We start from the raw sequence: 72,089 nt of genomic DNA on the forward strand, positions 1-72,089 counted from the left end.
CATGGCAAAGAGAAAACGGAGAAGAGAGCGGTGGCTCAGGAAACATCGGGATACAAGAGTCATGAAATTCCAACGGACTCTATTTTCCGCCTTCAAATGTCTTCCGTGGGGTCGTGGGGGCATCTTCGGAACTATAATTTTGAACAAAAACACTCTCCAAGATAGGGAATTAAGCTTTGCAAAGTCCTTGGATCAAAAATTTCAATTTTGGTCAACAGAGACTCTCTGTTATAACAGAGTCATCAAGAGGGTGGGGAATTAATTTCCACTTTTTTATATTGTATCTATCGATAATGAAGATTTTTTGATTCATACAAGCTTAAGATGATAAGGGCCAAAACGTCTCAATAAAATATTTTTTGAACATCAGGAGAATATTAATAAATCACCCATAGTCTAAAATCAAGAGTTATTGAACGACCAGAAAATTAAGTTCCAACAGTAGTGACATTACCAACAGTAGTGAACTTCAACTAGATAGCTATAAATTGGTGATATAGTAGCACTCAAACAAAATCACTAATGAAGCTAGAGTTAACATGTTGAGTTTAAAAAATTTCGATTTCTGACCCAAATAATCCTAAACTTTGGTTGAACATTTCACTTTATCCACTTTTATTTTTTACACAGACTCGCTAAATTTTGATCTTTTTCCTTGGCATGTATGTAGATGTAGCAAGAAGTGCCAACGCTAGGCTATGAGAGTCTCAGAACCACAAGTCCAGGGACCATGCAAAAAATGCAATAACTATATATAGTCTAGTATATCATGTAGCGGGCTTTACTGGTGGCGATTGTTGAGGGATTCCGAGGCAGGTGCTTTTGAATCAAGGAATGTTATTAGGTTCTCTACTCCACCTCAGTTTGCAAGCTTATCATATGTCTCATCTATGAGTTGTGGTTGCTCTTCCCTGATCTTTGCTGAATAAGATGGATATTATTTTATCCGTAGCCTGGACACATAAAGAAGTAATGTGATGGAATGTTGGCTTTTATGACAGTTAATTTCATTGGAAAGGACAAATAAAATGGAGAAATTTAACACAAAAGCAACAAAAGATATGGACCAGGCTTACAAACTAAAATATTAATGATACTAGAGGAACCGATTTTTCCCATACCATAGATAAAAAAGGTCACTAGTTTTAGTTATCCATTTTGAGTTCTATTAAATTCGTAAACTGAGAGTAAGTAGCCTTGAGCATTAGAAATCAAAAGTTGCTCGATGTAGCTGTGTTCATTGGTTCGGCAAATTGTTGACCGTTGGGGCCTAGAATTTCAAATCACCTTTTGGTGACCAAACCACCATTTCGGAAAGATATGTTTCAAATTTCATATAAATTCTTCTTCTTTAAGGTCGTGTTTATTTAGATTCGAACAATGTCGTGTTTCTCTTTAGATGTCTTGGCCTATGGTTTTCTATATATAGTTCCATGCATGTGCATGCTTGGTTCCTGTTCCTAACTGATGTCTAAAGGTTTTGACTCTCTTAAGAACAGTGAAATCTCGCTTATTTCATTTCTTTTTCTAAAAAAAAGTATTTATAAACAAATAAATGGGTTAATTATAAGCTCAACGTTTAGATCTGTGCTCATAAACATAGTGTCGATTGATGGTAAATATATATGGTTAGATAAGTGTAAATTTCTTATACAACAACGGGGAACAGGAACACTAAGGGCTCATTTGGTTCGCGGAAAAAGAAGGAGAGAAAGTGTGGTGAATGGAAAAGTAATGAGATGCCTTTTGTTTGGTTGGAGTTTTCAAATAAGAGAGACGAAAAAGTTGTATTTCTATGGGAATATGATTCCCATGTTTCATGGAAAAGTCTTTTCCATGAGAAACATGAGAAAGTTACTTTTCCGTGAGCCGACATGAATCACTTCATTTTTATTTTTTCCTCAAAAAAGTCCTTCAGCATTAAAGAGGCATTAAAGACCTAATTTTTATTAAGGGTATAATAGGAATTATACATAACTTTTCCAGAAAAGTGGATGGTCAACCAAACATAAGCACTCTAGAAATTTGTCACTTTCCCATGTATTATCAACCAAACATCCCAAAAGTACTTTTACATGCATTCTCTTTCTAGAAATCTGCTTTCCAAGAATCCCATTCCTAATAGAAAAAGTGTTTCCCGCGAATCAAACGAGCCCTAAGAGAGTATAGATCTATGGGCACAGAAATATATACCTAGAGAGTCAGGAAGGGAAGGAGAATAGATCCTCGATTACAGAGATTAAGTTTACGTACCATTTATCACGCATGAAAGAAGAGCCGCTGGGTTAGATTGAGAAGAGAAATCGATTCCATCGATCTTTGTAATTAACCAAAATATTTATTTCTGCATGCAGTAAACAATGAACATAATAAAGACATTTACTTAGATTAGTCAACCAATTTCATATATATTATGAATTAATTATCTTTAAGAGTCTCAATTGGATCAGCTCAGGATCACAATTTAGTCGGTCAGTCATTTAATATGAGGACGACCAAAAATTCCTTGACAACCAAAAATTGATTTTGCAATCTCAATTGGGATCCGAATATCGAACCTTTGAATTCCTGATGACTCAGAAACCTGCAGGTAGGTGGCAACCACTCAGACCATTCTACAAATGCTGCCTCCACGTTACGTGCATGCATGAAGGACATCTGCCATGCAGCAGCCGCAAACAAACAAGCAATCGCGCCCCTCCAAAGTTGATATAAATGGCTATAAACCCTAGCTTTACCTCCCAAGCCAAGGCCTATAGATTAGTCGAGAAGCCTTTGCAAGTGAGGTGCTAGGGATGGAGAGAAATCTTGTGCCTGCAGGCGTGGTGTTCTTGATGCTAATCTTGTTTGCTTCAGGTAAAACTCATCTTCGCATGCATGTATTACAGCATATATATATATATACCTCTCCTTGGGTTTCTCCCTTCTTTTTTGTGCTTTTCAAATTGGTTGAAGCTTATATAGCTGCAAGCGTTTGGAAAGCTCATGTCTTTTTAGGCTGCTTAACAAAAGTCATGACTCCTTTCACTGGTGGTATTAATATGTAAAAACAAAAAGAGAACAAAGGGAAATTAAGAAAAATAATGAGAAAACAGCTTTACTTTGGATGGTCACCCTAAAAGGGCCATAATTTTGCTCTACACTCTTAACTATGTTATGATCTTTATTTACCATGTGCTTGACATCGATGCATGCATGCTTGCACGGATGCATGCATGGCTATTGAGATGATGACAGTTGCCGGTGCAAGATTGTGCGAGTCGCAAAGCCACACGTACAAGGGAACGTGCACGAACAACCATAACTGCGCCATTGTATGCCAGAGAGAGGGAAGGGGATTTACTGGTGGCAGGTGCAGGGGATTCTGGCGAAAGTGCTACTGCACCAAGATATGTTAGGTGCTGCATCTCACTCTTAGCATCCAAGCTATTGTACGTACATGGATCTGCTTTAAAAAATATGGGATATTATGTATGTGGGAAGATTATTCTCCGTTGGTAGTTCTCTGTAGTTCTTCTCTGGGACATGCTTTGAGGTTTCTAGCTTTCCAGTGTTCTTATCTGGGATATGGTATGTGTAAGAAAATTACTTTGGATTATTTTGTGCCTCCTGGTATATATACACTTGATATAAAGTTTGATATGGATGAATGATGAATCATTTGTAGGTCTGCTTATCTTTTGGTGATGAATATATATATATATATATATTATAGCAATCCATGATCTCGCTATCCAGAAGTATTTTTTGTCCCTGACGAGATTTAAATTACTCAGTCTATGGTTAGTCTCTATGAGTCCATCATGCAGAGCTATGGATCAGGTCAGTTTTGATACTATTTTTAACGATCGAAGATCTCACCTAAAAAAACTAGTCGGAAAGTTTTTATGTTTTTTAGTTCAATATATTTATTCAAAATTTTTCTATTGAATAACCCATATGGAATTAAATATACATTAGTACGAATTCTCATATACAGATGGTGTGTTCTAAGGGGACCATCCTTATCACGACCATGGAACTAGTGATGTGGAAGAGTGCATATCTCGAAATTTCTCTCTTTTTTAAGAATTTTTGCATATAAGAGTTTATGAAATTTAAGAAATAGTATGTATGTAATTTCTTATGTCAAACAAGACTAAAAAACTATGCATCATGCACCAGTATTGATGAACATTATATTCTGAAAATTGTATATTGATTCATTTGAAAGGTATATATTAGTTTGTTAGATAATTAATTTATTTGGTGTGTATCATCTGGTCATATAATGCATACTAGTAAAAAGTATATTTTGAAAACTGAGTATCGAAGATAAATATTAGATCACTATTGGATGTGTATTAAAAAAAAAATGCAGTATTATTGAAAAGTCGACGAGTATGTATCATCTGGTCATGTAGTATGTACTACTGAATATGATGCTCTAAAAATTATGTATCAATTTGCTTAGAAGTATAGATTAGGTTGCTTGATTACCAATTTGCTAAATGTATATTACCTAGCCGTGTACTATATACTAATGAACGTCATATCTTAAAAACTATATATCGATTTACTTAGCGGTATATATTGGCTTACTAGATAACTAATTTGCTTGGTGTGTATTATCTAACCATATAGTATGTATAGGTAAAAGGTATGTTCTAGAAACAAGAAAAAAAGGATGGCGTGTGCAATTTTTTTCTTCTTGTTTTTTTTAATCATGAGATTGACAACTCCTCTGGTAGGAGTTTCTAATTTTCAAAGTCTTTCTTTAAGATGGGCACTAGGAAAAACATGGTAAAATAAAATATTTGTCTTATATTTTTTTCTTTGGTGTACACTCTATATGATTTTTTCTCAAATAGAGGTAGACCGCTCATCTATGAGAGAAAACTCGAGCAAATTGAGTTTTTGTGTGCTAGTATGATCTAATCAAATGAGGCAAAGGGTTGATACCAGTTCGCTTGATCTTTCTACCATTAGTCACATTTGCTTCAGATAAAATTTATCTTCATTTATGTTAAAAAATATTTTTGAATTATTTAAATTATTTTTGTCTCTCCTTGCAATAAGTCTATTTGCAGATCCCCAAACCCCGCTTCCCTAATCCCATAAGCGAAAAATTGAAAAAGTGATATGCTTTGTTAGCAGGGTTTAGAATCTATTAATAAAATTTATGCTATGGGAGATAAGGCAGGTTGTTCACTCTTATATGCTTCATAGTTTTAAGAGTAGAAAGTTTCTAATCATCATATCTTTGTTTTCTTTCATAAAATAAGAATACCTTATTATCAATTGTCATGAGAAATATCTTATATACTTTAATAATTTTTTATGTCTATTTTCAATATATCTAAATGAGAGGAAAAATGGATATATTTACAGCAAGTGAGGTGTATATCTATAGGACTCCTAAAAGCAAATATTAGGGGTCTTGGTTGTTGGTTTGGTCATCCTCATTTAGATGACTGAAATATCAAAGGGACGGCTAAAATATCCTTCATTAACGCAAATAACAATTCTACGTTCTATCAAGGAAGCTAAGCGATCTTAGTTCTGTTTCTGTTGTCTTAGTTCTTATAGCCTTAGCGTGAGATTAAGGAACAAGCAACCTACGTCTTAGTTCTCTTTCAGCTGTCGAAACAATCAACTAAATCTCTGTATTATTCCTATAAATCTTAGATATCTAATACTAAATAAAATAATATAAATCAAAGAGAAGAGTTGAATGATGGAGGAAATAGTCTCTCCTTTGACATGGAATAAGAGTCTACATACGAGTTACAGAAACCATATGGGGAAGCTACCACCAAAAAAAAAAAAAGCCCTACCCATCAATACCTATACGACCAATATTTCCAACCGTACAGATACCATGCTATGCCATCCATCTATTTAGCAAGTCCATTTACGACAGATCCAATCAATTAGTACTGGGAAAATCGAGCACCACTTTTATGACAGCGTGGACAGCGCAATTAACTTGCTGCCTGTGCGGCACAGCATATGGCCATGATGTTTACAATATTGCATGCATGCATAAAGAACAGATTCAGGGTGCATGCGTTTGGTTTACGACCAGAATCGAAATGGGTTGAAATAAGAATAGACATGGTTAAATCCCCCGACACATTTGGTTTGTAATCAAAATCTGAATTGGAATGAAATTTGAATACTGTGGAAGAGTAGGAATTAAATTTTGGAGGATTGGGACGTTCATATTCCCCCTAGAATTGTAATGGAAATAGGACTCCTTTCAACCAAGTGGCTGAAATAGGAGTCACTCATTTCTATTCCTATTCTAGAGTCCAATTTATCCAACCAAATATGCCCTCAAAAGTAAATATAAAGCTAGTAAACAACATGAGAGAAAACAGGACAACCATACCAGTGGTTAAAGCCTGAAAATATGCATATTTCATCGTTATTCCACAGTTATTTGTAGTATGGTGGTGAGCCTGGGCTTCCTATACCTTCTCAGAAGCAAAGAAGAGCAGACAACACTCACAGATGAGAAAGCCATGCAAGCACCGGCCAACCATGGTGGCATCTTAAGCCCCAAGAAGGGGAAGAGAACCCCAGCTGCCACTGGAATGGCGATGACATTATAGGCCATTGCAAAGAAGTAGTTCCAACGTATACGAGCAAATGTTTTCCTCGAGAGGTCAATGGCTGTGATGATGTCCTCAAGGCTGTTCTTCACCAGCACATAGTCTGCAGCTTCGATGGCGATATCGGTTCCCGCACCAATTGCCATTCCAACATCAGCAGCCGCAAGGGCAGGGGAGTCATTGATGCCATCACCAACCATTGCAACCATACTTCCGTCCTTTTGGAGGGAGCGCACAACATCAGCTTTCCCCGCTGGCATCACCTCAGCTCTCACATCTTCAATGCCAACCTGCAAGTAAAAGAGGAAAGCTCATTGTTCCAGTCACATTGATGAAGTACAATCACAAGGATTGATATTTGAGAAATAACTCAGCATTGAGAAAAATTCAAATTTGCAACACTTGCCAAGAGTTCAGGAATAATTACTACGCATAAAAGTTGCATAGATATTAGAAATAAAAAGAAGCAAAAGTTCATAATATGTCAATATGGAGGTTAGTGCATAAAGAAGTGTAAGGCAACCACCACCAGCAACAGCAACACTAATGCCATCACCAACAAAAGACATCATTATTCGTTAACCTTTACCCATGAGTATTTCATATATAAGTGATGAATAATTTTTGAAGCACTCATAACATTAATAAACTTTAAAAAAACAAAATTCTTGATAGAATTATTATTTTAATAACTTCAATAGTCGTTTTGCCACTGAAAAAGTTTGTGACTAGCTCAGGAAACTTTTAATAGTTGGAAGGATGCTGGTGCCGTGACTTCAGGTGAAAAAAGTCAGTATTTCTTTAGAAAAAGAAAAGAAAAGAGTTCAATGCTTTCTATAACCTCGTAAATGAAAATGCAAACATGTAAGGTTATGTGCCTTCAAGTTTGCAGTGTGGATTGTATAAGAAAGATGGCACAAATCAACATTAAACCTTTATGTCATAAATATCTATGCTTCTAATGAATGAGGTGAGGGCCCCAAAAATCCAACCTCCTTTCCAACAGCTTGTGCTGTCCTCCAGTTATCCCCTGTTAACATAATTGGACAAACTCCCATCTTCTTCAGGCCTTCCACAACAACTGCTGCTTCTCTTTTTAAGGGATCAGCTACGCCCAACACTCCAATGAAGGTACCATGATATGCCACAAGGATACCTGTCTTAGTATTCATTTCGAGGTCCACTATAAAATTTTCAGCTTCAGTAGGAACAAGAACCCCATTTTCAGCTAACAGATTCCGATTGCCAACCTGTTAAGATATTTATAACTGAGTTAGGCAAGATTTTGTTTAAAAACGACAAATGCACATGCACAGACATACATAGTATATGTAAAACATACACAACACTTCTCATTGAATCCTTGCGAGTGAAGTTGAAAATCTTTTCACCATAAACATGCATCAAGATTATTATCTTAATACTTTATAGACTGGTGCCAGAAATCTAATAACCTGTACCCCATCCCTCTACGAGGATACCACACTGTACGCACCAATATCGCTGCACATCTATGGCCGAACGGTTGCTGATTAAGTAGTTCACAGATGAATACATTGATTGATGAGAGAGAGAGAGAGGGAGGGAGGAAGCAAGCAAGCAAGAACATGTCTGAGAGATAGAGATGGAGGGAGGGAAGAAGGGATGATTTCTTGTTTATGAACTCACCAGAACCCTTTTTCCATTGATCAAGCACTGCACACCTCTCCCAGGCACAGCAGAAAAATCCACAGCTTCTAGAAGCCATTCAGATAATCTTTCTTCTTTGCGCTGCTTTCCAGAATCTTTGTCTGTAGGAAGCTTCCCAAAGAAATAATGGTATGCATAATCTAGGATTGCTCTAGCAAGAGGGTGTTCACTGCTAGCCTAAACTACATTAAAAAGCGAAACACAGTTATTGTTTTGTAGTCGTCATTGTTCGAATGAAACGAGGAAATGCTTAGACTCTTTGTCTCACCTCAGCAGATGCAACTAAAGTGAGAAAGTCATCAAGTTCCATTTCTGTGAAAACTTTTGCAGTTGTAACAGCAGCTTTCCCTTGAGTAAGGGTGCCTGTTTTATCAAAGATCACATACTGCACATTCTGAGCTCTCTCTAAGGCATCCCCTCCTTTTATTAAGACCCCATGAGTTGCACCCACACCTGTTGCTACCATAACAGCAGTAGGGGTTGCCAGACCAAGGGCACAAGGACATGCAACCACCACCACAGATATTGAAAACATGAGGGAGAAAATGAAACAATTGCTACTTTCTCTGATCCATGAATCTGGATATGCTCCTAGCGATCCACAGAGAAACCTATACGAAATAAGACAGAGGATAACTACCAAAACAAGTTTGGAAAAAAACCAATCACCAGAACCAGTTTATAAATGCTTTTATGCTGGTAAGTAAACCTACCATCCAAAGAATGTCAAAAAGGACATGGTGATAACGATGGGAACAAAAATGCCGGCAACCTGTAATTGATTAAAGTAATCCGTAAAGATCATGACCATTTTTTTGTCCCAATTGTCGGACAAGACAAGGAATCGTAAGCAAGTAGAACAGAAAATATAGTGCTCAAACGAATTGAAAAAAAATATAGTAAAAACATGAATATGCATTCACCTACAGTGTGCATGGCAGCATTGGATATTAACATCAATATCTAAAATCTGAATCTGTGAAACCACTAGGAATTAGTGCTCAACCATACAATCTTTTACCATAAAAAGCCTAGCAAGATAGGCCATCATGTCCTTGAAGTAGTCCCTACTTTGCCTCACTACCACTACTTTCAGGTCCATCTGTTTCCAGTTTCTGATACGGTAGTGGGACAGACTGTGCATTAAATTGTTAATATACAACAAGTTCAGCCATTTTTTTTATCTTATTTAGGATGCATGAATTTGTAACATCAAATATCACTGGGTAAGGAGTTCATATATGTTCATCCATAAGCCACCTGTAGATTCTCTTCCTTCAGTCATTCATAAGCTTAACCAATACAAAAGTTGCAAACTTCATAGATTATTACAAGTAAAACTACGTAATCAAAGCAAAACCTAAAATAGTAACATTTTTGGTCTTGGAAATGTTAGTTCTGTTGATATTTTGTACACAGTTTAGTATCATCATAGTAAGGTATTCATCATGGTTATACAACTAACAAGTCTGGAGAATGAATACATCAAGAGCCAGCTGACTCCTTTAACAAATAAAACTGTTTCTTCATCAGGTGTTCTAGTATTATCTTGTTATGCACAACAATGACAGTATTGAATGGAACATGCCAGAACATTTTTCACATTGTTTAGTTATTTAATTGGCAAAGGGAAATAACTAACTCTTTTTCTGAATAGAAACAATTAACATCCTGAAGAAAAAAATTAAAGAAAGGAACACGGCAAGGAAGAATAATTTCAGTTTTATGGGACAACGGACCTAAAAACATCTCTATGGCAGATCAACCAGCCACTTAAAGTTCAGATTACAGAAAGAAGGAAAAAATATGCAAGAGATACAATTCATCAACACCATAAAAAAAACATATACTAAATAAAAACAAATTGTTCATACTTACATAGTCGGCAAATTTTTGAATAGGTGCTTTGGACATCTGGGCTGTCTCAACCAGAGAGATTATCTGGCTCAAGACTGTATTAGATCCCACTTTGGTGGCTTGCATATGAAGGACACCATGTAAATTCATTGTGCCTCCAATAACTGAAGAAGATATTTCCTTGAGGATTGGAAAAGATTCACCAGTTACCATACTTTCATCAACATGACTTGTACCCCAAACTACGATGCCATCAGATGGAACCTTTGAACCAGGAAGAACTTTCAACATATCACCTGGTTGAATTAACAATGCATCTATCTCTCTCTCTACAATGTATCTTCCTTCTAAAATCCGAAAACAGAGAAGCAGAACAAAGTTAGAAATAAAAAAAAAAAAGAAAAAAAAATCCAGATCGTTATTCTTAAGCTAGCATCGACAAAAGAAACCACTAGATACTCAACAAAGGAAATGCAAGACATGATAGAAATGGTCCCACTAATATCAGATACTTTTTGACAAGTACCAATGTCAGATATTTAACATGTTTTTTTTTTATGAAAATAGACCTAGTTTAGTAAATAGAAAGCCTCTCAGATCATGTACAGTGATTATACCTGCATCTTTCACCATCAAAAGAGCTGTCCCAGGGGCAAGTTCAACTAACTTCTTGATAGCATCTGATGTCTTCCCTTTTGCAAGAACTTCCAAATACTTTCCAAATAACACAAAGGTAATTATCATCGCACTTGTCTCAAAATATATTGGGGGCCAGAACCCAGTATGTGCACCATATAGAAGTGCACCAACAGAGTAAAAGTAAGAAGCAGAAGTCCCCAGCACAACCAAAACATCCATGTTTGTAGATGCATGTCGCAGTGCTCTATAAGCAGATACATAGAAACGCTTACCGATAATAAACTGCACAATACTCACCAGTACCCACTTCAACAAATCACCCATCAAAAAGGGCCCACAATGCATGCGCAAGATGGAATTTACAAAAGGTATGCGAGGACACACCATCCGTATGAAAAAGACAGGAATCTGCCGCACAAAAAAAATAGAAACTAATAAGAACATAATACACCTTGAATATGTAAGAAAGCATTATAAGAAGCACAAGAACAAAAACATACATGAGCCAGAACCTCATGGAAGAGCAATATAGTGAAGTTATTTTCACAGCATGAAGAATCATACTCACACTGAGAAATAGACTGGAGAGGAAAAGCCAAAGCATTTTTGAGGCTTCTTGTGCATCACTTGAAGCTGCTAGAGCATATGGGTTCCGTACATGCATTTTAAGCCTCCCACCGCTTCCTCTCTCAATGGAATCAACTATAAGTCTCAGACCAATGGCTTCTGGATCGAATATAACCTCAACTTCCGAAAGGGAAATATTTACCTCAAATTGCCTCACCCCTGTCATATTCCTAAGTATTCCTTGTAAAACGTGTACATCTTTCTCACTTGACAATCCATCTACACCTAATAAAATTTTATCTTGGTCACTACTTTGTAGAAAGGCAGCATCAAAGCCAGCATCCTCAATTGCATGAACAATTTCATCTTTACTTATGACTGATGGATCATACTCGACCTCCCCTAGTGAGGTTGCCAAGGCAACTACAGCTCTTTTTACACCAGGTAGCTTTCTCAAAATCCCTTCAACAGAGTTTACACAGGCTGCACATGTCATGCCCCCAATCCTAAATTGCCCCGACAAGACCTTTTGTGATCTTGACATGGTATTATTAGAATCTGGGAGTATCTCAGCTTCAAATCCTGCATCATCAATAGCATCCTTTATATCTTCATCCTGAACAAAGAATCAAAGTTCAGTAAGTGGCATCCGAAGATGAAAAGTCAAAAAAAAAGAAAAGAAAAGAAAACAGTTGCACAACATATTTGAAATTGTCGGGATAATATGTTCAACACAAAAACCGAAAAATAGAATATAATGCACTAGTAAAAAAGTGATAAATTATGAGAGATAAGCAAATCCAATATGCATTCGGCACGAATCATCCCTACCTCAATAATTATTCGTATAAAGGTGCACATTCCTGTAGAATTCAGAAATTTAAAAAGACGAATCCAAATATACTCTAGTGATTTTAAAATTCTATATCTTTATTTCATGATAGGTCACATCATGCTTTGCCAACTCCAAGTAGATGGAAATAGGCATCTTGGCTTATGTTCTTCAAGATGATACTATTCAGACATTCCCAATGCCATCTAGCCAAACAAATACAGCAAAGACTAAATGCCTCAAGAAGGTGAAGATCAATGAATCCCATCAAGAAGAAAGACAGAAATTATCTTGTACACGTTAAAAAAAAAGGAGAGAAACCTCTCTATGATGCAATTCTACAAGAAGCTGAAGGTGTCTGTTTCCCATCAGTAAAAGGGCCAATAGCCAACCACTAACATTCAGGCACATAGAGAAAAGGAACTGAGATTTACAAATATCAAATAGTAGTAAATATGAATATAAATCATGAATGCGATAAACAAATCCAATATCCAGAGTTTTAAAGAATATCAATGAAAGAAAAAATAGAAGTTTCAAATAATAAAAAGTTATACCTGACATTCTAATTGAACATGAACAAATAAGGCTGTGTTTAGACCTCCTTAATTTCTAAATCATGATCTTGTCCCAATTCTTGATTTAGAATTTTCAGTTTTTGATAGTTGAGAATTTTCAGCAAGGTGTTTGGTTGGTAAAAGGAGAAAGTTCCAAAATGGAAAATCGTAGGATGATATATCCTAGAGAAAAAATAATGAATTTTGATAATTCTAGTCAATATAGAAATTTCTAGTTTCATGATCTGAGGATCCCGAAATTTCATGTACTGCCAAACACTGAGTTACTAAAAACCTTGTAATTTCAGAAACCACAAAAGATTGCAACATATCATGATCTTTTAGAAACACATCATAAGTGTAACAAGTATTTCGCACATATAATCAAGTCATACGAGAAACAAGGGCAGCTTGTCAAATGTGTAAACACTTAGAAATGTACTACAAAGAAAATAAATCAAGTGGAATATCAATAAAGAAACTGTCAAAGGAACCTAAATCTGAAGAGAAGCAGATTACAATAGAACCTAGAAAAGAAAAAAATATGCCTTACTAGAATCTCATTTATGACAATAATTTTTAGATAACTAAACAGGGAAGGAAATATAAGAAACGTGAAAAGAAAAGGATGATATCACTGAAGTAAATAAATAAAAGTTATAAACTATATTTGAACTTTCATGCCCATAAGAAGTCAAGAAGAAAACATAAAAAGTTGTAATCTTTTTCTTCTTTTTCAAATTCACATTCTTACTTACAAAAGATTAAAATCAAATATCAAGTTAGATTTAGTTACATGGTTTGAGTTTCTTCTAAAACTAGCTGTCAACCTAATATCAATTCACCAACTTTTCTATCTACACTTGAGTCCTAACTGCAATTTGCAAATGGTCTAGAAACAAAAGAGAGAAAATATAATCTAAATGAATTAAATGAATGCTACATGAAGTCAACCTGAAATAGCTCGAATAACACCTGATATTTAGTTAATTAAGGCTGCATTAAAGCAGAGCTTTCCCACATCCTTTATTTAGAAGGTACACTCAGAAGAAAGAAGTATTTCACAATCTTGGTAACAGGAAAAACAGAAACGAGAGTTTAAACTTTATGATGACCGACAGAGCTTTCAATTCCCATTACAATTAGCGCGAAGCCTGTCTTTAGAAACAGAAACGAGAGTTCAACCATGACTAGGAAAACATATTAGGAAAGAATAGAAGTTATATGAAGATAAGGAGAAGAAAATTTATATCCTTCTATTGAGCACAAAGAATAAGGAGGATTGCTATCCAGGTTAGACTATCCCTATGTTAAATTCAAAAAAAAAAAATGTATACAAAGTATGCAAAAGAGAGAAATTGCAGGATTACCCAGAAAAAAAAAACATGTTTCTGAGATCAAAATTATTCAAGAACCCTAAAAAGTCCAAGCAAGTACAAACCCATTGAAGAATCTACATTTCATGAGAAGACACCTGCAAGACAGAGAACATAGCTTTTACATGGATCAGAGACACCCCAAAATTTGCTTCCGATGCTAGACTCCACTTATGCGAAAAAATCCAAAAAGAGGGTAAAACATCCTAGAAATTAAACCAAAATTTCTGAGGGTCGTATCATCTCATAAACTCCAAGAACTTGCATAGCTCCTGGAAAACCCAAATCGAGTGGCAAAACTACAGCAAGTATGAGCTCCAAGAACTTGCATAGCTCCTGGAAAACCCAAATCCATTGGCAAAACTACAGCAAAAAATTGCATAGGTCCAAGAAACCCGAGAAGGGATTGGAAAAACTACAGTTTTTAATTAAAAGATAACTACAGAGCAAAAAAAAGTAAAAAAGACCAACTCAGACTAGAACCACCGATGCCTTCAATATAGTATAATACAATAATAAAGATATAAATATTATAATTATTAGCATAAATTATTTTTTTATAATATAATATAATATTAAATTATTTAAAATAACATATTAATGTATTATGATATAACGTAATCATAGTCTGCCGAATCAGACCTACCGACCGGTTCGGCCTGGTACAGGCCGTTCCGGCCTGGAACCAGGATCCGGATAGTGTAAAAACCGGTTCCAGCTATTTTCGGACCAGTACAGACATGTACGCGTGCGTACCGGCCTCATACTGGCCCGTACTAGTGCGAACCGGTCAGTTTGCACCGGTACCTTTTTTTTTTAACCACAACGTGCGCACGCACGCGTTGTGGATTTTATGCGCGCTGTGGTATAGCGTGTGGCCCTTTTTGTGCCACGCGCTCCCTCGGGACAGAGCGCCCCGCGTGGGCGTGGGGCCATGCGCCTGCGCGATTCTCCGCCTCGCACATTTCCACGTACGGTTCCACTGCACATGGGCGCGATTCCCCGCGCTGGGAATCGCCTCGCGCGCGGTTCCCCCGCCCGCGCAGGTCATAAATACCATAGAGTTGCATTAGATGCCACTTTGTGACCACCTTTTATCCGCGCGTTCGCGTACGGACGAGAATCGAAAAAAAGAGTAGGAGACCGGTTGGTACCGGACCGGTTCCGGTACGAACTGGTCTCGAACCGGTCCGGTAGGCGACCGGTACGCCTACCGGTACCGGTTCAACGTACCGTGAATGTAATATAATATTATATTTATAGTATAATATAATAATAGAAGGTATAAAATATTATAATTATTAGTGTAAAATAATTTTTTACCCTCCTGATGACCTTTTATTTCTATAACAAATTTTCTAGTAGATTTCCAGGATTATAAAGAAATATTTTGTATAATTGTTATATTTTATCACGGGTATTTTGGTTAAAAAAATAACTTTCCGATCATGCCTAAAAGTGCTTTTCTAGAAAACTCCAAAATGGAGCTTCTCCCAAAAAGCTGTTTTTAGTTTTCTGAAAAAGCTAAAACAGCTTCCCAAAATTTTTACCAAACACTTCTATTTTATCTAAAAGTGCTTTTGGAGGCCAGAAAGTGCTTTTTGGCCCTCCAAAAGCTCCCCCAAACGGAGCCTGGATCATCCAACTAAACCCCAAGAAGCTACAATGCCCCCCAAAAAACAAATCACATGGAAGAAGTGCATTTTTTATTATTTCCAAGTTAAGACCACTACACTAAGGAAAGAAGGGGGAAAATAGAAAACTTTTATTCATCTACAGCCATCCACATCTCTAATTCGAAGATGAACCCCTATCCGCACGGATAACAACAGCAAATTTGCATAAAAATAAGCAACATAAAAATTCAGACATCTTTCCTTGAGCCAATAACCCATCACGATCCCAAGAGGCCTTAAAATCTCAGAACCCATTGAAAATTCCATTTTTCTATTTAACCGTGTGAATCAAAATAACAAGGAAACTTCTATTCAGGGTACTACCATTCACATCTTCGCTTCCTAACATAAACCCCAACGTAAACAAATACAACAAAGAACCACAAAACCAAAACAAACATTCTGAGGGCCAAAGGATCCATATTGATCCAAGAGACCCAGTTAAACGAAAGGTTTTGTCCAGATTGGATAAACCCCAATTCAAACAAATAATTCAACTAAAAAAGATAAGGCAACGAAACCCTGTAAGCCAGCCAAACTGACCAAAAGACAAAAAGATCAAAACTAAACCATGATAGCCATAGAAAACACAAAACCCAAAACCCATTTGGGAAACACTCCATCTTTTGTCCAGATCATGGACTCCGACACCTCTAATTTCACCGATAAACCCCAATTCTCCCCAAACAATCCACAAGAAAAGAAAGAGATATTCAACCATCAATCAATCCCAGAAAAACAACCAATTAAACCCAAGAATTCAGGATTGCGACTAAAAACCCAGAACCCATAAATCAGAAGGCGAGAAAGAGTGAAAGAGAGAGGAAAAGGTCCAACCTTGACGAGATTGGGATCGAAGACCACATGGGCCTTGTTCTGGAGCAAGGAGACGGAGGCCCTGGTGACGCCTCCGAGGGCGGTGATGGCGGCCTCGACGGAGTTGGTGCAGGCGGAGCAGGTCATCCCGCTGACCCTCACCTGGATTCTCTTCGCCTCCTTTTCATCCCCTCCCCTCGCGTCCGCCGCCGGCGGAGGCGGCTCCTCCAAGTCGTAGGAGTCGAGGAGGCGGACGTCCTCGAGATCGCCGGAGTCCTCCCTCACCGAGATGGCCTCCGGCCGGCGGCGTCCGGAGAGCGGGGTCAGCTGAAGGTCCCGGAGGCTCGGAGCCATTGAGGCCGAGAGAGACAGATATTGAGGGAGGAGCAGGGGGAGGAAACTTTTAAATAGAAGGGAAAACAACAGTCTAAATAGAAGAGGCGGAAGTCGTTGGTATTCTTGATGACGGTTTTGCCCTTTAAATTTATTTAACTGGAAGAAATATCTTTGTTAAATTTTTTTGGGTGATGTCAGGTAGGCGTCCGTTTCGTTGGTAGGAGATAGTTTCTAGGTTTCTCCTTGTTCCTCAAGAAAATTTTAAAAAATATTATATAAAATTTTCTTAGTAAGATATTTAATATTTGGAAAAAATTATAAATCATCCATTATTGATTAATATTTGATTTATTGGGGGAGGTAAAAAGTAGTAATTAGCTATTTCCAAAAATTGTAGAATTTAGAAAAGATTATAAATCATCCATTATTAATCATTACTTAATTTATCGAGGCCGTGGAAATCAATAAATTTTTGTTTTTGTAAGAGATGTAGAAGTCAGATAGACAATATCTTATTGGATTGATCTCATGATGTTTAACACCAATCCTTTACTATTACATTATGGATGAATTGGATGATGCTCATTAATGGTTGATCAGTCGTCAAATTTAGATGAATTAATAGACCATAAGACATAATTTAATACACTAAGACACGGGCAAATTAGATAACCTCTAAAAGATACAAATATTTAATAGTAAAATTTCGAAACAGTTGACTTAGTATAAATATGATATTAGACTTGTCGACTTGGCAAGAAATAGAAAAGAATATTTTGGATCCAAAGTTTAGTTGGCTTGGTTAAAAAAATCATTACAAATAAAAAAATTAATTTGTGCTATATAATTTATTCATATGTACTATGTAGAGATTAAATACAAGGTTCTAATACATGTCATATTTATATTAGTTAAAATATATTTTGGTCAATAAAGTTCAGTTTCTAGGTAGGATGACGCGGCCTTTAACCGCGTTGACAAATATCAAAGGACACATGCCACGTCAATTTTTAACTTGTGACGGAATAAAAATAGGAAGCAAACCAATTTATTAATTGTGAAGGGCAATATGGGAAGAAATTGTTCCGGTTAGGGACGCGGAGTTTGCTTGATGACACTTGACAGGGTGGTTCTATATACACCCCCCCTATTGCTCAGGACACCCCCCAAAAATTTAAAAAAAATTAAATACTCTCTACACCCCCCCATTTGCTAAGGACACCCCTAAAAAATTAAAAATTCCTAAATTACCCCCCACCCTCCCTACCCCCTCACCTAAATTGCTCTCTACACCCCCCAAACCCCCCCCACCCCGCTCTTCCCCTCCAAAACACCCGCCGGCTTCTCCCTTCCGCCCAAAAAACCTCGCCTCAAGCACCTCGCCGGCGGCCAAACCCCCTCCGTCTCCCCCTTCTCCCTCTCGTCGCCGGTCGGTGCAGTGCACCTCGCCAACGCCCAAAACCCCCCCGTTCCCCCTTCTCCCTCTCGTCGCCGGCATTCTCCCGATCTCCGACCACCTCGCCGGCTTCTCCCGGAACCACCTCCCCGGCCATCTCCCGAGCAACGAGCACCTCGCCGGCGCCTCCACGACCACCTCGAGGTAGCTCCCCCCCCCCCCCCCCCCCGCCTCCCCAAATCGTTCGGCACTGGATCGCCGAACAAAAGGCTTCTGTTCGGCTGAACAGTGCCGAACAGAAGCCTTCTGTTCGGCAACCCTCAACCGAACAGAAGCCTTCTGTTCGGCTGCACAGTGCCGAACAGAAGGCTTCTGTCCGGCACTGTGCAACCGAACAGAAGGGTTCTGTCCGGCTCTGTGCAGCCGAACAGAAGCCTTCTGTTCGGCACTGTGCAGCCGAACAGAAGGCTTCTGGTGCCAAATCGCGTGCCGTGCTGAATTTTGTGCCGAACAGATCCTCTGATTCATTAATTCTTGGTGATAAATTATTTTATATGTAGGGCTATGCTACAACCGAATCGTATACTTTTATTGAGTTATGTCTTGAGTTTACGAGTCGTATACTTTTGAATTATCATTTATGTATGCAATTGAAGTAACATTGAATTATTTATCACAAAACCCAATCATGTAGATTCCAAGAAGTAACTTGTTTCTTTTTTGGCTTGTTTTATCATTTATCATTTATGTATGCAATTGAATTATTTTCTTTGATATAGCCTAACATTGAATTTCTATATTTTCAGACATGGATCCCGGTCCCGCCAGAGTTAGACCTACGGCGTCAGCTAGGAGACGTCGTGCTACGATTGCTTCTCCCGAGCCTGCTCATATGCCATCGCCCTCTCCTGAGTCAGAGCATGATGATATGCCCGCTAGGGGCGAAGACGATGAGTCCGTTGGACCATGTCCAGGAGGTCCAGAGGATGAGTCCGTCCTGATCAGTTTCAGGACGCATATAGCAGCTTCCATCTGGAGGCAACAGGTATTGTTTATTTGTTATAGCATTATATTTTGTTTATTGATGTTTGATAAAGTAGTAGTAATTATACATTTATATTACAGGAACGGACTCCACTAAAGTGCATGAACCATACTGCCAAGGTTGGTGAATGGAAGTGGTGGCCTTCAAACCAACCAAATACCAGGTTCAAAGCACTATTGAGGCAGTCGGGCCTCATAGAGTTAGTACAGTGCTCTTATCGATTCATCGATAAGATTCTGATTTCGGGCTTCGTAGAGAGATGGCAGCCCGAGATGAACACCTTCCATATACCATTTGGCGAGATCACTATCACGTTGGATGATGTATCCGCCATTTTAGGGATTCCTGTCGCAGGTGCCTCAGTAGCAGTTTCTCCTGAGAGGATGAGTGATCGGGATGCTGAGGAGCTACTTGTGGAGTTGTTGGGGGTGTCAGCTGGAGACGCGCGTCAGGAGATACTGTCATCGCGCGGTCAGTCTGTGAGGATGGAGTGGCTGAGGACTCAGTTTCACTCTGTATCTGATAGAGACAGCCAGCAGAGGATAGAGTGTGCAGCACGAGCCTATTTGTTATTTTTGTTAGGCTGCACACTCTTTGCTGATAAGAGTGGGACCAGGGTGCCTATAGCGTATCTGTGTTTACTGCGGGATCTGGATAGGGTGAGCACATATGCCTGGGGTACAGCTGCCTTAGCATATTTGTATCGGCAGTTGGGGATTGCGTCGAGGTCATCAGTGAGACAGATCAGTGGTTATATGACGCTTCTGCAGGCATGGATTTATGAGCATTTTCCAGCACTCAGTCCTCACCCGTCGCTTGAGTATACTGATGCCAGTCCCCGCGTGCACCGCTGGATGCCCGGTACTCCATCCCGTACCACGATGGACCATTTAGTGGTTCTACGTGAGTCATTGGACCTTTTGAGCATCGATGAGGTACGTATCATATTACTATTTGCTTGTGTTTGTCAGTACTTTTAATATGCGATATAGTATAAAACTGAAATGGACCTTTTGTTTTGCAGGTTATTTGGGATCCCCATCATCGGCTTCGGGGAGATCGCCCATATGTTGATATCGCATTTTTTAGTGGCTCCATCAAGTGCCTTGATATCGTAGAACCCTATCATCCAGAAAGGGTTCTTAGACAGTTTGGTCGTATTCAGACCATCCCTCGAGCGCCACTAGCCCCTACGCGAGCCAACAGAGGTTCCACAGCAAGCTCGTACCGGATACATTACTCCTATATGGATCAGCTTTGGGAGTGGTGGGAGGACCACGTGCTGAGCCAGGCGAGCAGGAGCCACCCAGTTACCCGGCCATCAGACAGCGTACCGGGATACATGGAGTGGTATCTCCGTATCACGCACGTTGCAGTTCAGCCTCCTCATCTGCGCTCGAGTACTCATTCTGGAGCTAGGGGAGGTCATGATGATGCTGACATGCACCGGCGGCGTATTGCAGATGCACTCGGTATCAGTACCGACATTGTACGGATGGGTCCCTCAGAGGCTACGTCACTAGGTGCCGGGCACCTATTTCATGCTATTTGTCAGATGCATCAGTTACTTCTGGGTGATGAGCCTGGCCCGAGTACAGCACCCTCTCATTCGGATCCAGCACCCTCTCATTCGGACGTACAGCAGTACACGCGTCGACGACGGCGTCATAGGGATTGATGATGAAGCCTTTGTAATCTTTGTAAAGCCTTTGATATTAATGAAAAATATATATTTTTGGTACATTTACGTGTAATCTTTGTAAAGCCTGGCCCGTTCTATTTTACACAAATATAACAGTGCACATAACAATCAATCTAACAATGCGAAGACAGATATTTTTTGATTTATATTGATGATGGAGTTTCACAGTACATGACTCTAAGAGCCCAAAAAAATTTACAACTTTCAAAAATTGTACATATATAAACAATCAATCTAACTCTACTGTCTCGCTAATTATAACATTAGGTGAGATGCTCTCTTTGAACTGTTGAATCCGGGCTTCATATGAATTTTCCCATCCGGTAGCACAAGGAAGATGATATTTTCGCCAGTTGGTCGCTACTGGCGGAACGGGATGTCCCGGCAACAAGAACACCTTCAAAATTAGAAATAAGAAAATATTAATAGCTACAAAATTATAAATAAGCAAAATTAAATAAGCAAAATTAAATATTCGCAAGTGTTGTGAACGTAGTACCTCAACAAAATGATTTCCATTTACGAATCCGATAGCGATATCTTTGCGGGATAGAAGAGGTACTGGCACAGAACGGAGAGGTAGGAAGGTCAGACATTGTTGCAACGAGAGATGGTATAGGACAACATTATAGCAGGATGCTATAAGATGACCCATGTCCGGCATAGTCATCCATCTGTCATATGGTGGACAATCATCATAATATGATAATGCATGAGTGATCTCAGCAATCGTCCCTTCCACACCATATAATGTGCGATAGTGGTCCGAATGACATTGCAACTCTTGCAATAAATCCTTCCTAACACGCACCCAGTCATCTTCTCCAAATCCCAGTAAGTCAGCTATTGCCCTAAATCCGCAATTCCCATCAGCTTTTACATCCTTGATATGCTGGATGTATGGTCTCAAGGCAGAAGGAATAGCATCAATATAGATAATGGGCGTATGTGACTGGGCTCTAGTACGAAAAACCTGCAAATAATATCAAATGATAGAAAATATGTAACAATGGCAGAAATATCCAAATAGTTATCCATCTCAGCACATCCCGTACCGGCACGGCACGGCACGTCCCGACATGTCCCGTATCGGCACATCTCGGCACGGCACATACCGACATGTCCCGTATCGGCACATCTCGGCACGGCACATCCCGTATCGGCACATCTCGGCACGGCACATCCCGTATCGGCACATCTCGGCACGGCACGTCCCGACATGTCTCGTATCGGCACATCTCGGCACGGCACGTCCCGACATGTCCCGTATCGGCACATCTCGGCACGGCACGTCCCGACATGTCCCATATCGGCACATCACATACCGGCACGGCACGGACCGTCCCGTAGACGTTGTGATACCTATTGTAAGGAAATAAATATTTGGTACTTACCTTTTGCTTGGGCCGCCTCTTTTGAATCTGAGTAGATGGATTGCGGATGGTAACTTTCTCAACACCAGGTGAATAACTATCCTGTCCAGATAGAACCAACTCAAACGCAGACGGGTCACGTCGAGTAGACGTATCAACCTTCATTGAAGCGCGCCCACGTGAACCGGTCTTCCATTTTGCAGGCTCTAAAAGAGGTGTACTATCTGACTTGCAATCTCTCGTAACTTCTTGATCATCTGCAATTGAGAAGCCCCATCTAACTTCTTGAATCGTAGCGCAATCAAATCTAACTCTGCATCACAACTCAACTGAATTGGCTGCACGGGGGGGGGGGGGGTAGGCACAATATCAAGTTTCCTCCAATGAGGATCTATGCAGTCGAGAGGAATGGGCCGACCTTCCACCCTGTACCGCGCAATCTGGTGAGCACATGGTATACCATGTGTGCGTCGAATAGCGCACCCACAATTTGAATCATCAAACCCAACTGAATTGGCTCGTTTCGATTGGGCGAGGACATGATTTAACGCACTTATAGATATGAAACCTCGCAACTCTTTGAATTCAGCTGGCTTGAAGTTGTGCTGCACTACCAATAAACTCTTCTCCAATGAGGCTTTAACGGAGCTGTGCTGCAACTCAATCAATCCATGTATTCTAGTCCAAGATGACTCGAAACTTCCTTGGCTTGATCCAAGCTGCTTTTTGAGCTTTGCATGTGCACTCTCGACCCTAGTAAACAAATGAAAGTTAGATATAACAATTGAGGCAAATTAAAATTAAATGAGTCTTTATTTGTGATACCTATTTGTCGTCACATTTCCGTAGTGCCTGCATGTATCCGTCCACGCCGCAACAAATCTTTCCTTGTATTTGCTCAGCCAAGTATCTGACACATACTGTAGTGCATCTGGATAGGTACCGAACTCTCTCTGCAGTGCACTCCAGCGATCATTATACTCGTCTTCCGTGGAGGACAGCACTAGTACATTCCAACTCATAATAAATTTATCCCATTTCTCCTTCAATTCGAAAAATTTTTTGCACTTGGCCAAAACATTCCTACTAATATGCCATCTACATAATAAATGTCTAGCAGTAGGAAATACTCTATGAATTACATTCATCAAAGCCAAGTCTCTATCTGTAACAATCAACTCAGGCAAAACATCATCAGCTATGACACTGCGCAATCTCTCTAATGCCCAAGTATAGCTTTCTTCCCGCTCAGAATTTAAGTATACAAAAGCAATTGAAAATGTCATGTCAGTAGATGTCACCCCCACAATCTCTAAGAGCGGAAGACGATACCTATTCGTCTTGTACGTGCAATCCATTATCAACACACGGAGAAATGCACGGAACAAATCAATGCTGCCAGGGTGTGCCCAAAATAAGTCATGCACAACATCCGTATTAGTACAATTCCTATGCCACTCAATATATTTAGCCTCTGATAATTTACCTAATAGATGTTGCATTTCAGACCTCCCGGCTTTCTCTACAACCTTAAACCGTTGACGTACATTGTAGATAGTCTTGATAGTCGTAACATTGAGGGCATCTCTTTCCTTCAATGTGGATAATATGTCCTTTGGACGAACCAAACTCTTCGACATATCCACTAACAATTCCGTCTCCTGCTCAGATAATCTCCCTGCATATGAGTGCCCCTCCAGATTCTCTGCAGCGGGATGATTGTGCACTCCACATACGACCAGTAATATCCAATCATCCGCAGTATCCAATTTCTTTTCTCTTAATGCAAAAGGGCATCCACACTTCTTTGTCCCACAGGCAGTCTTTATTCGCTTTTCTTTTTTGGTTCGGTACGTCCCACCCCTCTCACAACCTAACGTAATTCTGGGTTTCTTAGAAATGGTACCTGCATCGGATGATTTGATTACAACAACAAAACCATTTCGCCTCCCAGCTTCACGACACCAATTACACAAGTCCTCTCTACTCTTGAAGATCTATACATTAAACAATTTATGTAAGTACACAGTTGTAAAAATAGCTCGCTAAACTAATACAAAATTGCACAATACATTATAATACCTCGTAAGTTGTAAATTCGCTTGTGTAATCCAGTACAAATTTCTGATCCAATTATACTCGATTCGGTTGTAGCATAGCCCTACATATAAAATAATTTATCACCAAGAATTAATGAATCAGAGGATCTGTTCGGCACAAAATTCAGCACGGCACGCGATTTGGCACCAGAAGCCTTCTGTTCGGCTGCACAGTGCCGGACAGAAGGCTTCTGTTCGGCTGCACAGAGCCGGACAGAACCCTTCTGTTCGGCTGCACAGTGCCGGACAGAAGCCTTCTGTTCGGCACTGTGCAGCCGAACAGTAGGCTTCTGCTCGGTTGAGGGTTGCCGAACAGAAGGCTTCTGTTCGGCACAGTTCAGCCGAACCGAAGCCTTTTGTTCGGCGATCCAGTGCCGAACGGAGCACGAACCGTGAAAAAAAAAATTTCGAAACAAGGTGGAACACGTACCTTTGCGGCCGATTCTTCGTCCCAAATCACTAGTTGCTTGTCCATGCTTCGAATGGGGCTTAAATCTCCTTCAAAGATCGCCTAAACGATGTAAATGGATCGAGGGGTTTAAGGGGGGTTTGAGGGGTGTTTTTTTTTTTTTCTTTTCAAAATGAAACGGAGGAGGAGGAAGGGGGGGTGTATGAGAAAATTTCAAGGGCAATATGGTAATTACACTAAAGGTTAGTTTGGGTATTTTTTTTTTGGTTTTTGGGGGGTGTCCTTAGCAATAGGGGGGGGGGTGTATATAGAACCTCCCCACTTGACACGGAATTGGACCAAAGCCGGGAAAATCTGGTCACAAGCGGTGAGGTCACCTCTCTTGACGTTTTCTTGACTTGATTAGAAACAAGATTTTTTTTTTTTAAAAAAAAATTACTCATTATGGTTTGTTTGATATTCTATAAAAATTAGATTTGTTTTTTTTTTTTCCTGAAAACCTCATCCTAACCGTAACCTAAATCCCATCTATAAACTTATTAGGCTGCAGAAGAAAGAAAAAGATATATGGATTTTTTTATCAATAAAATTTGGCCTGGAGACAGGTTGAGTTGATATAAGTTTTATTTAAATAGACTTATAATCTATGATTTAATAAAAAATCCAGCCCAATTATATCTAATTTTCCAAACAGGATGTTAATATTTTCTTTATCCACTCATTTTCATAGTTAGATGATACTTTTTGGATACATAATTATATTTTTAAATGCATAGCAATTAATGATCAATCTAAACACCAACTTCTTTGTTTCAACTAGAATCCTTATATGCTTTGTTGATTGCATGTGTTGATCATTGTTATGATTTATTTCTTTTAAATGGGCCAGTTATTAAAAAAAAAAAAGCAGTCAGGACTTCAGGACAGCTTCCTGGAGAGGCATTGCTTCTGATATTCGATATATACAGACTTTATCTAAATAATTAATATTTTTACTTAGATTTGTTTGCCAACTAAAGATAGTTTATTTGTTTGATGAGCAATAATTTCTAAAAAGAAAGGGTGCCCTGCGGCATTTTCCTTGGACAAATAGCATATGTTAATATATGTTATTCATGTTTTATAAGAATAATGATTGATTTGCTTGGTTGTAGTTCATCCAGCCAAATCTACTCCATCTTTGATCTTCTACTTATGAGTTAATCATAAAAAATGTTTTTATGAACAATCTCAAGGAGTGCACAAAACTTTAGATAAATATTTTTCTCCCAAAGCCACTAAAGACAAGCTCTCAGATCTTAAACAGAGGGAGGCAATCTCAAGAATAAAGATATTCTTAGAAAATACAGATTTTTGGTGGACATAAGCATCTCCAATTACATGCCACAAGCGCACATTTTGTAGCAAGAAAATTAGATTTTAGACAATGCATCATTATTTTCTACTTATTGATTGATTCTGTTGATGTATGGCATGGTAGATTAGGACATATTAATTTGTCTTACATCAAGAAAATGAAAGATCTAGGCTTGTTAAATAATATTACCTTTGGAAATGTGAGTGATAAATGTGAAGTGTGTGTGGAGACTAAATCCACTAAAAAGAGTCATAAGTCAATAGAAAGAGAAATTGAATTGCTTGAATTAATTCATTCTGATTTAAAAGATTTGAAAAACACTCCAACTAGTGAAGGAAAAAGATTTTACATAACCTTTATTGATGATTATTCTAAATACACTAAGATATATCTACATAGGATTAAAGATGAAGCCTTTGAAAAATTTCAGCAATATATCACTGAAGTAGAAAATAAATTTGATAAGATGATTAAAAGAATAAGGAGTGATAGAGGAGGAGAATATGAGTATAATCTCTTCAATAAATTTTGTGAAGATAAAAATATAATTCATGAGATTACCCCATCATATTCTTCTGAATCTAATGGAGTTGTTGAACGTAAAAATAAAACTCTAAAAGCAATAATGAATGCTATGTTAATAAGCTCAGGAGTACCTCCTTATTTGTTGGGGAAAGCTATTCTCTTTGCTTGTCACATGCAAAATAGAATACATTATAAGAAATATGGTAAAACATCCTATAAGTTATGGGAAGGTCATGTACCTAATTTTACTTATCTAAAAGTGTGGAGGTGCTTAGCCAAAGTTCTGTTACCTGAACCAAAGAAAAGAAAGTTGGGACCTAAAACTTTTAATTGCTTATTTATTGGTTATGCATTAAACAGTACTGCTTATAGATTTTTAGTATTAAAATGTGATTCTAATATTATGGAGCCCAACACTATAGTAGAATCTAAAATGTTGATTTCTTTGAAAATATCTTTCATATGAACCTAGGTAAAGAAAAAATTGACTCTCTACCTCATAATAAACAAGAAAAAGAGACACATGAAAATTATGAAGTTGATTTAAGAAGAAGTAAAAGAATTAGAAAAGAAAAAAATTTTGGAAGTAACTTTTACACTTTTCTTGTTGATAATGAACCTCAAACTTATAAAGAAACAATAATTTTCGTTGATGCACCTTTTTGGAAGGAGGCTATTAATAATGAAATAGAGTCTATTATGTCTATTCATACTTGGACCTTAGTTGATTTGCCTCCAGGTGCTAAAACAATTGGTTGTAAATGAATTTATAAAAAAAAGTTAAAATCTGATCATTCAATTGATAAGTTTAAAGCAAGATTAGTAGCAAAAGGATACTCACAAAGAAAAGATATTGATTATTTTAACACCTTTACACCAGTTCTAGAATTTCATCTATTAGAGTTTTCATTGTATTAGCATCCATTCAAAAAATTCATCAAATGGATGTGAAAACTGTATTTTTGAATGAACACTTAGATGAAGAAATTTACATGAAACAATCAGAAGGTTATGTTGTTCTTGGTAATGAGCACAAAGTTTGTAAATTAGTAAAATCTTTATATGGATTAAAACAAATGCCTAAATAATGACATGAAAAATTTGATAAAGTATTAGTATCTAATGACTTTCTAATTAATGAGACTGATAAGTGTGTTTATAGTAAGGTTGTTAATAATGTTGTTATAATCATATGTCTGTATGTTGATGATATGCTTATCATGGGAACTGATTTGAATATAGTTATAGATATTAAGAAATTTGTGGCTTCTAATTTTGATATGAAAGATATGGGTGAAGCTTATATAATTCTTGGAATTAAGATAACAAGAAGTTCTAATGGACTAATGTTATCACAAGAACACTATATTGAAAAAAATTTAAGAAAATTTGAGCATTATGATAGTAAACCTGTATCTACTCCATACGATGCTAGTATACATTTAAAGAAAAATAAATAAAATGGTATTTTGCAAATTGAATATGCTCGCATCATTGGTAGTTTAATATTTTTAGTTAACTACACTCGTTCTGATATTGCTTATGCAGTAAGGAGATTGAGTAGGTATACTCATAATCTTAGTAAGGATCATTGAAATGCTATTCATAGAGTACTAAGGTACTTGAAAGGAACTATTAATTATAATTTATTATATCGTGGATTTCCGGCTGTACTTGAAGGGTATAGTGATGCAAACTGGATCTTTGATTCAAATGAGATGAAATCCACTAGTAGATATATCTTTACTCTTGGTGGGGGTGCAGTATCTTGGAAATCATCCAAGCAAATGTGTATTGCTTGGTCTACGATGGAGTCCGAATTAATTACCTTAGAAAAGGCAGGTTTTGAAGCTAAGTGGCTTAGAAATCTTGCGGGGGATATTTCATTATGGACTAAACCAACACCTTTCGTGTCTATTCTTTGTGATAGCCAAGCTACCATATATCGAGCTAAGAATAAAGTTTATAATGAAAAGAGTAGACACATAAGGTTGAGACATAATATTGTAAGGCAATTGCTTGATGATGGAATTATATCCCTTAATTTTGTAAAGTCAGAGTTGAATTTGGCTGATTCTCTAACCAAACCACTAGGTAGAAAAATGGTGAGTGATACATCGAGGGGGATGGGACTTATGCCTATATCGAAGTCAATAATGATGGAAACCCAACATGTGTGATTGGAGATCCCATGAAGCATGTTTATATAGGTAATAACAAGTCGTTAGTTGACTGTGAGTGCACTATCATATTTAAATTTGAGAATCGCTCCATATGGTGTAGATAGTGCAAACTATAGTGTATGAGGATGAGGTAAAACTCTTAATAGATACCATAGTCCTTTTGGATGGTGTGTCTACCTTCAGTACACACTTGATGGATCCACCTATATGGATGTGGGAGTGGGGCCGCTTCCTATGAGAATTAAATAGTTCTCTAAAGCACTGATGAATGTCCAGGTAAGGTGCATGGCCTATTTGCATCAACCTGTTTAGAACAAGCCCAGAACTTAAGAGGTCAATGTGGTCTATGGGTCACTAATTTACATGAAGAACTTTTGGTTCATAGAAATTTTATATTTCACCAAAGTTCTGTAAGTCATACTCACTAGTCCTAAAAATAGTACATAGTCTTAAAGACACCATTTTGATGCATTGAACTCTCGCGCTCTTTTATATCTTTTATTTTCTTATTATTTTATTAAATTTTGAAATATGCGAGGGATTGTTGGAGTATTTCAAAATTCCAAGCCTATCTTTTTTTTTCGCTTGTGTACTTTCTTTAGTCTCACATTGAAAAAAGATGAAACTCAAATAGTTTTTATATAGTCTTCAACCTTTTAACCTGGTGAAGCAAAGAAAGTAAGCAGCCTATGCGCACACGAGCCTAATGGAGACCTAAGCCAATATCGGTAGATTCGAACCGAAAATGGGTTAACCGGGCGCGTCACGCTCGATCATCACGTGGAGGGGGGACCCACCTTGCGCGAGCGCGGGAGTTGGGCTTGAGCCTAGCTTGTTTTTGTCGTTTGTTTTTCGAATTTAAATTTTAAAATGGTTTTGGTTTTTGTCTCTTAGTAAAACATCATGTCCTTTTAAAAATACCTCTTCCTTCTCATTTTAAACCCTATCAGATCCGAGGATTAACATAAAAAAAATCATCCTCTTTCTCTTTACATACTCCTCTCTGTTTTTCTGAGCGATTCTAGGTTGTTCGCTAGTGTCACTGCATCTACGAGTGTACACTTCGAGTGACTTGATTGTTATATCCTGAAGGATAGGCTGCCATTACCTACTACACCGAGATTTATTGTCTGAGGGGTGCGATAAGTTTTCTTACCATCTATTCTTTTTCCTAACACTTCTCCTCCATGGATTATTTATTGAATGAATTGATATTTAAGATATGCTTCTTAACATTTATCTCTTTTCCCTGTTAGGATATCTAGACCATTCGTCAAGTGGAATGCACGCTGCATGGATGAAAACAGGTTAATCTGCTCATATTCATTTCCATATCCACTTTAGATTGGATTCAAATAGAAATTCTTGTATCCGATCGGATTCACGCATATACTTATAAATTTTGTTTGTTTCAGATCCGAGCTTTTAAAAAAAAATATTATCTGGATATCTGATAAAAAAATAACTAAATAGCTTTCCCTGTGCATTTTGATAGTCTTGGATCCAATAAGATCTCTACATATTTCAGTTTTGGATTTGGATTTTAAAATTTCATGAATCCAGATTGAACTCATCACCGTTCAATACTCAGGCAAATGTGTTTAGAACTTATTCATATCGTTAATCAGAGTCATTTGATATATGTTGTAATATTTTATATTCTAATTTTTTTTATATTTTAATAATTATTATATAAACAACACTATAAATATCAATACCGTCTATATATTCCAAAATTTATACATAATTGTACTTACAAGTTTTCAAAAATAGATAATTTATGGTTGTTTTTATTTATATTTCAACTAGAGCTAAACAATGGTATTTAATATAAGAATCACTATATTTATATATTTTTATTTAAAATGATTTAAAATTTTAGTAGTTTTAAAATAAATCGATTAGATCAGTCTGAATCCTTGGTTAGGTCCATGATGGGGACATCAGCTAGGCCACCATTTTATTTGCATGTTTATTTTATTATTTTATTTCTGGGCTTATTTGCATTTTAGGGTTTATTTGTGGTTTATTTTATTTTCGAGCTTATTTGCATTTTAGGGTTTATTTGTGGTTTATTTCTGTTATTTGTGGGCTTATTAGGATTTATTTCTGTGTAAGGGGGTTTATGCAAATTGTGTATTTGTGCCCTATATATAGGGAACTATTTTCATGATGAGGTTTTCAATGAAGGTTTAACAATTTCTCCCCACGTCTTCCCCTTCTTTCTTCCTCCTCTTTTCCCTCTTCTCTTCCTCCTTCTCTTCTCCATCTTTTTTCTGTTTCCATCTTACAACTATAACGTACAGTGGTAATCCCAAAGTACTTCATCACCACCGCAGTCATCCTTCCCAGATCTGGTTCGGCACCAACTTGGTATCAGAGCGAAGCAGTTTTGCTTCTATTGACAAAGCCCCGATCCACTTTTTTCCCTTTTCCTTTCCTTTGTCAGTTCTGCTCACCAGAAAAATAAGGGGTCCCTCACTCTCCCTATCCTCTCTCGGTTCTCACAAGAAGGGACAGAGGGGAACAACCCCTCGGTTTCAAAATAGAAGAAGGAAAAGAAGAAACCCTCGGTTTCCCCGTCCACCCGTCATCGCGTCCACTGCCTCCACCACCGGCAGCCACTGGTGTATGGCCGAGGATCGCCTGATCCCCGGATTCCATTGGCGCACGAGCTCTACGTGGTGCCCCGACCACGGACACCGGAGCATGTCGACGGGCCACGAGTGGTTCCCGTTGCCGAAAAGAAGAAGAGCGTCGCCGTCCTTCTTGCGGCCTTGTCCCTCGAACCCAACGACACAACCGCCGGCCACCACAGACTAGCAGGATCCACCCGCCATCGTGTCGGTCGTCGCAAGCCCGCAGCCGCCGCTGCGTCCTCCGCCTCGTCTGCAGCCGCCGTTGCGTCCTCCGCCCCACCCGCAGCTGCCGCCGTGCCCTCCGCCCCGTCCCCAGCCACAGCCGACTGCAGCACCGCGGTAATTTGCTGCGCTGCCGGCCCCCTCGGTCGATCCGCAACAGCCGCCGAGCAGCCCGGGTCGTCCTCCCGTTTTGGTCGGGAGGTTAAAGACGAGTGGTAATGGGTAAGTTCTAAACCCGTTACCCCCAAAATCCGGTAGCCCGGGTCCAAAATCCAACAAGTTAAAAAAAAATCCGTAGGATCACGTGACCTGCACATGTCCCCCCAAAAAAAAGCTTACCTTTGTTTCTGCCGAAAGAAAACCCAAGGGGTTTCTGCTGCCGTCGCCATCACCATCGCCACCGCCTCCGTCGCCAAGATCTACCTCTGCCTGCGCCGTCGCTGCTGTCGTCGCGCCGCCGTCGCTGCCTTTGTCGTCGCCCCGCCGTCGCTGCCATCGTCGTCGCCCCGCCACCGCTGCCGTCGTCGTCGCCCAGCCGCTGCCGCCGCTCCTCCTTTCCACCGCTCGATTCCCCACCGCCGCCGAGTCCCATCGTCCACCCTCCCCACCGCATCGCCGCCGCCTTCGCTTCTCTGTCCGGCAACACCACACCAACCCGCTCCCCTTATCTTCTTCCCTTCTGTGTCCCCTTCTTGGCACCGGATCCCATCTCCCCTTCCCTCAACTCCTCCACTACCCGCCACCATTCCGAGCTTTCCCCTCTTCCGGTTGTGGCCGCCGACCCCCTTTCCATCATCCACCACCTCTCCTCTCCATCTCCCTTCCATTTTTGGGCTCCCCAGGGTATCGGTCAACAGACCCTCCTTCGAGCCCCATCAGGCCCCTTGCCCCCTTCTTTCTGAGCCGCGCCCCACTTCCGCGCCCGATCCACCGCAACACCTGCAGGCCCAGCAGACTCATCAGGCCCGCCCATTGCTTCAAGCCCAATTCACAGGCCCTCCTCTTCATGTACAGGTTTGCCAGGCCACTCAAGCCCACAAGTTGCTGTAACTAGCCCAATTCGCGCCTTTCGACAAGCTTACTTGCTGCGACCGCACTTCTGATCATGCCCCAGCCCAGTAAGATAGACTCCAATTTCGTGTTCGAGATTTACAACGAACGTTTCCGGGGGACTGCATCCACCACAGGTAACAGGTTCTTCCTCCTTTTGGGCTTGTTTATCTAATTGTGTTCTAGTTCTCTTGCATGATAGCTATAATTGAAAACTTACTTTTCTGTCATATTTTGAAACCTTGAATATATATTACCACACCTGTCCTATTCACCCTCTAAATCTAGATATTAAATTAGCACACCCTAGCGATAGGATAGTTCTCAACATCCCTAGATCAGATTACTTTCGGACTTTGAACGACCGTAATAGGTGTTTGCAACCTAATTTCTTATAGTGACTAATTTCCTACCTTAATTCTGAAATAACCAAAGTGCAAATTAATAATATTTAATTTTAAGTTATTTTTGTGAAAATTTGTTGATTTTCGAATAACATAGTAGACTGCATTAATAGGTTGTCCTGCATTGCATTTGGTAAGTCAGGGTACATTAGAAGCATTGAATATCAAATCACCAACTAGAGTAGTCCCTGCATGCCAACCCGTAGTGGTAGAGAGTACCTCCTCACTGACTCTCAGACCCCTTTACCAACCATGGACCCTAGAGTTCTACAAGATATTTTGGAACAATTAGCTGCATTACGAGCTGATCAAGACGGATTTAAACGAGAGATCCGTGCTCTAGTGCAACACCCTAGGACTCCTGAACCGTCAACCCCAATCGCAGCTTATCCGAGCTTGGTTTGACCACACCACCTGTAGCTTTTCCCCATCCCCCTAGGAACCAACTTCCTGCTAATCACCAGCGCGATCTTGACGAGCGACTACTTCGTACCGTACGAGTAGATGCCCCCACATTTGCTGGTCAATTAGAACCGAGTGTGTACCTTAATTGGAGAGCAGCCATGGATAACTATTTTGAGTGGTACGAAATGACTGATGATAGAAAAGTACGGTTCGCTAAAATGAAGCTTATTGGGCAAGCTCACTGGTACTAGCATAATGTTGAACATATGCGTGAGACCCAGAGGCTTCCTCGTATCACCACCTGGGAGGATATGAAAGAAAAACTGAATGAGAAGTATCTGGCATTCTCTTACCGACAACGCCTTATGGATAGGTGGCAGAAACTAACTCAAGGAACTTCAACCATTGCCGATTACATTGCACGATTTGAGGAATTTCACATGAGGTGCGGTGTAATCGAAGAAAAAACTGTTATCCTTTCTAGGTTTCAGGCAGGACTCTGCGAGGAGATCTAAAAAGAATTAATCCTCCGAGAGATTACCACCCTTGGCCAAGCATATCAGTTGGCTCAAGATGTGGATAGTTTCTTACGAATCCCTGCAGTGAGGCGTACCGACTCTCGGTCCATACCCTCAGGAGCTCGACCTAATCAAAGCTATTTTCCGCAATCCAGACCATTTTCCAACCATCCTAATCAGCCCGGCTCCAGCCAAGCACCGGTACTAGGCCGTTCCCGATGCCTGCTCAGAGTCCGTCAACTGATAAAGAAAAAGGCATACTAGGTTCCAACCCATCATCACGAAGTCAAACCCAGTGTTTCAGATGCCAAAAGTTTGGCCATATCGCGTCCCAATGTAATGCCAAGACCTATCTAATAACTGAAATGGAAGCAGGAACCCAGAAGACTGAATGTGTCGAAGAAGTCTATGAACCAAACATCGAAGATTTCGTAGAAGACTTTGGAGACAAACAGACCGGGTTAGAGTTTGTTCAGACTGAATCCCAAAATGAGCCCACTGATCGGAATGACCAAAACCCTAGGCTCCATGTGGTTAGGTGTACTCTAGCCCAAACCAAGATCGAACAAGATTGGCGTAGAACCTTCCTATTTTACACGCTTATTAAGATCAATGGTAAAACATGCAAAATCCTATTTGATAGCGGGAGTTGCATCAACGCCATTGCGTCTGGAGTTGTTTTCCACCTCGGTCTGAAATCTACCCCTTATCCCAACCCATATAAGGTAGCCTCGGTAGATAAGATGTCCATCTCAGTGTCGGAAAGATGTCTTGTCCCGATTCAATTCCTATCTTATAAAGACGAGATCTGGTGCGACTGCCTTCCGATGGACGTAGGTCAAGTCATTTTAGGGAGATCTTGGTTATATGATAGGGACGTCACCCTTCATGGTCGGTCGAATTCGTGTAGCTTTATGATCCAGGGTCGGAAAATTATACTGAATTCATTGCGTCCTAGAGATCCCGCCCCTGAAAAGAAGGGTGCTACACCACAGAAAGATGAGTCACTTCACATCATTACTTCGAAAGAGGTAATGAAAGATATCGAAAGCCAATCATCTGTATTCGCCCTTGTGGCTAGAGTTATCAATGTGGAGTCAAATCCCGAGCATCCGGCCGCAGTAGTTCCCTTGTTGGAGAAGTTTCACTCTGTTTTTCCTAAGGATCTTCCAGATACACTTCCTCCGATGCGTGATATCCAGCACGTAATTGATCTCATTCCTAGAGCATCATTGCCAAATCTTCTCCATCATAGGCTAAACCCAAACGAGCACACTGAACTGAAACGTCAGGTTGATGCTCTTCATTCGAGGATATATTTCGTGAGAGTTTGAGTTCCTATACTATACCTGCACTCCTCACTCCCAAGAAAGATGGCTCTTGGAGAATGTGCGTCGATAGACGTGCTATCAATAAAATCACGGTTAAGTATCGTTTTCTCATTTTCAGGCTGAACGACCTTTTGGACTATATATCTGGTGCTACAGTTTTTTCCAAGATCGACCTAAAAAGTGGGTACCACCAGATTCGGATTCGTTCTGGGGATGAATGGAAAACTGCCTTTAAAACCAAAGATGGACTCTACGAATGGCTAGTAATGCCTTTCGGATTAACAAATGCTCCTAGTACTTTTATGAGGGTGATGACACAGATCTTTCGACCTTTCTTGAATAAATTTGTCGTTGTATATTTTGATGACATCCTCATCTATAGTCAAACTCACGAGCTCCATCTCTCACACTTGAGACAGGTTTGTAATGTCCTGCGGAGAGAAAGCTTCTTTGCAAACCCTGAGAAGTGTGCCTTCCTGACTAAGCACGTCACTTTCTTAGGGTTCATAGTGTCTTCCAAGAATGTCTCCGCTGATTTGGAAAAAGTAAGCACGATAGTCGATTGGTCTGAGCCCAAGACCCTAGCAGAAGTACGTAGTTTTCATGGTCTGGCTACTTTCTATCGTCGCTTCATTAGAAATTTTAGTTCGATAATGTCTCCCATTACAGATAACATGAAGAAAGGAGACTTTATCTAGACTAAGTCAGCATCCCAAGCATTTAAAGAAATTAAGCAAAGGATGACCGAAGCACCTGTCTTGCGCCTCCCCGATTTCACTAAGGTATTCGAAGTCGCATGTGATGCCTCTGGCATTGGCATAGGTGGCGTGTTAAGCCAAGAAGGTCATCCTGTCGCGTTCTTTAGTGAAAATTTAAGCGACGGCAGGTTGCGTTATTCCACCTATGATAAAAAATTCTATGCGGTAGTGCAAACTTTGCGACATTGGCGACACTATTTGCTACCGCAAGAATTTGTCCTGTATTCAGACCATGAGGCTTTAAAGCATCTCAATTCTCAAAAGAAACTAAACCTTCGACACGGCCGATGGATTGAGTTTCTTCAAGCCTATACTTTTGTACTGAAACATAAAGCTGAAGTTGAGAACAAGGCTGCTGATGTACTCAGTCGACGGATCTTCCTCCTATCCGTGATGAGCACTGAAGTAATTGGTTTTGAAAGGATCAGGGAACAATATACCACCCGTCCCGATTTTAGTGATGTATACCTGACCCTACGAGATGGAGTAGAGAGAGAACAAAATGATTTCTTTTTACAAGATGATTATCTCTTTCGCTCCGACCGATTGTGTATTCCTCGAACCTCATTGAGAGATTTCCTCGTATGGAAAGTACATGCTGGAGGATTGTCTGGGCATTTCGGGAGAGACAAAATCATTGAAATGGTGGAAAGACGTTTCTTCTGGCCGAGTCTCAAGAGAGACGTGGCCAAAATTGTCGGTCAGTGTCGCACATGTCAACTAGCCAAACAACATAAACAGAACATTGGTCTTTACACTCCACTACCTGTTCCTGATTGTCCGTGGCAAGATGTTAGCATGGATTTTGTGTTAGGGCTTCCACGTACCTCGACCAAACATGATTCCATTTTTGTAGTGGTGGATCGATTCTCTAAAATGGCTCATTTTCTTCCATGTTCTAAGACTTCCGATAATTCTAAGATTGCGAAACTCTATTTTGACGAAGTCGTTAGACTCCATGACTTCCCAAAATCTATTGTGTCCAATAGAGATATTAAATTTATGAACTACTTTTGGACAACTCTTTGGCACATGATGGGTACCAAATTAAAAATTTTTCTCTGCCTATCATCCCCAAACTGATGGCCAGACAGAAGTTGTTAATCGAAGTCTAGGAAATCTTTTAAGATGTCTGGTAGGTGAGCATGCTAGGACTTGGGATCTCGTGTTACCAACTGCCAAGTTTGCATATAATAGTTCGGTCAATAAGACTTTAGACATGAGTCCTTTCGAAGTGGTGAATGGATGTAAACCTAGGCAACCCATAGACTTGATTTCCATGTCTTATCAACATAGAGTCTCTGGGTCTGCACAATCATTTGCTTCACACCTGCATTCATTGCATCAGGAGATCAGCAAACATATTCACTTTAAACTTAAAATATAAATTCCTTGCTGATTTGCACATACGTTATAGAGAATTGAATGTAGGCGATTATGTCATGGTAAGAATTAGACCTGAACGATTTCCTTCGGAAACGTTCAAAAAGTTGCAATCTCGTAGTGCGGGACCTTTCAAAGTTCTAAAGAAAATCAGTTCGAATGCTTATGTTGTAGATCTTTCTGAAGACTATGGGATTAATGCGACATTTAATATTGAAGATTTAGTCCCATACAAGAAGTCTACATTCATTCCTTCTGATCCTTTTGTTGATACACCCGTTGTTGTTGATCAACCTGACCCAGCACCTGCTATTGAGCCTCCACCTCCAAATTTTCATGCACGCAGATAACACATAGAACATATATTAGATGAGCATATTATTTCTACCAGGAGAGAAAGCTACCAATGTTACCTTGTTCGGTGGAAAGGTCGACCCGAATCAGATATGACGTGGATTTCGCGAGCCGAGTTGCAGCGCCTTGACCCTGATCTTCTGGAGTAGTACGACAGCTGGCCAGATCTACGCTCGACGAGGTCGAGTTTTTCCCATCCGGAAGGAGTTGATAGGGACATCAGCTAGGCCACCATTTTATTTGCATGTTTATTTTATTATTTTATTTCTGGGCTTATTTGCATTTTAGGATTTATTTGTGGTTTATTTTATTTCTGAGCTTATTTGCATTTTAGGATTTATTTGTGGTTTATTTGTGTTATTTGTGGGCTTATTAGGATTTATTTCTGTGTAAGGGGGTTTATGCAAATTGTGTATTTGGGCTCTATATATAGGGAACTATTTTCATGATGAAGTTTTCAATGAAGATTTAACAATTTCTCCCCACGTCTTCCCCTTCTTCTTCCTCCTCTTTTCCCTCTTCTCTTCCTCTTCCTCCTTCTCTTCTCCATCTTTTTTCTGTTTCCATCTTACAGCTATAACGTACAGTGGTAATCCGAAAGTACATCATCACCACCGCAGTCATCCTTCCTGGATCTGGTTCGGCGCCAGTCTTTGTGCAAGTTAATATTTTTGTGTTAGGCTCTTACCTAGTTACTCATGCATTATATGCAATGCCAATTTAGATACTAGTGTATTCCATTTCCATCTTTTATAGTTATATCATTTATACTAATTTGGATTAGCTCTCCATGAGAAAAGAGGTGATCCAACCATATTTGAGCATTCTACTCCTTGCATTTAAGGTAATGGCTTTGAGTATGACCAACCCTCGTCATGTGATTGGCAGTGGGTACAAGGCTTGGGAATGAATTCAACGTGGTGCGGCTCATTGGGGACTACTAGCAATTTAGGCTTTATGTTGGCGAGTTGCAGCCTGCAATCGACAAAATTTTTGAATTAGCTTGTCCTCATGAAATTGAGACTGAAAGCAAATTTGGAACCCAAACCACTTGCAGGCTGCAGCACAACCTAATTTGGCGCAGCTAAATATGCTCCTAAGATCACTTGGGATTTGGGAGGAAATTCTATGAGGGTGAACTAACTCAAAAATCTTGTTGATTACAGGATGCAACCTGCCTACATGAAATTTAAATTGCTAGTAATCACCGGTCAGCCACACGATGCTGAATTCATTCTTAATTCCTTATCCCTACTGCCAATCACATGATGAGAGTTGGCCATACTCGAAGTCGTTAACTATAAGGAGTAGGATGCTCAAGGCTCAGTCCATAACTAGAGTGAGATCGCAATGAGATAGCTTTACTACAAAATACAGTTGGATTATTTCTTTTTTAGGGAGAGCTAATGTAAATTAGTATAAATGATATAATTATTAGAGGATGGGAATGGAATCCACTGGTATCTAAATTTGCATTTGTTGAATCAATTGAACCGGGGATCAGTTGTCTCCCTGCAGTACCAAGTTGATGCCTAAAACCTATATTTTTAAAACCGTACCGAATCGGTCGGTTCAACCAGTTGAGCCGAATATTTTAAACTGTTCGGACAAACTCGGGAGAACCGAATGGTCGGACCGGCCGGTTCGGTCCCGGAAATCATAAGCGGCCGCCCGCTCTTTTTTTCCTTCTCCAGCCAGAAGCCACCTTTCCTTGATGAAACAGCCGAAACCCCTCTACCTTCTTCTTCCTCCCTCTATTCTCTGCTCTCCGGCGGCCCTCCCTCTCCGATTGTCTTCTCTTCGACGGCCGACGACGACGGAGGTAGCGGAAGCGGGTGGAGGCGAGGCCGGCCGGTAATATTCTTTCCCTCTCTCTTCTCTTTTTCCCCTCTCTTCCTCTCCCTCTTCCTTTCCTTCTTGTTTCTATGGCTTCTGTGCTGCTTGTCACAAATGTGGCCGGAACCCAGCAATTTTCTGGCCGGGAAGATGCCCCTTGCAAAATCTTGTAGGGGGTTGGTCCGTTTTCTGGTGAGACTTGTTTCTATTTGTCCACTAATGGATCTAGGGGATCAATTTAAGAATCCAGCAGGCTAGTTGAAATTAGGGTATCAATTGTGAATATATTTTGGTTTTATTAGATCCAGATGTTGGTTTCTTTACCAGTTCCATTCTGTTGCTGTGAAGTCCTTAATGAAGTACGCAATTATAACACAAAGCTTGTCAAACCAGTATTGACTTAATTTTCCCAGCTGCATAAATAAATCTTATGTTGCCTTCATCTGCACAATTCTTTCTGGATGACACCCTAATTTAAACTCACGCATGCCTAATCACCCATTGGCTAGTGATCTTCTGTACCTTGTGGTGGTACTTTAACCTTTAACATTGTCTCCATTATAATGGGTTTGGCTGCTTCAATTTACAGCTGTTATTTCCTTGCAGTTCGAAAGATTGTTAAGGCGACTGTAACTTATTGTACATTGTCATGCTATAAATCACTTCATAATTTATTTTGGATATTATTATTTATGAAAAAAAATTTGCTTCTCCAGCAGTAGCTTTGCATTCGCAATTTTTTTCTAGGTTTTTTGATAATGCTTCATGATTTTTATGTATTTTGACATAAAAAATTAGTTGATTCTAGTGTTCTTGCCGTTATGCTTGATTTTTTCCCCCTCGTTTTACGATCTTTCCTCGAATTGATTTTTTTTTTTAAGCATGGCTGCCTGTGAGTAAGAATGTTCGATACTGTCCAGTTATCATCCTGTGTTTTTGAAAGTCGCCTTGGCTTTTCTAGATGTGGACCTATGCGGTGATTTGGGGATTGCATATTAGGATCTTGATGGGATCTAGTGTGAGTTCTGCGATGCTTTTGGTTGTGTGAGGTATGCTGCTTCATAAGCGAGATTTTAAAGAAAGCATATTAACTTTTATGCATTTTGGTCTTTAGCTGATACCAGTGGGGTTCAGTGGGACAAAAGGGATGGGTTGCAACCATAGTGCTGGATTGGAATTTGGGACTCACCAAAGCGGTAGTAGAAACAAGTTTCACCTTCAATCTTCAACAATTGATCCCAAAGTATTTTAGTTTTTCTATTTGTCTCTCCCTTTCTTTGACATGAGCTTTGTGCTGAATTGTAGACACACACACTCCTAGGCACTGCATGGAACATGCTTATTGTTTGAAGCTTTGTATATTTTTGCATGGTTGCTAAATGAATTGGGCTAAATGGACTCTAGGGACATGTGGGCTTTAAAATGTGGTACTCTTTAATTGATCAAGCCATCAAGGCATGCAAATGATACAAGTTTTGAATCATACAGACATTAATCACCAGAGTACTGCGCCCTAAACTGCATGTGACTACGGACTGCAAAAGCATCGTCCTCCAGCAATTTCGAGGCAAGATTGATCCTCTATAACTTTCATAATATCTACATAGCCATTTAGTCGGCATATATGAGAAGGATGGATTGATATAATAATTTTCATGATGTACTTTTGCTTTTGGCGAGGATATCCAGCTGTGGATCCTGACTGAGTATGCTGGAGCACTACTTCCATGTGTACTAATCTTCGAAGAAATGATGATTAATCTTGGCATGTTTGCCTCAGTCACGAAAAAGAGTTTGCTTCTAGGAGCTCTTTGTGGCCTTTAGTATCAAAAGTACCATAGGATTTAGTAGAATCTAAGAACAGATGTTGAGGCCAAATTTTTTGGTAATGGTAGCAGTAACTGTGGTAACAGTAAGATTTCCAATTTCTGCTGTAGCAGTTGCCAGAGTTCTAGTTAATTGGACATCGGCTATCAAGACGAAATAACTGCTAACAGAAGAATATTAGCAGAAACAAAAGTGTCAAAAGAAGATGTCAAGGATAACGGCTATCCGTGATGTCAAGGATAAAGTAAGATTTGCAATTCTCACTATAGCGACTATAATGATTGCTGAGTACAAGTTAATTGGACATCGGCTATCAAGACAAAATGACTGGTAACAGAAGCCTGTTAACATAAACAGAAGTGTCAAAAGATGTTAAGGGTAACGACTGTCCGTGATGCTTGCTAAATACTCAAATTGCAACACGGACAAACAATATCATTTGAAGAGAAGAGAAATTAAAAGACTATGTTGATTTAGGAAGTAAAATTTGCATTCGCGTAGCTTGTTTTTATATAATAAAACCCTATTAATTTTTGCAAACAAATTTTGTTTTGTTGGAAGTGCATGGGTTTTCTAGGATCTTTTGTTTAACTTTATGCTTGCTAGTTACCACTAGTGAAAATGTTCTTCAGCTAAAGAGGCAGTCGAGTGCACAAGGCTTCCACCATTGCAGGATCTAGGGAGGGTCAGAAGTACGCAGAGTTACCCCCTATGTGGAGAAGTTGTTTCTGTATTTTGAGCCTATAACCTCTAGATCACAATGGAGCAATCTTACCATTGCACCAAAGCTCACCCTCTATGAAAGTGTTCTTGAGCAATACTTGAAATATACGAAGGGTAACTAGGAAAAATTCACATGCTCACAAATGCATCAAAAGTTTTAATTGTGGTAAAAGCTAGCTTTAACTTGACCACCAATCAAGCGCATAACCAGTTGGCAAAACTACTTTGCTTGTGTATCACTATATGATACAATCAGCAATATTGTTGCTACTTGGATTTGTATCGGAGCTTTGTTCAACTGATATTCTTAGACGACACTAAAGATAAAAAAAGTGGGGAAATGGTATTCTTAGACTTTATCTTTTATTATTTCTTTCTAGCACCAAGGAACATGGTGGAGATATGTGGGCTATTTAGTACTTTCTGTTTTCTATAAATAATTATCAGCTTTGATGCAAAAAGGTTGATCCTACACTTTTGGAGTATCAAACCTAGCTTAAGTAAGATACATTCAGAAAAATTTTTGGTCTCTTCTTTCCAAAAATTGTATGATAAAAAAGTGCGGGAGTCCACTTGCTGTAATATGATTCCATCATCTTCATCTCTCTCTAAAGTAATGTTTATTCCAAGTGGATCCTCTTAGGTCTCACTAACTATAACCAGACACATTAATGTTACATAGTTACATCAAAAATAAATAGTTAATAAGCTGAAAGAAATCACCTATTCATTGTTTCTGAGTAGAACAGGTTATGTACATGGAAGATGTAACAAAACTTGGCCATGGAAATCGACAAGCGAGGCTATGGCAAGTTCAAGGGGCCATTCCTTCTATTATCCTCAGAAGAATGGTTTCTAAGAGCTGCACATTGCGGAATGTGTATATCCCTTTCTTCCTACTTCTGAAGACAGCCACCTACTTAATCTTTATAAACATTAAGAAAATGGATGACTCTAAGCAACGCAACTTCCTTATCCTAGTGTTATTGGCCAACCAACCTGCTGCATTGCCTTCCTGATGAATATGAAATACTAAACAGACTTCAACCTGAGCGAGCACATGCTAAGATTTATATCAATATATGACCCAGTCCATGCAAACTGGCCAGTCCAGAAACCAACCACTATGTTCAATCAATCGTTCTACAGTTCCAATTCCAACCATTGGTACATGCCCGCCTAGCTCATTACACAAGGTCCTCAACTCTAATAGAATACCATCTTTCAGGTAGTTTCTTCAGCATGTAATACTCTCCTTGCTGAATTGTAGTAAACATTACCTTATCTTGCGAGATTCTTGCTTGAGAAAATTAGGCATTAGACTTTAGTGTACCTGTATGGAGGAGGTTCCTAATGACCATTATGAGCCTATGTATAGTCGTTGGCAAAATGTTAGTGGAAGAATTACCATAGTAGTAGTTTGAGATTTCCAAGGTTCTGTTATCATTGTGGGACTTCCATAATTTTCAGAAGGCAAATTTGGTGCTAGTCTTGTATAATATAGAACAAGCAAAACATCCATGCGATACATAGGAAAGATTGATTAATGTGTAAAGGTGAAAAAGGGTAAATGGTACAAAATTTAATAAATAAAAAACACTATGAAAAGTTTATAGCTCACCACTAAAACTTCAGAGTCATAACTGGCTAAAACTTTATTCTAGTCAACATATGGAATGGAATGTCATCATAGAACAATTCATATTCTTCATGAAGTTCCTCCAACCATTATCAGAAGGAAAAAAAATCAAGAAGTTATTTATAATATCACAGAGCAATTAACTTCAACTCTTTTGGAAATATTTTCTATATAATTACCTTTTACTCTAAGTGGAAGAGATTTTTTACTATGAATGTTGCCAAGTTGTTCCACACACATCAATTTCTTAGTGACACAATGTACAATAATCACAAATTGTTCTGCTGAAAAACTTGCAATGGTAGAACCTTGTCCGATGAACACATATCAATCTAGTAGTCTTGAATACATATGTTATTGCTCTTATTCTATTTTCCCATAGGTAAACATATATTATCTTCTCAGTTTTCAAGTAAATATCGATGAGAATCATATTCCCCACCTCAATTAAAATTGTCAAGTTTCTACTCTATCAAGGGCTGCTCAACATTTAATTCAATGTCTCTCATGAAGGTTGTCAAAGGGCATTATGTAACTCCAGGCTTTAGTTTAGAAGATCTGGAAAATGGGCTAAATGAATCTAGATCAGGAAAAATTACAGAAACAGGAAATCAGTCCTTTTACTGAAGATACAAAATTTGTTGATTTTACCTAAGGCAACAAGATCGTCGACATTCTGGCTCCATTTGCAAAGTCAAATTGATGCAATCAGGTAAAGCTTTATCTTCATATAAACATTTTCTTTAAACTGGATGTCCAATTAACCATTTGTCTTGCCTTACCTATCTGTAAGCGTACCTTCTATTTGTTGGTTAAACCTTCAACAAGTTTTAGATTCTTGCATGGGGATGGTTAAACGTTCACAAATGGCATATTGTTGCGAGGTCACAGTCAGAAATAGTAGCTATTGCTAGAACAGACTTTGTATTTAAGGTGCAAGCCTACAAAGACTTGAGAGTTACTTGTATTCATCAGAAATGAGATGAGGCCACTGATCTTCTGGCTAACTAGGTCTATCGATGTGATAGGGTACTTCTATGGGATATTTGTTTTCCACTGGAATTGTTGCACATAGTTTATCAAGATTTAGTAGGAGGAAGCTTTTGAAGATGTAATTAGTACTCTAGCCTTAGGGCTGGACAACAAAAAGAAGTAAAAAAGCGTCACTTCTGCAAGAAGTTGAGGAAAAATAACTCAAGATGAAATTATGTTCTCCAAGAAATTCATAATTTTTTACAATACAATTCCTATTTTAAATGGATGGCAGTTATGCTATCCATTACTTTTCCTTTTATGATGCAATCAAACTTGATCTTATCTTGCCTACTTTTTCTAATTCAGATGTTAGTCCCTAGAGCTCAGACTTCATCCTTTGTTCTGTTCTCCTAGACATGTTTTGTGCTTGTCAGTTAGATTTGTCTACTGACAGTGTGTAACAACCTAGGACCTCATCCAAAATGGCTAATTGGAAGATATTATTTGGGTTTCTTGATCCTGTATGAGTACCTAAGATGTACTCAGCGAATCACTGATGTGAGACTAAATAGTCTACAACAAGTGGGAGAGGTAGGATTCGAACCTACGTAGAAAACCTTCAACAGATTTACAGTCTGTCGCTTTTGACCACTCGGCCACTCTCCCCTTCCCGGGCCGACGCCCCCCTCAATGGGTTCCCTCTCGAATTAGTTCTACGATAGAAGCTTTCAACGTACACCCGGGGACAAATCTTTCACTCACTGAGAAGTGAAAACCTGTGACTATATCGTCCTGAAGACGGATGCGACGGGAAGAAGTGGCATTTAGAAGTGTTGCTGACTTTACATTACCAATGGTTGGGAATATTACTCAAATTTGTGATATAGCTTATCACTCATACGAATTCTCGCGTCGCCTAGTCCTCCTCCCAGATCATTTCTTTCGAAGTTAATAAGGTCGAGAATGACCTGCGAAGACAGGCGTACACTCCCACACGAGTCCTCACATACTCTCCCCGTTTAAGTCCTGCCATCCTCGTCAGGCTAAGGGTTCAAATCCATTCAAATTTAATCACAAGCTTTCAATCGGCTTGTGGTCAGCCCCAATGGATCCGTGCTGCAGTGTTCCCTAGTCCACATATGTTATGGATCGGATCCGCTCTAATATCATTTCTATCACAACCCAGGACCTTACCCAAAGTATCACCATGCTTTCACTGCGCCTCGAATCTAGAGCGTGCATACCTGTATAGAGGACCATACAAGTATGCAAGGCTATAGATCATATCAAAGCAATAATAATTCTTACAAATTATTTAATCAATAATTTATTCAAATAATTTTTACAATAGTTCCAACATGACATAAGTTAACATATGCTAACTATTTACTTAAATCAAATAAAATATTCTAACTAGTCTAAATAGTCTGACTAGAAGTCCAATAACTGAAAGTATCTTCAGAAGATCTAACGCACTCCTCTAAATTTCGAGCAATCATACATCTGGATCTGAAAAAAAGAAAGTATAATAATGAGCTATACTAAGCCAGTAAGTAACATAATACCCCAAAGTGGTGTCTAAGCATGCCAAATCATAAGTTAAAGAGCAAGATTTTAACTGAAAAATAAATCAATTCTTGAATACTACATATATCTCTTTTTGAAGTATACTATTATTTTCATAAACTAATACCAGAAATCCAACATCAGGCTATGGCCACATAACCCAGTGGCATAGGTTAGAATATACAAAGTGTTAAACACCAATATTCTTAACCATTGGTGGTATGGTATCCAAATACCAGTATTCTAATTACTAGTAGTGCAGTGTCGAAACTAGTTTTTTAGATTATAAATCAACAGAGTCAACAAATAATCCCCATTGGCGAGGCTAGATCTTAGCCATGCTAAGAATACATACATATAAAACAAATTTTTCATAATTTGTCCCATCACATTTTTCAGATTTCATAACATAGCATATAATATATTGTAAAATAATTACTTTCATAACATTAACATGCCTGACCTATTAACTAAGTATAAAACATATATCATAATCAAATTTAATCATCTAATTATTATTTTACTAAAAATTTGGAAAACACACTTCTCGCATTAGGTTACTTAACTCTTCTCGCTTCAAAAATCCCACTTCAGTTAGACGGGTCAGGTTTAGCTGTTTTAATATCATTAAAAATATCATTAATTTTATCATTATCTTAAAAGCCAAACAAAGTTAAAAAATAAAGATATTATTGGGGATACGACCTCATGCCTGAATCAAGATGGATGAAAAGCAATGATCAGGTAGCGGTATCCGACTGCATAGGTCGGTCTAAACAAGTTGAATTGAGCTGATCAAGATCAGACATAATTTAAGTGACTCAATGAAGGTCAATGATGACCAAATTACAAAGCGATCTGACAACACCGAGGTAACGGGCCGGCCTACCATCCGAGTACTAGGGTGGTTCAGGGCCTTCACCCAGGGTCAACTTGGATCCGAACAAAGGATGATAGGATCTTAAACCAAGATCTCTAAGCGTACTAAGAGAGAGAAAAGAGGGACAAGAGAGAGAAACGAGAAAGAAGAAAGAAGAAAAGAAGAGTAAAGAGAGAAGGAAGAAGAAGAAGAAGAAGAAGAAGAAGAAAAAGGAAGAGGAGGTGAGGGCCATGGTTAGGTGGCCATGATGGTCGATAGCCAGAAGACTGGCAGCGGTGACAAGGTGGCTGGCGACAAAATGAAGAGGAAGAAAGGGCCAAAAATAGAGGTTTCGGCTCCTCTCTTTCTTCCTTCATGATCTCCGATGATGGGGTTCCGGTGACGGCTCAAGGCATCAAAGGGGACAAGCCCCTATCTCCAGCAACAAATGCCGACAGCAAAGGAGGCCGGAAAAAGAACAACAGGGGTTTTTGGATCGGAGAATAGGGGATGAACATAGCCCCTTCTTCATGGATTTTTCCGGCAAAAACTCGGCCGACAACGAGGGCGGTGAACGGGAAAACAAAGGAGAAGGAGATTAAGGGTCATACCTCTAATTCCGGCGAGGCTTGGCTGCATTTTCTGGCGAGCACAAAGAGCTTAGGCCGTCGGCAATCAGGAGAGAATGAACTAGGAATATGCTTGGATCTTCCGGTGAGGATGAACATGGTCGATGGCTTAAATAGAAGTGGAGGCTAGGATAAAGCTTAGGCCGTCGACAATCAGGAGAGAATGAACTAGGAATATGCTTGGATCTTCCGATGAGGATGAACATGGTCGATGGCTTAAATAGAAGTGGAGGCTAGGCTTATCCTAGCCTCTGACAGAGTCCGTGGTGGAGGAAGACTCTTCCTCCTCCTCCGCCACGGTTCACTGAATGGAAAGAGGCCTTCAGGCCCTTAGTTGGCATGGGGCCGGCCCAATGAAGCTGGGCCGCACACGGTTCCTTATGCAGCCTACCTTTCACTTTTGTCAAAATGGTCAAAGGGCTGGTGAAAAGGTTGGTGCTGATGCCGCATGACTGAAAGACACCACGGAAAATCTTTACAAGTAACTCTGGATCTAACACCTTTGTCTAATTGGAGCTCCTGTTTTTCAGTAATGGTACCATGCTCGTACCTGAAAACATGCAAAAATCTTTTGGTGGCTTATAGTGATATTATTATGTGAACTTTGGGGTTGACCTGATGTTGCACATTCAATTTGCAAATCAGCAACACCTTTCTATTTGTTGAATAATTATAGTGAAAAGCAATGAGGTCATGATACATTTTCTTAAAACTAAGTATTGTTTGAGATTCAAGTGATCAGGAAAACAAAAGAGGAACTATGCTGATGCTTGTGTTATATTCATGAGATAACTGCTGCATGGGTGTCTGTCACTGGGGCAGGAGATGGCAGAAGGCACAAGTAAAAGATATTGGGGAGGTTGCTAATGATGTGGTCCTAGATTTTTGCAATATCAGCATGAGTATTGGGGGGGGGGGGTGAGTTGCGCACTGATAAAAGCCTGTTAGATGAAGTACACTGCACTAACCTGGATATACTGCTTGAGATTGATGGCCTAAGCTTTTCATGTCTCTCCTGGTTCTCCCTTGACCTGTTCTCATTAGATAAATCTTGGTCCTGTGGGGAAATTATTCAAATTGTAGCTGGCACCGGTACAAGCTCCGAGCTAACCATGTTATTATATCCTGCATACTAATGTTACACATGTTGTTTGGACTACTTGATTTGACTGAATTACTATTGAATGCTTAACATTTTTCCTTTTCTACGAACAGGAAGGACTAAATAAAAGATATGCGCGGGAACAAATGCAGTTGTTTACTGTGGTGAAAATTGTGGTCTCCTCATTCTCATTTTTACATTTCATCTTTGTTGCATTTTAAAAAGCTTGATAGTTTTTCTGAACTGTGCATATACAATTTTTACATGGAGTTTAAAAAAAAAATTCTAATTTCTAAACAAGCATCTATATTCTCTGTAAAGCTTTGGGCATTTGGCTGCCTTTGATACCTTGAGGCCAGGGATTGCTATAATCTGTTCTGAGGATAAACCACAGACATAAACCATCTCCTAGATTAAATTTGTACCAAAGTTATCTGGGTCTGAAAAACTGAGATGGCTCGTGAACTTCGGCCTATCGCCAGAGCCTACTGTGGCCAAATGGGAGGTTGTAGTTACAAATTAAACAGACTGAGTTATGCCACTCTAGCAAATAGATCCTCTTTATATGTCTAATATAAGGGGTACATAGTGATTTGTTTCACAAACTGTACTTCAGATAGCTGTTTCAGGTATTGATCTAAGGTTGTAGATGCATCGCCCACAGGTAGTGCTACTGGGGTCTCATGTGCTGCTCAAGCCTTTTACAGCGAACATTTTCTGTTGCCTGAAGATGCTTAGTAAATTGAGGTACACAGAGTTAGAACTACTGCAACTTTTAAGGTACATCAAAGTGTGATTCTGCTGATGTCCCTTGCTGTAATCAGTATTTTCAACTTTGAACCGATCTCTTTCTTTCTGGAAAGGTTGGAGTTCGATGCGAATTTTGAACCGATCTCTTTCTCTCTCTCTGGAAAGGTTGGAGTTTGATGCGAATTTGAACGGATAATGGAATTAACACAAGTACAAATTGCGAGGCTTCAAGGTGGTTTAGCTACATTTTATGCAACCTGAGATAGTTTTGCTAGCCAACTTGATTTTCTTTCAGGTTATGATTTTAAATATGGATCTAACCCATTCACTGTGTTGGGCCAGGATGGGTTCATGGAAGATTATTTCAGAATAATAAGGTCGTTCAAGCTTGGTCTGGCCATGCATGGTGCAAACTCGCCATGATGTATTTGGGTGTGGGTTGGGTTCGGTCTAGGTTTGGGTCTAACATCAGAAATAAGGGGGGATAAAAAATTGCTTTGGTCCTTTTATATCTATAAGGAAAATTAGTAATAATATGATGAGCAAGCTGAGCAAGCCAGAGAATTGGGAAATTGTATTGGGACTGAATCATGGATTGGCTCGTCCTTTTCATGGCTTAGTTGAATCAATAGTGTAAAGGTGTTGGAAAAAGAGGTGAGTCCAGATAATTATAGGTTGTGCATCCATTGATTCAGAGCCCTAGTTTGTCAACTTCTTTTAAGAATATACAATCCAAAGATGGCTAATACGCGCACTATAAAATGCTTTTTCCATGTCAACTTTGAAGAATATGAGCTCTTGCTGTTCTCTCTTATTAACTGTACAGAGTGAATAATTTGGAATAAGCTGATCTTGTTCTTATATATTCCTTCCCATCCTTGGCCCCTGGCCCCTTTTGACCAATATATGGAATGTATCTTTAATTTTGCTGGTGAGGGCCATAGATATTATTGTTCTCTAGTCATTAATGATGCCTGAAGTCTTTCATGTCATGACACCCCGCCCCCCACAAAAAAATGAAACGCCTAAAAGCTTTTTTTTTTTTTTGGTATAGCGGCGGCCCACACCCTGCGGGTGTGAATGCGGCCACAAAATCAAAAAACAAGCTGCCCAGGAACTCCGACACCGACCCGTGGGCCGTCCAAATGAAACCATCAGAATACTGAGCCGCGTAAGAGGCAACCCAATTAGCAGCCCTATTTGTCTTCCTGTAGACGTGCGTGGCCTGATGGGATGCACACTCTCCTAGCAAGCTATGGATGTTATGGAGCAACGGCCTGTCCTCAGCCACGTTTCTCCAACTCCGAACTCATTCAATCACTGTGGTCGATTCTCTTTCGAGAAGGATGCTGTCTGTGCCTAGCACTCGCCTTGCATAGACGACATCCTTCCATGCAGCTCTGAGCTCTACACCCACGATAGACGTGTCGAAAACCTGTCGTCCACCTGTTGCCACTAGTCTAGCATCGTGGTTTCTAATAACAAAACCTACACCTCCGCGGGTCCCACCTTCATCAACACTGCTGTCAAAATTCATCTTGAGATAGCCAGAGGGTGGGGATACCCAGGAGACAAGCACAGTCCAAGACGCTATAATGCAGAATGAGTGCTCCAGGTTTCTTTAGCTATTTCGGCAGGCAAAGCAGCATTGACGCAAAGAAACTCTGCCACGTGCAGGAGAGCTCTATCTCCCACCACCTTTGAGTAGGAGCCACCATCATCAAAGATCCGAGCGTTCATATCCAACTAGCTAAAAGCTTCTTAAAAGCTTCGGATTATCTCTGACTTGTTTTATGACAAGTTCACATTTGCAAATTATATGAAAACAATGCATAGGCTATTTGATAGTAAAAGGAGCATTAGGGATCCATATTAGCAACTCCAATAATAAAGAGTACCTTTTCCTTTGCACTGACCCTTTAATGAAAGCTTTCAGCTCCTTTTGTTACCAAAAAAGAAAAAAAAAGAGTCCCCTTTATATCTTTTAGTAAGATATGCTTAACTTAGCTCATTCATGCTGCCCCCACACTTCAAAAGAGCATCGAGCAAGATAAGAGTTGACTGACTTCAACCATGAGCAACTCATTGCATGTTTCCCACAGACAGGCATAAACAATGAGGCATCACCTCTTGGTGGTACCACCATGTCTGCTAATAGTTATTGGAAAGGAAAAGATCCATGGGTGCCACTTCGAAAGGTCTGTACGTAGTTGAGAAGGGCTGTCTCCAACTCAGACAAACATATGTTGGTGGAAAAAGGGCAACATGTGATCGCCTTACGGTCTCGTGGCATCAGCCTCATCTCTTTGTGGTCAGAAGGCCTTTCAAAAGCTACGGGGGAAATGGTTGCAGAAGCCACAGGGCCCTTGGCATTCCTTATGGCTGTAAACGTAAATGTTTTGGTACACTTTTACCTCCACCCATACCCACCTGTCCTCGGGATGTGATGTTCTTTGGCAAGCATTGGGATGTCCCTTTGCTTGGGGTACAAATAAGCTAGCAGAAAGGGATCCTGGAATGTGTCATTGGTGATGCTCTGAGAAATGTAAATTTCAGTGTTTTACTTGGAAAAATAAAAGATAAAAACAGATTTTCATCAATTTCATGGAAAAAGAACTTTGATTGGTACCATTTCTGTTCTTTCAATCTTGGCATGATGGTCTGTAAATAATTGAAGTTGTGGGTTATATAGCTCCAGTGCTAAGTGAAAACTTTCTTCGGCTGCAGGTCTAGGTGTGATTTTTGGCAATTTATAGAATCTATATCAAGAGCTTGATGAAGGACTATTAAATACTCAAAGGACATGTTATTTTGGAGTCACCTATTTTATTTCTGAAGGAAATATGGTGGGATATTTTGGAGTCATGCTCAAAGGATGAATTTCAAAGTTTGTGGTGTACTTCACTGATCCGACAATGAACAAGTTGGCTTTCCTGTGGACCTATCCTATCCCAGATCTTTATATGCACACTTAGCAGATAACAAAAAAAAAAAGGTTGAATCTTAAGAAGAAAGCCATATTTTATTTTAATACATGTTGAAGTTAAGGTAGTGTGGACTGGATTTTTGGGTTGTGTTTTGTCAGTTGTTGCTCTTATGATCATTGGATGAACATGACTTCTAAGAATATGAAGTTTTAGGTGGCTTAGATGGCTGTAGTGTGTGAGAAAGATGCGTAATTCTGGTGCAAATTCCTCTTGATTGAAGGGGGAAGAGACAAGAGAGGCATGTGGAAATGTAAATTTAGGGCACCAAGTTTCTAGTATAATTTTTATGATAGAATTCGAACAGCACTTTATTAAAGGAAGAAAGTGTGAATTCCAACGCAAATTTGCTAACGTTAGATAAAAACGTCACTAGCTTATTTACCGCACCAAAATTTGCCGACGCATCTTGTCGATGATGAGAAACACAGCTTTGCTGACATTTTTGGCTAAGCGTTGTTATATCATGATATTTAAAAACATCGTCGGAAACTAAAAACAAGAATAAGTGTCATCAGATTTTATATATTTTCCTAAATTCCAAGCCCGACCCAACCACTTTCCTCTCTCACTACTACTACTACTGAGCTCCTTCTCTGCCAGCCTCCTCCTTCTTCACCACTTCCGCATATTCCCACCCCCTACAAAGTGGAGGTTGTCAACGGCTCCATGAAGGAATTTTGGATCACAAACAATTACTTGAAGCATGGTGAGAAATAAGTTTGATTATGAGATGAGAAAATTATGAAAATGCAATCATCTTTATCTCCTTGTTAGCCTAATTAAGGTGTCTATTATAGAGAACAATAATGGATCGATCATTCGGCTCTTTAGACGGAATTAGATTGCCTTCCTTTCCCTACAAAAGGCTGGATTTATTACATGGGATGCCATCCAATTACTAAAGAGCAAGAGCGCAATTAGTCCAAGGGATTATATAGAAAATGCCAAAGAAGTATTAAATACCTTACTACAGATAAACTTATCTTTTCTGGCGCTTTTTAGAGCTTTTATTGACGTTTATAAGCGTCGGTAATTTCGGCGCAGACATTTTCAAAAGCATTGCAAAAGCGTTAGCAAATAAAGAGGGTCTGAATTATTTACATCATAATCTATTTATTTACATTAAAACTGCAATTTTACCGCGATCGATTTCTTTCTAACTTTGTAAGTGGAATATCAAAGTTTTAAAGAGAATCACCTTAGGACAACCAACAAGTCCAAAATTGAACCACCTCGCATCATTTCAACGTGATGCCAACCGACAATCCCACCCCAGCTTTGGTCACCACCGGAACACCTTCGCATGGCTCTCAAGGATCCTCCTCTCTTTGCTTTTGGCCACCACCTGAAAGGGAAAAGACCACCCAAGTGTCAACCAAATTCATCTGAGATTAGCTCTTTTTTAAACTACCACCTAGCTTGTATGGAAGGAAATAAACTGGACAAAAACAGTCACTTTCTCCAAGCCTGAATATGAAATGCACACAAACACAGTCCTCTTGCAGCCTGCCTTATTAATTAGGATCGATAGAGTGCGGCTGTGAAAGCAAGATATATGGTTCTCTATAATAATTAAGTATTATGCTAAGCATTCAGAACTTGGTCAGAGTCCTCCTGGTCGGCAATTTTTTTTTCTTTCAACACTCTGATACTTTTGTGATGCTTTATAAAGCATCGCTAATAAAACTAACAACGCTTAGAAGCAGTAGAAACATATGTTTCACATTAAAACAGTATTCCTTAGCATGATACATTCTAGCTAGATTTGCTTCCACGCTCACTGTATACCCAACACAAGATTACAAATGTTTATGATTTTTGAGCACAGATATATAATGTTGCATTCAAACTCACCGACTACTAACATGAACATGATCTTTAAATGGAAGAAGCTGTGGCACTGGAGCAGTATTCTCTATTTATGAACCATGTCTCATGCTGTCTTCACTATTAGAATAGTTCTTAATCAACTTATCATCTCAAAAGCCATGTCCACGCCATGTCACCAACGTGGAACTACATGAATTGGAGCCCATGCATGCATGGGGGCGAGAGAGAGAGAGGATGTGACCTTTTGCTTCGGGGAATGGATGTATCGGATGTGATGTATCTTTCCTGTTGCCATGCATGCGGCCTTCATGTGCTGCTGCTGATGTGCATGGCGGCCATTGGGCGATGAGGGTCGACCACGTGTCACATCCCCGTGCTCTCTCGGCCAGCTTTGGACAGGGGCGTATCGCATTCACATGGGAGGCCAGGAATCATCGTACCGCTTCTCCCCCCGCAAATGGCTTTGTTTGGGTCTCAAACGTAGGCAGAGGCCGAAAGTTTCAGTTGGTGTGATGGATGTGATGTGAAATGGGTGAAGCTATAAAGGTCAGGCCTTGAAGCAGCAATTTACTTGGGTCCACATTGCAGTAGGTTTCTCAGCATCCATTCTTTGAACGTTTTACTAAAAAACAAGGAAAATAAAATTGCATCAATTTTTTTTGAATGTTAATGTATTAATTAGTTAGTGGTAATTATAGAATTCAACAATTCACAATATCTTCTAGGGAAACAAAGAACCCTCGGACGATGAAAGTATTTTATCAATTTCATTTTAGAGAGAGAGAGACTTGCTTAAGTATTGCTAGTGGCAATGAGATGGATAGCAGGATCACATTGCAATCACATATAACTTTACGGATCTTATTGAATTTTTTTTTAAAAAAAAAGAGCAAGCTAAGAATCATGAGGCAAAAGTTGAAGGTCAGAAAGTAAGTTTTCTATTTTTTAAGAACCGTCGGATGATGAAAGTATTTTATCAATTTCATTTGAGAGAGAGAGAGAGAGAGAAAGCATTTTATAGTGAATTCTTGGAAAAACTTGCTTAAATATTGCTAGTGGCAAGGAGATGGATAGCAGGATCATCTTTATAACTTTATGGTTCTTATTGATTTTTTTTTTTAAAAAAAAAGAGCAAGCTAAGTATCTTGAGGCAAAAGTTGAGGGGTCAGGAAGTAATTTTCCTATTTTTTTAGGAGTTATAATGGGAGGAGCAGGGATTTTGTACATGGGTTATGTGCTTGTCATTGGGGCCTACCATGCCACCAGCAGCTAGCTGAGAGTGTGGAAGGCGCCGCGTGTAAAACCGCAACACGGTTTGGCCTTTTACTACCATAAGGAAAAAACACATCTGATCTCATTGGATATTGGCTTCTCTACGGAGATTGGGATCCATGCTTGATTCATGAATGTTGGATTCATGCGAGTTGATGTTGTCAAGGTCAGTGGCTTTACGTGTTATGCCATCTTTTTCCAAACTTGGTCCTGTATACTCTTGGATAAGATTCAAAACATATAAAGGTAGGTGGAGACTTTATAATATCCATAAAAAATTACAAATATAAGGATTTTAAAATAAGGGCTTATTTAAAAGTCCTACTGCCCAGGTGCTTTACATGCTACAATCTAGGTTTCTTCGACAAACAACTAGATTGCAGATAGGGGTGGCAATCAGATTGCGTATAGGTCAGATATGGATTGAGTTGGATGCGGGTCGAATCAAAAATTTATCAATCTAAACCCGATCTGTTTATTAAAATCATTAAAATTTTAAATCTGAATCCGACCTGTTTATTAAACAGCTAATCCGATTCGATCCATATAATTTATTTCTTAAACAAGTCAGGTCAGGTTAGACGGATTTTTAATAGATTAAATAAATTTAAACAGGTTAAATAGGTTAAGCAGGTCAGGTTAAACGGACTAAATGGATCAAAAATAGGTTAAACAGGTAAAAGGTTTAAATCTGAATCCAACCCATTTAATAAACATGTTTATACGGGCTAACCCATTTACGATCCGAATCCATTTATGTCAAACCCAAACCTGGTTAAAGACGTTCGTGAATCGGATTGATGGGTCGGATCATAAATTGCCGCCTTGAATTACAAATGGCCATCATCAAAGGCTGGTCCCAAGCTGTCTCCGTCTTCTCCACATGGACCACAATGATTCTTCTCCTCCTCCATACGGTCCAAAGAGCATACACAATGGATCTTTACAGCTTTGTCTCACAAAATGGACATGCAGGGCAAACCTACCACCTTCTTTTAAACACCAACCAACTAATTGAAGAGTTTAATCTTCTTTGTTTTAGTGCCGCCTTGTATTGTAGTATGGGCAAAGCAGGCCACCATTACTGATAAATGGCACAAGAGTAGGTCTCGCATGTCTGTTGTTAACTTCCACAAATTAAGGCTTATCTGCCACCCTTGTAGGCCTTGCATTAGCTAGCAGCTGAAAGAGGGTGTTAAGTTCCTGGATTCCTCTTCATTCTTATTGATGCAAATGAGAGGGCTCTTTTGAAGGATGATCTTTAGCCCGGAGATGGCCTCCAAACCAAGCAACCAGGCCTTGGTTGCTAGGATATTGGAATCTGTTGCCTCGCAAAAGATTTCTAGACTTCTGATGTTGCCGATGTACGCATTGCTTTGTATGCTTGTAATTGATCCAATCACCCCTGCCTGCAGTAAAAGATTTGTTAGAACATGATCTGTAGCCAAAATAAATGAACTTGTAGAGAGGGGGTCACCTTGATGAATCCCTCTTCTGCAATGAATGCAACTCCCTGCATCTAATTTACTGAAACTCAAAACAGTTGTAGATAATAACAATATGATGAGCCTCAGGAGAGAGCATATAAAATTCAAATCTAGTCTATGAAAGGCCTTTTCAGAATCCAACTTACTTGCATCCCTCCTCCTTACAGTGCGAAATTTTTTGGACATGAAGTTTTTTTTTTTTCTCTTAATAATACTATTCTCATCTTTCTTCAGACTTTGAACGTATGGATACATCCTATAGCACCAAGGTTTCATGAAAGCTCCCCATTTCGTACACTGTATAGAAAGAAGGGGAGAAGTAAATTGTTATTTTGAGGAAAAGGTTCTGAAAGTACATGAAAAGATAAGTGGCATGAAGTTCTTTACACCAAGTTAGTGCATGGAATTCAAAGTTGGTTTGCTGACCATCAAATTTTGGTTTTGGTTTTAGTTTTAAAGAGATCATTGAGAAAATTTCCTAGTAAATTGCTTCAATTGTCAAATTACAACGATATGCATCCCACTGAGCCTTTTCTTCCTTGAGCTTTTGGTGGGTCTTCCTAGATTCATACTGCTCCTTCTCTTTGATTGACTACTCTTCTTTTACAGCTTGCTTTTTTCTGTATGGTTACTTCTCATTGACTTCCAACTTTAACTAACTGCTCATATCAACTATTAGTTCAGAAAAATCGACAGAAAGCAAACAATTGTGGCGCTTCTTTTCCTGACATATGTCGAAAAGGATTCGACAAATAGAACCGAGTGAAAAAGATTGTAGGCTCTGGTCCCTTTTCTCCCCTTGCTCGCAGAGCTTCTAGAGTCTGACATAATGGATGCTTAGTTGCAATTTTAGATTGAAAAGTCAGGGGATTTTAGGAAATGTTCAGACGAAATCAAAATGTGTTTTCTTGAGAACTAAGTGTGAAACTCAGCTGAAAATTGGAGTGAGTGTGTTGAATCAAGATGCCTTGGAGGCAACACATATTAGCATCCTGCAGGAATTTAGTGTCATGAAGTCATGAAGTTATGAGCATGACATAATTGATTTATGTGAAGAATGCTTTCAATTTAATGATTTGAAACTAATGGCCTAGATTTGAGTCCTGCCTTTAACTTTGTTAAAATAGGGGAGGCTCTGCATCCAACCCTGCTAAGATTTTTTTTTTTAAAAAAAAAGGTTTTGTTTGTAAGATTAGCTAACCTCAGACATGTAACCTTATAAATTTACAAAGTTTGAGGACTTTCAGAAGCACTTCATTTTGATTTAGTAGTCCTGGTGGCCAAGTTTCTGATCTCCTGATTCTCTCATTGTTCAATTCCAGTATTATCCAGTTTCATGTTCAACACTCTAAGATGGGTCATTAACTAAGGAATATAGGTTGAGCCGGTTACAAATCCCATTTGATTCCAAGGCTAAAATTTTAGTTGGAACTTAAGTATTAAACTTCAAAATCCTAAGTTTAGCATAAAATTACAAATTTACTCAGTATTTTGGTCATGAGCTCCAAATTTTATGTGTACCCTGGTTTCCATAATTCCAATAGGTCAAATATTGCATGGACCAATGAAGTTGGTTGCTATTTCAGTGCACATGTTCAAATTTTGTATGGGATAACATTATAGAAGCCAGATATGTAAGAAAAATTAGAATAGCCAACAAGTTTTCCTTTTTTTAGTTTCTCTCCTTCATGAATGATATGGATGAAGTTTGTAGATCTTGGTGAACTGAGCTTTAACTCTTTCTTTTATCTCCAAGAAAATAAAGAAATAAATATGTTGGAAGATCTTGAATAGTTCCAATTTGATATAAAATAATATTTATTTGTTGCTGTGGATAAACTATCCTCAAGCTAAACTTTTACTTTTTTCAATCTTATTGGGCTTTTAGGCCCAATTAGCACAATGGTACTGTTGAACCCAATTAAGTTGAGCATCATGGGCTTGTTGGAATGATGGTGGTTTCTATATGTTTGTTTCCATCCCTGAGTTTCTAAATGATGGGACATGATTGGCGTGTAGTGACATGGCAAGTTTCTACATAAAATTGGGCCCCAACCAATGAAACAAATTCCACCCTAGATTTTCAAGCAATAAAATAAAATAAAATAGTTGCCTATCACCTTATATAATTTTTAGCTATAGAAATCTCCATGATTCTTCCATTATAAATCATCTACATATAAATCAAATGCATAATTGTTAAAACTATAAAAACATTTTGTTTCATGCAAACATTTAAAATTTTAATCCAATACTTGGCATCTCTATAATTGATGTATGGTTCATTGAATAAGTTGTAAGAGTGGTTTTGCATCTCTCACTGAGCAAAACTACATTGGTTAAAGTTTTTGACCAAGTTCAAGTTTGCAGGAGCGTGTAAAATCCAAAACAAGAGCTTATACTTGTTTCTATATAAAAGATCATCTGATTAAGTTGAAATTTTGAATCTTTAAGAGTTCAATTATATTTGATCTTTTAAAATCGAATCCGATAGCCCTTTCACCTAGATGTAAATCTTAATAGGACTGCTTGATAGTTATAACTCTTCTTTAAACTAAAATTGTTCTCAATAATCTTTATCGGAGCCAAATTTCTATTTCATGATTTTTCTAATCATGACACCTTATGTTTATTTTTAATTTCATGTGATCATATTGTTTTTCAGAAAAGGGAAGTGAGATCTCTCGTGCTATATTTACTTAGGTCCCAATTCTTACAGATGCGCTATCCAAAGATTGAACCCAAAACTTTTAATTGCTAAATAGACTAGGGAAAGCCCTAAGTCACCTCTGCACATAATCTTAAGAATGCCCAAATACAAAATATCATGCCACCAAATTTATGTCTTATATTTGTATAATTTTCAATACAAAATGGTCTTTGATTTGAATATTCTAAAATTTCCATCTATTTAGAAACAAGAATCAAAATCTTTAGGATAACAAAATATTATATACATTGTGTATAGGGAACTACTATATTGTTGCAATTGTGTGCTGCCAAAATCTATTTTCTTATACATTAGTACAATATTACAATGTTGAACAAAATAGAAAAGTTAAGGACTCCTTGGCATTTCCTTTTTCTTTCTCATTTTTTTAAAAAAAATAAAATTATAGAAACCAAGATTAAAAATATATTTGGTGCTATTATTTTTATTTCTTATTTTCAAAATTATTTTTATTATTTCTAAAAATTAAAATAAGTAATCCTCATATTTAATATTTTCAAAATAATAATAATAAAAATTTTACCCCCATAGCCGCTCGCTGCTGTCATTGCTGCCTCCGGTACATCAATGCTATTGCTACCTCTGCCACATCACTACTATCATCATCATTGTCTCTGCTATACTATTAGTGTGCCACAATGTTGCAGTGTCGTCACTATCGCAATCTTCTCCTCCAATTGCCAAAATCATCACCACCACCTTTGCCACACCGCTACTAGTTTTGCCACCAACACCACCTCTACCCCCCACCCCAACCCTCTTGGTGCTGCTTGGATCCATGCATCCATCTTCGTCAGTTTTCTGGGTTCAACGCGCTCCCAGCCAAGGTGCTTAGTCACGCGGCGCATGGTTGCCCTGCCCTCCGACCCTCTCGGTATTGTTCGGATATGTGCATACATCGTCCCTGATTGCTTCATGTTATCTAGTGCATGGTGGTGCTCCGATTTCGCCATGTCGGCATGTGAGCTATGGTCCCCTCCTATCGATGTCGCATCCATGCGGGCATGGTGATGTGGCTGTGTTTGTCGGTCCGGTGGAGCTCGCTCCGAGATGAGCGACTCTTGTTGCATCGAGCCTAGTTGCCTCCTCCCTCCTCCAACCCACCGCTACCCCGGCGCTGCAGCATGGTTCCGTGATGATGACCATGACACCACCGTTTCATTGCAAAGATAAAAATGACATAAGAAAAGAGAAGCACGCCAAAGGAGTCTATTAGTTCTGATTCAACCAATTAGCCATAACTTTAGATGAAATTGATCTTTTTAGTAATTTGCAGCCACTAAATTTTTGCTTTTGTCCCTTCATCCGAGGGAATCTTTTGTCATGGTTTATTCTATAAAATACTTATCTAATAATTATATAGCTCCTTATTTTACTTTTGATCTTTTATAATTTGAGTAAAATTTTATTTTTTTTGGGTAGTTATAATGTAGTTAGAGAGATCTTTTAATTTAGATATATGGCCAAAATATTGCCCATCGAGTTTGATAGTCCTTCTGAATACTCGTAGTGGCCAAACCAGTTCATATCGAATCCGGTAATCTTTTTCTGGAATCATTTTCGAAGATAGATAATTAACACAGATCTTGATTCATTTATTAAAAATACAAAAAGAATTCAAGAAAAACACCATCCAGCGAGTGATGCTAAGTAGTAGACGCAAACTAGTGGCTTGCCAATTTGCCTTTTTAGTTTTTTTTTTTTTTTTCAGTTGAAGCCCAATCGAGTTGTCTCTCTACGTGGACCCCTTTACTCCCTAAGAACTTAATACCAAGAATTATTGCATCAATTGGAGAACGTCAGGAGGGCGCAGAGATGGAAATATGGCATTGTACCAACCAAATGTCACTTTTAAATTTACGCCCATACTGCAACAAAGAAAATTAAGAAAATAAATAAAGGGAGAGGAAAAGAACGAAGAACGAGCAAAAATAAAACCCACATAAAACAGAAAAGCAAAAAAAAAAAAAGAGCAAATAATATTGACAAAGATAAGATAATTTAGGCAAGGGAAACAAAATTCTTTTTTCATTTTTTTTTTTTCCTCGCCACCTTTTCTTATTTTCTTGGTGACAAGGCAGGGAGGGTAGAAAAAGTACAAACAATTAGTGGTGGGTCTGCCCCTTTCCCGCCATAAACACACCGCCAAAAACCCTCCCCAATCCTCTCCTGCCAAAAACAACACCCAGAAATCAAAAAATATATATATATAATTATTTTTTTATTAAATAATTTTTTAAAAATTTAAATTTACGTGAATACCACCTTAAAATTTATACTTATCCTCATAAATCATTATTTTTACACAAATGCTCCTAATATAACATTTCTTCAAACACTAATAATAAAAACAATATTTATTCTAACTAAAAATAAAATAAAATTTTAAAATTAATTTTTTGCCCTCCATCATGATCATCTTATAAATATTTCTTTTTGCACGCCTATCTATTAGAATTATTTTAGTTATTTTAATTTAAAATTATTAATTTTTTAATGGCGTTAGGTGATGTTGGTACATATGCAAAAATATAGATAAAAAAATAGAATAGCAAAATAATTGTATTACAAAGATATATATATATATATATATATATATTAATTTTAGAAGGGTATTTATGTAATATTTAATATTTAGAAGAATATTTTAAAAAATACCATCCATCTATTTTATTTGTACAACCCATTCTCTGTCATTTTCCTTTTTTTTTTCTTTTTCCAATTGCTTCATTCACTCCCATATTTTCCTTTCCTTCGTTTCTTTTGTCCCCCTCTTCCCAAACCCTGCCACCTTCCCTCTATAAATAGCCTTTGGAGGTTCGTAAGCCCCTCCCTACCCTCCCTTCCTTCCCCTCTTCCAAGCTCATACCCACCTCACAGTGAGAGTGAGTCAGAGTGAGAACTATATCATTTGTACATCCTCAGAGAGAGAGAGAGAGAGAGAGAGAGAGAGAGAGAGGGTTGGTATATATCACTATAAAAAGAGAGAGAGTGAGAGTGAGAGTGAGAGAGCGAGAGCGAGAGCGAGAGAGAGAGAGAGAGAGAGAGAAGGGAGAGAGGGGATGGGGAGGGGGGATGGAGGAGGGAATGGGATGCCGGGGTGGCTGGGTGGGCTGGTGGAGGAGAGCTTCTTTGTGGGGTGTGGGGCCCATGAGAGCAGGAAGAAGAACGAGAAGAACATCTTCTGCCTCGACTGCTGCACAAGCATCTGCCCCCACTGCGCACCCTCTCACCCTTCGCACCCACTCCTCCAGGTCTGCTCCTCTGCTCCTTTTCCTTTGCTCCTCTTGCTTCCTTTCTTCTTCCTATTTTTTTTCTCTCTCTTTTTTTGCCCCTTTTTTTTTCACCTTCCTCCTCCCATCTCTTTATTTAGATTTGCTTGAATTCTAGTTGGTTTGATTCAATCTTTTGGGACTAGAAATTGTAGTTCTTATGGTGCTTGGCAACAGTACTAGTGCTGCTGCTGGTTTCCTCTAAAACTAAGGCCACATGTTTGAATTCCACCCTTGTGATTTTATTTTGTCACTTCTAGTTTGAATTAAAAAAATTCATTGATAGTGTTTCTAAATGAAAATCATATGAGAAAAAATGGTCAGTTTGCCATGAAATCTTGGCATTGGTAGTAGCAGTAGTACCAAGGATAGCAGTTATGGCATCATTATAAGAAAAATACTACATGGTTGGGGAATGAATTTTCTTCTCTGGTATGCTTCTTTTCTTTGAAAATTTGAGTTTGGAATCCACTGATGGGTTCCTCTAATTTTATCTCTCTATTTTTTTTCTGAAAAAAAAAAAGACTACTGTTCTGTTTCGTTTTGCTTGACATAGAAATAGTACTAGTTGTTGCAGTACTGGAGGTGGTGGTGGTGGGAATAGGTGAAGCACAGGGATGCATGCACCTCTCCTTCTCTGCATCTCTCTCTTCATGCACTCCTTTTTGTCTGCCTCTCTCTAGAACATGTTCTAGAGAGAGAGACATAAAGTGAGTCATCTGTGGAAAAGGAGAGTGTATTTATGACTCCCTTTGATGTTGCTAGTAGTAATAGCTCACTCCACTAGAGATCCATAAGAACAATGCCAAGTTTCTCTTTAGGACTTGTCAGTGATTTAGGCAATAAATTCTCTCATGTCTTAATCATTTTCATCAGACTCCTCTTGTTTCTGAAAAATTACCCTGAAGTTTGGTTTGCTTGACTATGATATGAAATTCTTTGTTAGATATGATATCCTTGGCATATCTTTTCTTCCTTTTATCATTGCCTCAATCATGGGATTCTTTATTTTCTCAATTTTCTCTTTTTTTTTAGTCTTTTACTTTCTTTAGTGGTAGAATTATCCAACCTGTTTTGCCATCCATAGAAGCTTTTCTTACCATTCTTCAGCAATTAGTTCCCTTGGATTCACCTTATTTTTACTAGAAACTCTTGTCTTCCTTTTCTTGGCTTTGAAAACTCTTAGTCCATTTAGTCACCATTAATACTGAAAAGCTAGGCTTCCTTTTACCTTTTTCATCCGAATATTTCTCATTAATTTTTACAAGGTTAACTTTTTTTTTTTTTTTACCTCAGAGCTAACCCTATCAAGCTTAATATTTATTCAATTAAAATTAAAGATTTTTATCTTTTCAAAAAAAAAGCTGATTGTTTGGGAGAGCTGTCGTTTTTATCTTCCTTCAAGGCCAAGAAAGCTTCAACATTACCACCTTCTTTTAACTTGAGAGGAGTTTACGATTCTGCCCTCAAGCACATGGTGATCCTTTCTATGAATACGGATGTCAGAGGGGCATAAGAGTCTTTTTACCTTATGTTCTTGTCCTTCTGCAGCTCTCTCTCTCTCTCTCTCTCTCTGGCTCTCTGATGAGATTTCCTAATAATCATTTGGTCAAAATATTGTAATAAGTAGCCAATGACTCACATTGTAACGAATCCAATTATTAGCTGATCAATTTTGGGGCATTTTTGGCATGCTGAGCTAATGCATTCAGGTGAACAACTTTAAATTTCCAATTATTTGTAATACTTGGCCAAAAAAAAGCAACATTTAGTAAATCTAATTCATTCTGAATGAACTTAATTGTTATTATATGATGACTTAAATATTTCATATCAGCATTTGCTGTTGCTTGGTGCATTTGAGGTAGAAGATAATCTAATTAATCAACTCTAATTTTTAATTAATTTAGGTGAGGCGGTATGTGTACAACGATGTGGTTCGATTGGATGATCTTGAGAAGCTCATCGATTGCTCCTATGTTCAGGTAATGCAATGAGAAAATCTTAAGAGATGCGAGAAATTAGAATTTTAAGTAATTTAGACACAAATTGCAAGGGAAAAAAAAGGTATTGTTGATCCTATTTAAGGGATTTTGTTCTCAATTTTTCATTCTTTTGCAGCCCTACACTATAAACAGTGCCAAAGTGGTATTCCTGAAGCCAAGGCCTCAGTCCAGGCCTTTCAAGGGCTCTGGAAACATTTGCCTGACCTGTGACAGAATCCTTCAAGAGCCCTTCCACTTCTGCTCCCTCTCCTGCAAGGTACCCTTTTTGAATTCCATAGAGAAAATAGCACATTCTCTCTCTTCTTTTATAATAGCTAATCTATGTATCCATGCATCATATACTAAGGTTAGTTAGAAGGAAGAGCACAAATTTATCATTTGTTGGATAGGGGCAGGGGCAAGCAATTGGGAATGAGGTACCAAGGCTGGAAACAAACATTGATAGACTAATGGGTGCAATGAAATTGGGAATTGATTTGAATTGTAGGTGGATCATGTGGTGCTGCAAGGCGAGGATCTATCGAGCATTCTGTTCAGGTTCGACGAGTCGGACTTTGCGTTCTCTCACTTTGAGAATCTCCGAATGGATAGCTCCGATCTCGTCGAGGATGACGGCCAGATCACTCCGAATTCGATCCTCGAAGACCCATTGCAGTACAAGGGCTGCTCCGGGTCGAGCAACGGCGGCGGCAGGGGCAGCTCCGGGAGGCCCGAGGACTCCGAGGTGCCCAAGAGGAAGAAGGGTGGTGGCTTCTTCCCTCAGATAGTTCTTTCTTTGAGCAATAGGAGGAAGGGAGCTCCTCATAGATCTCCCCTCTCCTGATGTTCAATTCCCATGGCAAGAAAAGCAAGCCAGGCTACTGTAGAACTGAGCTATCTTAATTCTTGTTGTTAGGGTGTGCTAAACTTAACCCTATCTATGTGGGGCGCATTGTGGGCAATATCTTCTTGGCTGTGTTGATGGGTCTGAGAGCATTTCCGTTACTGACTAGGTGCCCACGGTGGACCATATTTGAGGCTCACACTGGCTACCAATTTTGTATTCAAGTAATGGAATGCATACTTCTATATCTATATAGCTCTCTCTCTCACACACTATATATATATTTATATATTTACGTAGGCTATGGCTTGTACTTGGTCTCTTTCTATACTTATTGTCTCTTGACCAACACTTCTTCCAACCCAAGCTCACGTTGGCCTTTGGAGCATATGAGTATTGGGTAAAATATTATGAGCACTTGGATGGTTTGATGTGAACTTCTTGTAGGGTGGAGGCTCTGAGATTTCTGGTCACCACTGCAATGCCACTGTACACAGGGATGCTGCTGTCCAATATCACCTGGATAGATGTTTTCCTTGTGGCTGTGGGCAGCTTCTTTTTTTTTTTTTTTACAAGAATCTTTTCCATGGGGTACTATAAATTTCACTTTCACCAAGGTGAAAAATAATATTTTACAGCTTTCCATAATAGATGGATATGACAGGGTAGTTGTGTGGGGCCTGCAAGCATGATGCATGGTTCTTAATGCCTCTCCCCTCTTGATTCCAGCCTTATAATTGGTTCTCTAACTGTCAGATGGTAAATAAAAATTTAGATATGGACATTTGAACAAAAGTTTTTCAAAATGCTAATATTATGGAAAACTTTGTGCTACAAAAATTCTTGATCACCACATGACCTAAACTAGGGATTCTATCTAGGCCTTATAAGTTTGAGTTTTGCTTGGACCTATTGATATAAACATACATGCCTGACTCGTTTAACGACCGAAATATGTTGCGGCAAAATTAGAAAAGAAGCGTAGCTTGATTGATTTCTCAGAATTTTACATATGATTTTAAGTATGAAGCCATGTCTCTAGAGATGTCTGATATCAATCAAATGCTGCTACTTTATCCACTTCTCTAAACCAGTCTTGTGGTTTCATTACAATTAGAACACATTTAAGATGATTGGCTTGATGGGAGTCTCACATGTCCATTACATGTGATGGATCTTTGCAGTACCCTACCTAAAATCCACACCATGCTCATACCCAGCCAACACAAACAAGGTCAATCTAGTAACCAAGCTTGTAGCTTATTGCTTCACACTATTAGTTTCTAGATGTCAGGTTGTGAATTCGACTTCTTAATTTTTGACCCCTCCATAGAAAACCCTAGTTAAGACCTAGATAGAGTGGGGTGGGAGGGTGGGGATGGAACTCTGGCCTCTCCAAACTTCAAAAAAAGAAAAATGGTCAATTAATGAAAAACTTGTAAATCAACCATGGTTAAATATGTCGCCGGTCTTACTAAACATGGACCCACACAACCATTCCCATGTTAAAAATTTCTAATTGGCTTCTAATAGGTAAGAAAATAATTTAGACTAGAACTCAATATATTAGCTATGCCATCCTATGAAAATCATAGTCATTTTTAAAAGATATTTGATTTGATTATGCACTCGCTTTTCGTATTTTTTCATCTTACCACACGCTTGAAAGCTTTTTATTTTTTTTTTTGCATTATATTGAATTTGATAATCATTAAACTTGACAAATTAAAACATGAGCACTTTTTGTTTCTTCTAAGCACTGACTTGCTCATGTTTGATCAAGTTATTTTATTTTCCAAAGTGTCAAATTTAATGAAACCCCTCAAATCCACTATATATTTTAATCATTTTCAGCAAAATTATATACTTCTATCTATTTTGCACAAAGGGTGACACATGACACAAGAATGATGCATGGGAAGAAGCTACACAAGGTTGAGAAGAAATTAATCATCGAAGACTTTTAATTTTGATAAGTTATATCATATAAAAGGAGACAGTGATCTTATAGAATTCCCCAACATCACCAATAACTATTTCATGATGTTGCCAATAGATTAACCAAAATGCCTTAAAATACTTAGAATTTTTATATATCACCTAATTATCCTGCAAAATTTGCAATCCCACCCGGAATAAATGAACTAATCCTCCCTGGCTTCCATCACGTGAGGGGCTATTCTACACAGAGATAGGTGGATGGATGTGCACAGAGAAATAAATTCACCGAGAAGAGCGCCCTTTGAGTCGTTTTCAGAAGGGGGTGGTCATAGGGAAGGGTTGGCTCTTATTGGGTGGGCTACGTAACTTTTTTTTTTTTTTTCAGCTTTTGGCCAATTGACCACAAGACAACAACATTCCGAATTCCCAAACCCTACATAGCATTTGAAACCGCACCTTGTCACTTGTGGACGACGCCAAAAAATTTGGCCAAAGAGATACACTTTCTTTCCAGGCAGCACATATTTATAGAGAGACAAGCAGTACAACAAACTAAATTGTCTCCTTTGTGGCCCGGCATTCGGACGGATTAATTTGGACCAAGGTCAGAGATATACCCCACCCTCTGTATCATCTACTCATGTGAGATCTATATGAATGCTGTTTTTCACAAAAAAAAAAAAAAAGAGGTTTGCAAGGCATATCTTTGGTTATCCATGAACACCATAAAACACAATTAATTAAACCATGGCTCGAGCCAATTTAAACATAAATCGAGTGACAAGGTCTTAGTCCTAGCCTAAGTGAGGATCATCATGTCTCATACCTACGCTCCTAAATTAAGCATGGGTAGCTTGCACTATAAGAGATACTCAAGGTCAGGAAGATTTGTATCTCGAAGAAGTTTGCAGAGTCATATGGTATAAGATGGTTAGATTGTGAGCTCATGTCTTAAGATTATGGTTGTGCTTGGCGCAAGAATAAGAAATAGTATCGCAGGGATGGTAATAATTATCAATATAGTTATCTCAAAAGATATTTTTATTATTGGCTAAAATATCTAAAGTAAATATAGTTATTTATAGCATAACCGGAATAACTTACTCCTTTCTTATTCCTTTTGTTTTATTTTATTCTATTCTGTTTTCAGGATGTATAATTTGTTATATTTGGAAGCTAATATTAGCATTTGGCTGTGATGGAAAAGTGATTAGATTCACAACATCATGAATGAAAAGGTTATTTTTATGTCTTTTTTTTTTTTTCAAATTCATACTTCTTACACCTTTTAACTCTATTCTTTTTATATTTAGTTTCCAAAGAATATCTATGCTAAACTTTCATCATTAGCCCTTATGTATTGCACCAATCTCCATTAGCCATGAGGCACATAAATCTTTTTGTATGATGTTTGGATTCCGTGGCATTGCTCTTATAAAGAAGATCGAACAAGTCACGGTTTTGGAATAAACATGGAAAAAAATTTGCCCCAAACACACGACAGGATAGATTCCATGTGTTTGCTAAGTTATCACAATCAGAAATTTAGCATGAAGCTATTTATTTTTCTTTATGTTTAATTTTTTTTTAAAAAAAAAGAGAATATTGTGGCCCCCCTGGTCTTATCGATCATGATAGGAAATTTGGCATCAACTTATGAAGAGTTGGCATCAATTAGGAGTCTGTCCTAAGAATTGGCCCCAAATAATGATATGAACGGACCCTTGTGGTACGTAAAAGAACAAAATTTTCATTCCAAGGGTCATTCACTTCAGTGTCCCTTCAAAATATCTTCAATGTAAAGTTAGGTATCAAAACTATACCAAACATGGTCAATGAACAAGCCCGGCCAGCTTAGGCTGGGGCAAATATATACACCATTTTTCTCAAAAAGAAAGAAAGAAGAAAAAGAGGATACGCATCATTCTCATATCATGGAGAAATGTCTTCAAGTCTTGGTTGGTTGTGGAAAATGACCTCTCACTTGAGATTCTTGGACAACTCCTTGGCCATCTTGAAACGAAAAAACTAATGGTTACCTGTTCATCACATTGGGAATTTAACTATTCACTGCCACTATAGTATTACTTTTAACTAGTTATCCTTTTCTCTTCTCTTCTCAAGGTGAGCCCATGTGTCCGTACCTTGGAGTTTAGTTGTATTGTACTGTAATTAACCAACGAAGTTTTGAACAATATGATATGTATCCCAAGTGGTATGTCACGGGGAGCTATAAAGTTTCAACAAGGATAAAAGCTTTTTTTTTTGGTGTCGCAAAAATGTGTCATGTACCTTTTCTAGAGATGCCATATGGGGCCAAAATACCGCCTCTTACATGCACATTGTGTCATATGAGATGAACGCATGACACCAGATAACTAGCCGGAAGATATTATTTGGGTTTCTTGATCCTGTATAAGTACCCAAAATATATCCAGCAAATAACCGATGTGGAACTAAACACACGTCCGCAGGAGTTTTCATATACTCTCCCCGTTCAAGCTCTGACGTCCTCGTTAGGCTAAGAGTTTAAATCCATTCAAATCTAATCAAAACACCATGATCATCCCGTGGTCAGCCTCAATGAATTCATGCTGCAGTATCTCCTAGTCCACATAGATTATGGGCCAGGTTCGCTCTGATACAATTTGTAACAACTCAGGATCTAAGCCAAAATGGCTAGTCGGAAGGTATTATTTGGGTTTCTTGATTCTGTATAAGTACCCAAGATCTACCCAGCAACTAACCGATGTAGGACTAAACACATGTCCATACGGATCCTCACACCAAATAACCCTAAGACTAAAGAGAGATCTAAGTCTAGGCAGCCCCACAAATTGCCATGGTTATTATTAACACAAGGTGGGTGCAAAAAATGAGCGATACTTTCCAATTGTACATGAATTAGATGCCAAAATATATATACATATATAAATACATTTGTGCAACAAGATATGTTGGGCATGCGTCAACATCATTTTGCATCATTCTACTTAGTTTCCTCGACAATTAGTTGGGTTGGCCAACATCCCAACTTGGTTCTATGATGCAGTTTTGGTGAATATTCTGGATATTTGCGAGGTATGTGTTATCACTGTCAAAGCCAAATATTAGACCTATCGAGCTAGATGTGTGGTTGAAGAAAAAGTTGGATAACAATCCCCCAAATTTTAAATGTTTATAAGAATTTCAGATCTAACAAGAGTACTTTTAAATGCTAGAAAATTTCAGTTTATTGCCAAGTTTGGTACACTATTCTAGATGTGGTCAAGACTTTATGACTCTAGTTGATCTCAACTGTAGCATCTAAACTTCCATAAAACATAATATATATAGTTGGAAATTGTATGTATGTTTAGTTGAATGATCTTGTTCATAGTTTTAATAAATTGCCGAACGGCTTGGCCCATCTTTCTTCTTAGTGCCTGGTCTATTTTCTGTTGGCAATTATAATATTGTCTCATGGAGTAATTATATGCGAACTATAATAGCAATTGATTCCAATATTTTCTTCATCCTACCCTTAAGAGGAGAGATTAACTCGCGTCTAAGTAGCGTACATAATTCTGCTAGACAGTGAAAAGTTTTAGTTGCACTAGGTCAGTGCACGAAAGATAACTTTAAGATTCTTGCATGGCTTTTTATCAAGAACTTCCAAAACCCAAGACATAACGGTCAGAAACCCCAAGTGCAAATAAAGTTTAAAGGCTTTAAAAGTTGATTTGCAAAGAGGAACTTTA

The 72,089-nt window shown here is 38.8% G+C and overlaps 3 protein-coding genes, 1 long non-coding RNA gene and 1 other non-coding gene across 8 annotated transcripts; 2 read left to right on the top strand and 3 right to left on the bottom strand.

The window, feature by feature from the left end:
* The first annotated feature begins 2,703 nt into the window (after nt 1-2,703).
* On the top strand, nt 2,704-3,642 carry LOC120108203 (defensin-like protein 1). Of its 3 annotated transcripts, none has more exons than XM_039121782.3 (2): nt 2,704-2,856; nt 3,238-3,642. In XM_039121782.3, exons 1-2 carry the CDS (start codon nt 2,796-2,798, stop codon nt 3,396-3,398), a joined length of 222 nt encoding a protein of 73 aa, XP_038977710.1. In that variant the 5' UTR covers nt 2,704-2,795; the 3' UTR covers nt 3,399-3,642. The 3 variants fall into 3 exon arrangements, with proteins under 3 accessions (XP_038977710.1, XP_088572868.1, XP_088572867.1); XM_088716742.2 differs by having other exon boundaries at nt 2,738-2,856; nt 3,194-3,642; XM_088716741.2 differs by having other exon boundaries at nt 2,744-2,856; nt 3,175-3,642.
* Nucleotides 3,643-6,137: 2,495 nt separating this feature from the next.
* LOC103721252 (cation-transporting ATPase HMA5-like) lies at nt 6,138-16,993 on the bottom strand. Of its 2 annotated transcripts, XM_039124717.3 has the most exons (9): nt 16,627-16,993; nt 11,350-11,964; nt 10,760-11,189; nt 10,164-10,489; nt 8,999-9,057; nt 8,554-8,896; nt 8,265-8,462; nt 7,589-7,846; nt 6,138-6,886 (listed from the first exon to the last, which is right to left on the bottom strand). In XM_039124717.3, the coding sequence occupies exons 1-9, from the start codon at nt 16,957-16,959 to the stop codon at nt 6,410-6,412; spliced, it is 3,039 nt and encodes a 1,012-aa protein (XP_038980645.2). In that variant the 5' UTR covers nt 16,960-16,993; the 3' UTR covers nt 6,138-6,409. The 2 variants fall into 2 exon arrangements, with proteins under 2 accessions (XP_038980645.2, XP_088572865.1); XM_088716739.2 differs by lacking the exons at nt 8,265-8,462; nt 8,554-8,896; nt 8,999-9,057.
* A 4,205-nt stretch (nt 16,994-21,198) lies between these two features.
* On the bottom strand, nt 21,199-22,044 carry LOC149768382 (uncharacterized). Its single transcript, XR_016399529.1, has 2 exons — nt 21,584-22,044; nt 21,199-21,481 (listed from the first exon to the last, which is right to left on the bottom strand). It is a non-coding gene; the product is annotated as an uncharacterized LOC149768382 (long non-coding RNA).
* Nucleotides 22,045-45,677: 23,633 nt separating this feature from the next.
* Nucleotides 45,678-45,760, bottom strand: TRNAY-GUA (transfer RNA tyrosine (anticodon GUA)). The gene has a single exon. It is a non-coding gene; the product is annotated as a tRNA-Tyr (tRNA).
* A 17,383-nt stretch (nt 45,761-63,143) lies between these two features.
* LOC103721251 (protein RGF1 INDUCIBLE TRANSCRIPTION FACTOR 1-like) lies at nt 63,144-66,676 on the top strand. Its single transcript, XM_008811379.4, has 4 exons — nt 63,144-63,561; nt 65,490-65,564; nt 65,701-65,841; nt 66,073-66,676. The coding sequence occupies exons 1-4, from the start codon at nt 63,370-63,372 to the stop codon at nt 66,406-66,408; spliced, it is 744 nt and encodes a 247-aa protein (XP_008809601.4). The 5' UTR covers nt 63,144-63,369; the 3' UTR covers nt 66,409-66,676.
* The last annotated feature ends 5,413 nt before the right edge of the window (nt 66,677-72,089 follow it).

Source organism: Phoenix dactylifera, chromosome 2 (assembly GCF_051530095.1).
Source record: "Phoenix dactylifera cultivar Ajwa chromosome 2, Ajwa_hap1_PhDact_Kaust_v1.1, whole genome shotgun sequence".
Taxonomy (NCBI): domain Eukaryota; kingdom Viridiplantae; phylum Streptophyta; class Magnoliopsida; order Arecales; family Arecaceae; genus Phoenix; species Phoenix dactylifera.

Bases quoted from the DNA above. Each gene is read 5' to 3' on its own strand.
- LOC120108203 (XM_039121782.3), top strand. From the start codon at position 2,796: ATGGAGAGAAATCTTGTGCCTGCAGGCGTGGTGTTCTTGATGCTAATC. The intron at 2,857-3,237 runs GTAAAACTCATC...AGATGATGACAG, and splicing joins GCTAATCTTGTTTGCTTCAG to TTGCCGGTGCAAGATTGTGC.
- LOC103721252 (XM_039124717.3), bottom strand. From the start codon at position 16,959: ATGGCTCCGAGCCTCCGGGACCTTCAGCTGACCCCGCTCTCCGGACGC. The intron at 10,490-10,759 runs GTATAATCACTG...TTCGGATTTTAG, and splicing joins TTTGATGGTGAAAGATGCAG to AAGGAAGATACATTGTAGAG. The intron at 7,847-8,264 runs GTGAGTTCATAA...ATATCTTAACAG, and splicing joins TCAATGGAAAAAGGGTTCTG to GTTGGCAATCGGAATCTGTT.
- LOC103721251 (XM_008811379.4), top strand. From the start codon at position 63,370: ATGGGGAGGGGGGATGGAGGAGGGAATGGGATGCCGGGGTGGCTGGGT. The intron at 65,565-65,700 runs GTAATGCAATGA...ATTCTTTTGCAG, and splicing joins TCGATTGCTCCTATGTTCAG to CCCTACACTATAAACAGTGC. The intron at 65,842-66,072 runs GTACCCTTTTTG...TTTGAATTGTAG, and splicing joins TCTGCTCCCTCTCCTGCAAG to GTGGATCATGTGGTGCTGCA.